The 72,089-nt window shown below is 37.0% G+C and overlaps 2 protein-coding genes and 1 pseudogene across 2 annotated transcripts; 2 read left to right on the forward strand and 1 right to left on the reverse strand.

Moving 5' to 3' along the window:
• Window positions 1–10,571: 10,571 nt before the first annotated feature.
• LOC112785547 (uncharacterized) lies at window positions 10,572–11,340 on the reverse strand (annotated as a pseudogene).
• A 960-nt stretch (window positions 11,341–12,300) lies between these two features.
• Window positions 12,301–19,022, forward strand: LOC112784338 (uncharacterized). The gene is made up of 14 exons (XM_025827493.2): window positions 12,301–12,505; window positions 12,592–12,663; window positions 12,732–12,804; window positions 13,628–13,767; window positions 14,120–14,221; window positions 14,983–15,054; window positions 15,156–15,247; window positions 15,343–15,424; window positions 15,514–15,606; window positions 15,824–15,888; window positions 16,771–16,783; window positions 16,872–16,952; window positions 18,371–18,479; window positions 18,595–19,022. Exons 1-14 carry the CDS (start codon window positions 12,374–12,376, stop codon window positions 18,693–18,695), a joined length of 1,227 nt encoding a protein of 408 aa, XP_025683278.1. The 5' UTR covers window positions 12,301–12,373; the 3' UTR covers window positions 18,696–19,022.
• Window positions 19,023–62,886: 43,864 nt separating this feature from the next.
• LOC112785052 (linamarin synthase 2) lies at window positions 62,887–68,476 on the forward strand. The gene is made up of 2 exons (XM_025828457.3): window positions 62,887–66,718; window positions 67,445–68,476. Exons 1-2 carry the CDS (start codon window positions 66,208–66,210, stop codon window positions 68,395–68,397), a joined length of 1,464 nt encoding a protein of 487 aa, XP_025684242.1. The 5' UTR covers window positions 62,887–66,207; the 3' UTR covers window positions 68,398–68,476.
• Window positions 68,477–72,089: the final 3,613 nt, after the last annotated feature.

Here is a 72,089-nt window from a genome sequence, read left to right on the forward strand (position 1 = left end):
CAGTATACAGATAATTCAATACTCAACTAGTGTAAAAATTCTTAACAATTTACAACATTCAATTTATACACTTTTTATATCTCCTAATGAATATTTACAGAAAGGACTTGAATCACTTGATATTGCAGCAGATGGCTTCGAGAGTCTTATGGCTTTAGATTCAACAATGACTTTATTTTTCAATTGATTTATTTCGTTAAAGAGAACAATCGAAACATATTCCACTCTGAAACGATCAACTTGTTGTTCCTACAATTAAAATAAACTTATTTTTAATTCATGTTAATTTGGAAGTAAAAAAATTATCTATTTTTAATAATACTTACCTGTTTTCAATTTTTTCATGTATATTTTTTTTCTTGACCTTTTTGGGATTAATTGTCTCCAACCATTTCATGACATATATTTTGCAATCCTAGCTAATAAAAAAATGAAATAACAACGTAAAACATGTTTAATAGGACAAAAACAGGAAAGCAAAGTAACATTATTTACGTTGTTCGTTGACCACTGATTGAAATATATAGTGCTTCCATGCCCTCTTGATTGTCTACCAAAGATTTTGCTTTAGCATACACCTTCATTTTTGATATCATCAAGCTCTGAAAATTACAAAAAATCAAACATAAGAAGAAGTACAAATTAATTTTAGATAAAAAAAAGTGATCAAAATAAGTGCACGTTACGTGACACAGAATTGCACCAAAATTAATTAATGATTACAACGCACAAACTCATTTCAAAAAAAGAACATAAATAAGATAAAGAAAATAGAAATATTCATTATGTAAATAACTTACCGCAAATTATTCATTTTTATTCTCTTATTACTGGGAGATTCCTTATGAATGTAGTCAAACACATAAGATTTTCTTTTACACATCTATAATCCACAGTCACCAATGTCCTCCATGACAAATTAGGACAAATAGCTGAAATTTGGTTAAATAGAACAATATTTTAGTCTAAATGACACATAATGAAAGAATTATTTAAAAAGTTTTAAAAATAAAAACTTACAAATGGGTGAGATGTTAGTTTTTTTTTTTTAGAAAAGAGAGGTACTCCTTATATTCATTGATGTTGTAGGCCTTCTTGGTTGCTAGATTAATGTTATTCTTAAACTTCATCAACATGTTATTCTGCACCGAAATAATCACTTTAGCATACAATATATTTTCAAAATGCACCAAAAATTGAGATTAAAGTTTAATGGTAGTAGAACTTACCACAATATCAGATGAGACATAGTATCTCTGTGCTTAAAATCTTTTAGATTTTTTCTTGTTGAGAAGTTGGCATACCGCGGAGACCACCTATGAAAATAAAGGACCCAAATGTATTACATATATGGCACAATAACTTGTAAGAAAAAACATTAGTGTTATAGCAGAACCAGATTTTCTACAAATTCTTTTGGTTTTAAAGATGTAAAGTAATATCTAGTTCTCGAATAGATTTTCATGATTCAACCCGAATATGATCTCCCATTAATTGCTGCTCTCATCTTTGAAAGTCTTGATATTTGTGGCCCAATGAATCCCTAAGCTCGTTCGTTATTTTCTTTTGCTTTACTGTAATCTTGAACTTTTTAAGGAAGCTCAGACTTGGCTGCACGTCTACTTGCATCGGTTGTAGACTTGTCTCCTTGCAAATTTTAATGTTGTTGCAACTCCAGCATCCATAATCTCAACCAGCTTTTCCAACTCATCAACCAACACAGGGCTCTCTTGAGTTCTAATTTTTGGGAATTTTCTCTTGTTAGCTAGTGATTCATCCTCTTGAGTAATTGTAGTTTCATTGGTTGATTGACTTATGCCAAGATAAAAGGATGGTACACCAAAGTCATCATCCAATGTAGCATTTACAACCATTAATAATCCATCTTTAAAATTTTTAGTCTTGGAGGTCTGTAGCATGACACATAAAATCTTTTAAGAATGCCTCAAAATTATTTAAAAAATTAATTAAAACTTATGCATTAAGAGGGACTTCATGCTAAGTTTCTTTTGGGAGAGCTTCCTTAGGAGCTTCTTGATGAGGTTATGGAGGACTGCAGGATGAGACATAAAATTGTTTAATAAAACACCGAAAAGGAATTTAACTAGAACTAACGCATTAATAGCCTCTTCTTGCATATATTCATTTGTGGGAGATTGCGCAATTTGTTGTTTAGTATATGGAGGGATGGAGATAGAGATTTCTACTGAAGGGGCAATTGTTTGGAGTGGCACTCTAATGAAGATAAACAATAAACATTCAAGAGTGATACTTAACAAATTTCGGTGCAAATGATGAACTCAATGATTAAAATAGGAAAGTAAATTGAAAAACTCACATATTCAGTAGTTTGGATTGAGACTGAGATTGTTTTCGCAGCACAAGTATTTGATCTTCGGGATCAGTCCTAACATTAATAGTTGGACTACTCATACTAAATAAAATTCGGTGACAATTAAGTCAATAAAATTAAATGGAATATAAATATTTATTATTATGAACTAAACTGAATACTTTACTCACTTGACAGATGTTGGTGAATCTTTCATCCTTTCCTGCAGTTAGAGCTCTTTCTCCATTCTCGTTTAATTGGTATAGCTTCCTCAACAGGATTGGCTTCATCCAGTCTTTTTTCTTGTACTTTGAATCTGAAATGCACCAAAATTATATCAATAGAGCAACTCAATCATTGAATGATAACAAGACTTTTGTTTTATGAGAACTTACGTAGTTGTAAGTTGCAAACTCTTTTTCTTCTTTTTTCATGCCTTTTTTCTTAAAAAAATCTTAGCGGCGTTTTTTTTAATATCAAATTAAAAAGCACATTATGGTAGGACAAGAAATAAAGAAATGGTAAGAGAAATTATGTTGGATTAATTAGTGCATTTACAAACCCCTGAAAGCTTGAATGTGGTTGAAACACAGGATCATTCTCACTTGACAGATTTATAGGTGACACTCTAAGGACAAAATAAATATTATTTAGTAAAACTAGACTAATTACATCAGGTTTTAGGAAATTTTAGTAAAGAAACAATATAAGATATTAAATCTTACGTTTGTAAAGAATCATAGTGAGCTTCTCTTGAATCATGGACACTTTTTGGTTTTTCAAGCTGAACAAACTTTTTTTTTGATGGAGTTACCTCTTTGGCCTGCATCCTGGAAAAGCAAAGAAATATCAGACAAATAAACACAATAAATATTTACAAATAACACCGAAATCAACACATACTCTTCTGCAGGCTTATCACTTTTTTTTCTTCATCCTTTTTTCTGTTTTTTTCTAAATTTCTTCAATTTTGACAATACATACAAAAATTTTTATTTATGCAGAAAATTTTGATGAAAAAATAAATCATAGTTTTAAAATAGTAGTTTCTGAATCCTACTCATTTTCAGAGTTAGTCTCTGTTTGTGAAGATGAATCCACAATAACATGTTTTCTCTTTTTGGATTCCATCCTAAAAAAGTGCAAATACACGAGGTAAATAAACACAATAAATATTTACAAATGACATCGAAAAATAACACTTCTTTGCCATTCTTTGTGATTGTTTTCTTTTCTTTGGTGTCTCCTCATAGTCAGATTTAGAATCAAACTGATACTCAGAATCGGTTTCATTTTTCGAAGAAAAATACAATATAATAGGTTTCTTCTTTTTTTGTTTTTTTTTCTCTCTGCTGTGCTCTTCTTACGAGGCCCTAAACTAAAAAATTATTTAATTAGAACAATATATTTTAAATAATTGCACAGAAATTTTAAGAATATGATTAATTTTGAGTTACCATTTTATCTTTCGCCTCACGTTTTATCCTCTTAACTAGCATCTCCCTTGTTCAATGTGCTATCCATGGTGGTCTGAAAATTCTATTCGGTGGGCTATTAATGTATTTGGACTCATGAAAATATATAATCATAAGTGCAAAGAAACATCCATCAATTGCATATTTGTTTTTCAATTTGTGCCATTTGATTCCTTAGATGAGGAAGTTGAGCACATGAGCAACCCAATTCCATTCTTGTATGGTATTCACATAAAAAATTGGTGGCATGTGGATTGGAAAAATTTTGCTTTGCAACAAGAAGCACTTCTAGATGAATAGGATGAATGTTCTCTTGAATTTCATTTGATTTTCAGGTCCATCCACACTCATTTGAACTAAAGATTGTCAAAAATGATAAAGAAGAACCTTTAAAGCCTTCAACACTTTGCTTCTGCTCTTCATTGATTTCTTTATAAATAATTTTGTTTGGAAATTAAAGCAATCCCTTACAACAGTAGCAAAAATATTTTAATAACATAAAAATAATGTAAAAAATACCGAAATTTGATTGATAGAATAGATTACAAAAGGAATTTTTATCTGATGCATTTAAGACAAGAGCATCCCTTATCTTATCAGAAGTGGTCTTGATTTTTTCGTACTTTGTGTCTAAGGAGCTATTATACAAATAAAGGAATTAGCTTGTGTAACACCCTACCATACAGAGACTTATGCTTAAGTCATAATTCAGAGATGGCAAGGTATTACGACCTCTAAAACAAAAATTTAGTACGTATAGTAGTATGAATGATTGATTATAACTAGGAGCCTTGTAGAAAAAAGGGATAAACAAAAACCGCAACTCGAAAGCGCAACACTCCGATCACTAACACAACGAGCAAAGGATAAGCTAACGCAAGATCGTATATATAAAGAGTATCAAAAACAGGAATATCAAGACTCAAAATCCGGCTGCGAAGGTAACCGGTTCGAGCATAGCAATATATACATATAATAAAATAAGGAAAACCCCAAGGAAAACCCAAAGGGACATAAATACCGAAAACCTAATCTCCAAAATCCCCTCTAGAAGGAGTCATCACAGTTTGTATTATTTAATGGAGATAAAAGTATCTAAACAAGATATATAAATCAAGATAGAGTCCCGAGAACAAGAATCTTCGCTAATCCCGAAGTCCCCAGCATGCCTCAACGAGAAGCCTCGCGTCCTGCATCTGAAAACCACAAAATCCGCATGGGTGAGAACCAGAGGTCCCCAGCACGGTAACAGCTTCCACATATATAATACATAATAATAGAGGAAAGCCGAAGGCAATCCTAGAACTTCCTCCAGATAATATCAAAGCTTATAAACAAGCTAAACCGTAAGTGGCAACTGACTAAAGATTCTTCAGTCTAACTAATACTTCCCTTTCCAATTCCTTCAGACCTCCCAACCACCAGCAGGAGTATAATATAGCAAACACAGTTATATCAGACAAGAGATTTACAAATAGGAACAGATAAGGCATTTAGGCAATTAGCAAGTAATATGCAGTCAAATAGGCAATCTCAAACAATTCATGTAGTATGCTTATGATGCATGCCTGTCCCTAGTGGCTGATGATATCATCTGTCGGTTATAGAGCCAACCCGACAAGTCCTGGTAGCTAGCCATTGGACTGTCCCTCTGTCGTGCATCCCCAACTCGAGTTATACTCATCATAAACTTGATCATAATCATGATCCATATCCATCACCCTCACTGGTGAATATTTATCCATCACCATCACTGGTGAATATTTATGGGGGCGAGCTCATCCGGGCCTTTCACAGTGCCCGGCCACACTTACGACATAGGGTCAAAAGAGCTTCGAGTCTCAACCTGGAGCACATGGTGGCTAGCCATTGCTACTACCCAGGGAAACCCTCATCTCCAATGGTGGAAGTGCAAACCTTCACAATTCAATCAACATCATATATGCATTTATACTTGGCCATAAACATGGCTCCGCCGTAACACGGCAATAATCTAGCCATCCGGCTCACGGTTAAATCCATAACCAGCCAATTCATTAACAATTACGGCCCTTCGGCCCATGGCACAACAAGCACTTCCACCGCCATTATCCGCATCTCACATAATCATCTTTGATCCTCAATGATCATTCATTTTTCCCTTGCTTCACTCGCAAGTTACCACATTCACTAGCCCTTTTTCTCATGCTAGGCATATCATAATGATTTAAGACATAAGTGGTGAGATCGGAGGCTTAGAAGTATGAAATTTGGCTTTTAAAACTCAAAAATCAACTTTGGGATGAAAACAGGTCCACGCGTACGCGCACTCCACGCGCACGCGTGGATGGCGCTTTCTCGAAGAACGGCGCGTACGCACCAAGTGCGCCTACGCGCGAGGGGTCATTCTGCTAAAAATTTTCTAAGTTAAAAGCTGCAGAATTTACAGATTCAAACCCCAATCTTCCGACAGACATAACTTCCTCATTTTAAATCGTTTTTCACTCGTTCTTCGAACGGCATGGACATCCCGGATCCAATTTCATTTCTAAACAGATTTGGCACAAATCAAAGATCCGTAGTCCAAGTTATGTCCCGTCAAAGTATGCCCAAAAACCATGTTTTTATACAAAACCACAAGGTGCCATTTTCAAAACAAGCCACTTTCAACTCTTTTCAAAATCAATCAAACATGCCAATTTCAATCCTTCTCTTTGAAATCATTCAAAATGTACCAAAATCAACAACAAGCCATCCTCAACTCACACATTGACACTTTACCAAGGTTTCCAAAACCACATCCAACCATTTTAACACTTCTCAATCAAATGGCTAAAGGACAAACACAATATCATGTCATACATCCTTCCTCATCCCAATTTCCAATAATACCATTTCCAATTAACCATCATTATACATAAGCAACATCATACTCACCATCAACATGGTACCACCCATCAATTCAACCTCAATCATCCATCAAGCATATATCACAACATGCATTTCTCATATTTCACACAATCAAGGCATCAATATTCATAATCACATATATGAACACATCATATATTTCAACCATTCAACAACACCAACAATTCAATGCCTATCTTAGGGCCTCTAGCCTAAGTATTTCCTACCACATTACATATTAGATACGGGAAACTAAAACCATACCTTAGCCGATTCCCCAAGCTCAACCGGAGCACTTCCAAACCACTTGTCCACAAGCTCTCAAGGTATCAACACCTCCAAGAACAGATTTTATCACACAAAACCCTCTTCCAAGCTTTCCAAAATCACCAATCAAGCTCCAATATTCACATATACACAACCTAAGCCACAATCATCATACCCATACACAACATCTCAATACCCAAACATCATAGAACAACAAATTATACTAGGGTTGAGAATCTTACCACACCCAAGGTCCAAGGAGACAAGATTAACCTTCTCCTTCAAGAGAGTTGGGTCCTATAACATCAAAGAACCCAAAATCTCAACATTTTTGCTCATGAAACTCGAAATCAAGGGCTGGAATTTCGAACAGTAAAACGTGGCTTACCTCAAGATTGATTGTATGGGTTTTGTAGAGCTCTCCGCGGTGAACGCGTGGCCGCAAACGGAGCGGCAATCGGAGCTCTAGATCAAAAGTTATGGTGGTTTGAAGATCAAGTGAGAGAAAGAACTTGAGAGAGTGTTCTTCCCCCTTCCATCTCAATTTTCAGCGTGTTTTGGTGTTGTGTGAGGAGAGAGAGTGCTGAAAACTAGGGTTTTGGTTTAGTTATGTTGGGCCAAGGGCCCACTTTGGGTCCGGTTGGTCCGGTTTGGCCCGTTCGGTCCAATCTTGGTCCGATTTCTATAAAATTGGTACCGAAATTCTCGTCTCAATTTCCTCTATCACATTTAGCCATAAAAATAACATTTTTGGCTTTCTAGAATAAATTCTCATTTATGGGTTAATTAGCCATTAATTAACCGGGTCTTACAGCTTGTTTCTTTTAGCAGTTTATGTGTCACATTCAAGTTCGGGATATGTCTCATCGCACCAAATCCTAATTCGTCCACAAGAGTTTTCTTTTTATCACTCATTTTGTTGAATATATCTGATATCAATCTTGTGGAGTATCGCAAATCATGAGTTTTCTGTAAATAAATGAAAATTATGTTATATAACTATATTTATACAACAAAGATGGAGTTATTTTAATATATATATATATATATATATATATATATATATATATATATGATTACATTTTATACTGGTACCTTTTTTTTTAGATGCTCTTCTCAACAATTTTTTTATTGTCATTTTGTTGTAAGGAATAAAAAATTAGGTTAATAGATAACAACACTATATTTAACTCATAATTGCACTGAAAGTACTTCTTAATTAATACACTCAAACATGCACAAAATAACAATAAAAACACTACAGCAACTTTCTATGGCCTAATTACACCAAATATAGGACAAAAACACCAATTGCACCTCAATTCAATCAAAATTCACTGAAAATACTTCTTGATTACTACATAGAAACTCAATTTAAAGCATGCAAATAACTCAAACATGCACAAAAACATATGAAAATCACTTAACCATGTACAAAATAAAACCAGAAGCAGTACAACAACTTTCTACGACCTAATTACACCAAATCTAGGATAAAAGCACCAATTTTACTTCAATGCAGTCAAAATGCATCAAAAGTACTTCTTAATTACTAGAAACAAACTCAGATCAAAGCATGTAAATCACTCAAACATGGACAAAATATTAACATAATCACTACACCAACATTCTATGGCTTAATTACACCCCAATCCAAGACAAAAACACCAATTATACCTCAATTCAATCAAAATGCACCGAAAGTATTTACTGATTAATAGACACAAACTCAGTTCAAATCATGAAAATCACTCAAACATACACAAGAATACATAAAAATCACTCAAGCATGCACAAAATGACAACAGAATCACTACAGCAACCTTTTATGGCCTAATTACACCAAATCTAGGATAAAAACATCAATTATACCTCAATTCAGTCAAAATACACCGAAAGTACTTACTAATTACTTGATACAAACTTAGTTCAAAACATGCAAATCACTCAAACATGAACAAAAAAGACATGCAAATCAATTTTGAATAAAAAAAAAAGATTAATATAGGTTAAATAACAGCAGAAGTACTACAATAACATTCTTACACCGACCAAACACAGCTATCACAAATGAACAATATAAAGAGTACATTCATTTCTACGTTATCGCGAGAACATAAATTGAATATACTAAATACATAGAAATATGACTATTTAGTGTATTCGTGATAAAAAATATGAAAGAGAAAAGTGAAAAAAATATGGACGATTGACCTTCAATAATCTTTCATCTTCTCTTTCGATGTTTGTTGTTGAAGATTTCGAACGTAGCTCCAAAATTTTTTTGAGTTTTTGCGAAGATTTTCACAATTTTTTGAGGGATTTTGAGTGTCGTTTGAAGTTTCTTTGTTGCAGTATTAAGGAAAAGAGAGGAGCCGTTTTTCATATTAATATGCATGGCTTCAAAACGTCTCTTTGCCTTAGTGAATAGTGGCGCCAACACGTGTTATTGGGCTTGAGCCAACTTGATTGGACTTGGTTGCCAAAAAAATTGTATGTGTAGTATACTGATATATTTAATATCTAGTTATTTTCATTGCGTTTTAAAATCTTTCGAGGATTCTGTCATTAACATGTTTTAAATTTTTTTGTCAGTAATATAAACTTTTGAGTATTTTTTTTGTCAGTAATACCAAATCGGTACCCGAAAGATTCAGGCGCTGACAAAATGATACCTGAAAGATGTTATTAACAAAAAACTCCCAAACAGAAGATTAATTTTGACAAAAATGACCAGCAATCAATTGAGTTACCTAGAGTTAAGATTAAACACTGGTGTGTCAATTAACAATTAACATAATTACAAAAGTTACCATACTTTTAATTTTTATAATTTTAAAAACACCCCAATTTCAATTTTCTAAAAATACTAGTATTTTTTTTTCTTTCTAAAACTCTCATTTCTTCCTCTTCCTTATCATCATTTACCAATGTTTTCTTCTTCTTCCCCAATAAACTCCTCCTTATTTTCATTCGTCACACCTCTACCTTCCTCCTCATCCTTTCCCCGACCAACTCCATAGCCTTCGAGTAATGTTTAATCGCAATCTCAAACTGATTTAAGTAGCATTACCAGATTCCTTCTCCTTCAGAGCCAAACTCTCCTCTCCTTTTTCTTTTTCTCATCCTTTGTCAAATCCGTCATCTCTAGCTCTGCCGGCTTCAAAGTCTCTTATGCAGCAGTAGCAGCTCACTTCCTCTCTTGTACGCCTGGGCCTGTGGTGACTGAGACGAAGCTAAAGGAATTGCCTCCGCCTCTGCCATATTTTCGTTACCATCATCATGCGTCTGGATATTCATATTGAGCAAAACACCAATGGCTTGCATTATGCTTAGATATTTTAGATAAGAGGTAAATACCAAATTGGTACTCGAAAGATTCTGGCGCTAACAAAATGGTACTTGATCTTTGTTACTGACAAAATGATCCCTGAAAGATTTTAAAATTTGACAAAAATGACCAACCATCAATTGAGTTACCTGGAGTTAAGGTTTAAAGGTGACGTGTTGGTTAACAATGACAATAATTACAAAATTTAATCACTTTTAATTTTTATAATTTTAAAAACACCCCCAATTTCAAATTTTAAAAACCCTAATCCCCTTTCTTCTGAAACTCTCATCTCTTCTCTTTTCTCATCATCATCCACCAATTTTCTTTCCCAATTAAATCCTCTTCATTTTCATTTGTTGCTACCTCTACCTTCCTCCTTCTTCTTATTCTTCTAACCAAAGATACTTCTTTGATACTCAACCCTTTCTTCTCAAGACTCAACCCTTTTTTCATTTCTCATTTTTTTTCTCATATGCCATTAGCTCCTCCAAAAGCTTCTCCACCTCGTAGCTCTTCTTCTCCTCTTGATGTTATTGATCACCACTTGACCCACCTGCCACCTCCGATGTCAAACCAAAACCAGGCTCATACTCAGAATTATCATCAACACAACTCACAAATGGGTCTGTATTGATGGAACCACCAACACCAATAGCTCCTCCATAATTCAGATCGTAACCAAACTCTAATTTGAGGTTCAGAATCCTTGGCTAGTTGTTCATGTTGTTGTTGTTGGCATCACCATATTGATACAGAGGAAGATGATTACTCGATCTTCAAATGGGAGGAAGAGGAAGGTTTGGAATAATGTTGCAAGATTGTTGAATGGAGTGTTCGTCATCCTCGTTGGGGAAGTTCACTTTAGCTTTCCTTCCGCGAATCTTATGAGCTTCTCTGTCATAGGCCCTAGTGGCTTCTTTGGTGGTGTTGAAGGTTCCAAGCCAAAGGCAAACACCTTTCCTTGGATCGCGAATCTCTGCCACCAATTTTCCCTCTTCACACGCCTTCCCAATCGCAAACTGAACCATTGTCTCAAGAACACAGGGTCTTCCATGCGATGCCTCTGCAGAAGATCTCACCCCCTCTGCCGCTATCACCAGCACCACCACAACTACAACAAGAGCCTCGTTAATCACTACCTGATTCCCAAAAATAGCATCATTGAGAGGAAAAAGAAGAAGAAAAAAAAAGGAGATTAGGGTTTTAGAAAATGATGATGATTTAGAAAAAGAGATGAGAGTTTTAGGGAAAAAAAAGAGGATTAGGGTTTTTTAAAAAAATTGAAATTGGAGTTTTTTAAAATTATAAGAATTAAAAGTGGGTAAATTTTGTATATGATAATTGTTAACTGACACGTCACCCCCTAAACCTTAACTCCAGGTAACTCAATTGGCAGCTGGTCACTTTTGTCATACCATTTTGCCAACGTCAGAATCTTTCGAATACTGATTTAGTATTTACCTCTTTAGATAAAGATTCAAATTGTTCCGGTCCTTCTAAATATCCTGCATCATCTTCACGAAATCCGGTTGCTGAAGGTAAGCCAGGTTCCTGGGTTTGCGGTAAAGCGATTGGCTGTCAGAGGATGTGCCCTCGCCGCCGAGGAGGAAGGTAAAGGCGGCGGTAAAACGGAAATAAGGAGGAGTTTATTAGGGAAGAAGAAGAAAACATGGGTAAATGATGATGAGGAACAGGAAAAAAGTTGAGCAATAATTTTAAAATTTGTAAATTTTATCAAATATAGTTTTAGTAGTTAAATTTTAAAAATTTAAAATTAATTCAATAATAATGTATGATAACTATATCTAATTTACGTGTGTTAAAAGTTATTTTTGTGAAATTATTATTGAATTAATCTTAAAATTTTTGAAGAATTAGCCATCAAAAATATATTTAAAAAAATTTTTAAAATAAAATAAAAATTAACTATATTTTTTAAATTTTTAGCAAATTTTTTAACAAATTTCAAAAACAAAAAATATATCCTACTCTAAATTAAATTAATGGAACGGCGTCGTTGACGCTGTGGGCAGTAAACTAGTAGTGTACCGTCTAGCAGCTGAGGCAGCAAAGCTGAGAATGGAAGAGTTACGGAAGCTTGAGAAAGTGCAGAGGATGGTCCAATTCATGGAATCACGTGCCCTCCTCGTGACTCATTCATCCTCCAACGATCATGGCCGCCGCTTCCTCGCTAATCTCATGCTCTTCTTGGTCAGTCCCCAAATCCGAAATCCCCACTCTACTCTACAATTCATAACCTCCGCTTTCTTCATTGCTCAAAACGACATGCGTTTCAGTTACAACCCTGCGGAGGCGGAGACCTTTCCATCAACGACAAGTGCTCATTGCTCTCTGACCTTATGCCTCGAGTGAGTTCCACATCTCTCCTGATTGAATTAGAGTTCTTGTTTCAGTTTTCTTCTTTCATTTTTTGCAGCTCTCCTCTGAAGTTCTGGAAGAAGCGTCTGTTTGGATAAGTGAAGACCTCGTCGCCATGCAAGAAAACGATGGTATTTAATCTTTGCCGAAGCGGATATTTCTAGATTTCTTCCATTGCTATGTTGGTTGGAAAGTTTCACCCCCCAAAAGAGGGAAATCGAATTTGGAGGGAGTTTCTTTTTTTTGTTTAAGAAAATATATACTAATTTATGAGTCTGCAAAATACAATAAATATGATGATGAATTATTACAGAGACATTTCCAAAGGAAAAATGAAAGGAAGGGAAGATGGTAGTTCACTAATGAATGTTATTTGCTTAGGTTGGTTGTTCAAAATCATCTTGACGCGTAATAACTTTGAAATGCTCATAAAAATGAACGAGGGAAAGTTCAGTTTTTCAGCTTCTGAGTTGTAAATAGAAGGAAGGGAGATTTTTTTTTTTTGAAACCAGTAATCCTTTTTCCTTTCCTTGGCATCCAAGCGGTCCATTAGGGACTATAAATTTGTAACCTTGGTGGCATCATGGGGTTTCTTTGGCTAAGAGATAGTGATGCTTTTCTTTCTTTTCTCTTGTGATGTCTAAAAACTTGAAGGACATTGAGTGAAATTGGAATATACAACAAATTTGTATCTACCTATGATGTGTGGCTGCACTCAAATACCTCCTACTCCTGCCTTTACCATGGATTATTTGTATCTTCCTACTTACAACTTTGGCTGAATTTTATTGAAAATAACTTTGACATGTTGAAGACTCTTAAAATCTCAATTGGAATCCTCGTAGTAACTCCTGATTCATTCTATATTTCTCATTTCTTTCCTTCATATGCTTTGATACATGCTTTAATTTCATCATATTATAGTAATTTTCTTGAATTTCCACTTGCATTTAGGTTTTCAACAAAATCATGTTGAAAATGCCTTCCATGGTTGCAATCAATTGGAGTATAATTTATTGCAAAGTTATAATGAAAACAAGGCCATGGTCAGTCTGGATTCCATGGAAAAAGCAAACTCCACCCTTGAGGATTTTGTAAGTATAGTTACAAAACAAAAACCTCTTTGCTGTGATCATGCTATTCTCATGTGTTGCTTGATGAATTTAGAAAATGTGCAGATAGTTGCATGTTGAATCTCAGAAGACAAATTTTGGAATGCATAAACTAAGTTGATTATTATCTTAATAATTCTAGGTTTGTGGACTTTATATGCTACTGTGTTCTGTATTAATTGAAAGATAAGGTGTGACATGTCTGAGATTTCAGCTTTCTTTATGGTACATAATTTCCATGATAAGTTTGGTAGAATGTTTCATACTGTTTCAACAAATTAGCGTAGCTAACTTGCTCTATCATTCAGATTGTAATATAAACTTATTTTTCCAGTGCAGATCTTATTTTATGTTTCATGAATTGGATGTAACAAAGCCACAAACAGTCTTCAAATACTTGCCTATTCTTTCATTCACAGAAAGTTATATCTATCAGGTACATCCATACACATTAGATTGATGCTATTAAATTTAGCCATACTTTCTTTTATTCTTTTTTTTCTTCCCTGCATGGATTCCATTGCATGTGTGGAACAAACAATGAACGTAAAAACAAGTGTGGCTGGAAGGCCTAAAAGTTAGAGCACCTCAAGCAAGAGGTGCTTAAGACAACACCGGTTTATGTATCATTTTGGCAATTGATGCGATGGATATTTAGTCAGATGGTGTAATTGGATAAGTATATTATTTGACTGCAACTTAATGATTGATAAATTGCATTGGCTTGGATAACTCCTCATTGTCTCAGGTTTGGCCTATTTAAGGACCATAATGTCAAATGCCAAAAGGCATTGTGCAACGGCCCTGAACAGTTTCAGAGCAGCTCATATTTGCTTTGAGTTTGTGGACTCTAGATTCTTGACTAATATGATGAAGGCAGCTAAGGTTGAGAATTTGAAATCAGCCCTGGATGCCATTAGGATTTAGACTTTAGAGGCTTATTATGTTATTAGAAATATCATGCATGGGTTTAGGTAGACTAGGTTAAAATTGGTAGCTTGGGCACTGAATTTGATGCAATATTTTCTTTTGCTAGGAAACATGTATTTTTTTTTTTGTTTGTTTGAGATTATTTGTGTTCATACATTTGACCATCTAATAATTTCGGAAATCGATATTCTGCAAAATTCTAAGGGGTCAGTAAGAAATCTGCAAAAGCTCCTATTTTGCTTAAAATTCACGGCTATTTATATGCAGCTTGATAAAATGAATGAGAAACTGCTGTCTACACCAACCAATGGAAAGTCTGTACATGGAGGAAAAGATGAGGTGGTTGACTGCATTTGGAACTTATATAGAGGAAATTTATTAATCTTAATGTTTAAAGTAATAATTTTCAACTTTCCAATATAATTAAATTTTGTATGCAGAAAACAACCGAAGTGTTGGCTTCCTACTTTTCAAATGATCCTGTTCAACCACTGGTGACACTTCTCAAACATAAAGGTCTTTTGACAGACAGGTATACATTCTGCCTTTATAAAACACTCAAGACTCCTCAAGTAGCTGAGGATGAGATTAAGTTGGTACTCTATTCTTTTTGCTTGATGAGCTTAGGATAAGAGAAGAACTTACACTTGGAGAAGAGTATTGGGCTCTTGAAAGAAAACTTTGTTACGCGCTTGTAAACGAAAAAGAGGTACACTTATAACTCAAGATAGGTATACATTAAACCATTTTCTTCATAAAGTTCCATATGTAGAATCTAATAAATAAATTGTTACCTAGATTCTTATTGAAGATGTCATGAAGGCTATTCATTTGAAGTCTTTTGATTATCGAGTGTTGAATCTTCTCCTATATCAACTGCGAGGAGCTGAGGTACAAATAATAAGCAAAAAAAATGCTTTATTGATACTGCATTCTTCATCAAAATCTTAATCATTTTATTATGTGATTATATTCTGAGTTGGGCATCTGATTTTTTCTAAGATATTACTCGAAGGGGCAACATAAATCTGTGCATAAAGCGACATAACTTTTGTTAGCTGATATATATCTCATCAGGATAATTCTGTTCTGTGAATATGAGTTGAAGGTTGAGGAGTTGCATATGGAGTTTCTTTCAGTTTCAGAGTTCTTGGTGGAAGTTTCTGATGATCTGTTAGTACTTCTTTTGATTTTGTTGATGTTGGATAATATAATATCATATTTATGTATTCAAACATGGGAGAATTTTGTATTTGCCTCTCAAATAGTAATATTTTCTATTTTCATTTATATATGTTTAAATATCAGAATTTTTAGATATTCAGTAAAAATGCATTAAGATGTAGTGAAATGGTTGCATTATAAGGACTGCTTTTTGTTCTTTCATGCTTTTAACTGAAAAAGGTATCCTTTCTAGTTTCTTCTCTGGAATTAATGAAACTTTTACCATACTGACATTTATAAAAATGTAAGACCAATTTGTACCAACAAAAGTATTAACAATGGTTGAAAAATACGTTGCCATGACAATTTTATTTTATTTTGAGTAATATGACAAGTAGGTCTTTGAAAAATTTGCAATGAACTTATAGGTCCTTAAAGAAAATAAAGTATCAAATAGGTCCCTAAACAGTTTTTTGATGGACTTATAGGTCCCTGACAAAAAAATACCAAATAAGTTTCTGAAAAATTGAATGTTGGACTTAAAGATCCTTGAAAAATTGCGATGTTAGACACGGTTCATCATTCTGTCAGGGATCTATAAGCCCACTAATGCAATTTTTTAGGGATTTATTTGATACCTCTTTATTTTTTTCCCCCGAGAGATTTATAAATCAATTTCAAATTTCCTAAACGACTTGCTTGCTATTTTTATTTTTCTCGGGACTTGTCTTATTACTCTTATTTTTTAGTGTGTTTTATAAGGCTGTTTCCAATCCCCATTTTTATCCCAAACTCACTCTTGGTTATTTTGGTTCCACTTTGCTGTTCTTGTTGGTGTTTAATTTGTTTGTAACATACACAAATATTGATTTCATACTAATAATCTTGCAGGTATGACTATGAGGTGAGTTCAGTAGTACAAGGCTTTTAACCTTTGGTCATCATGCTCTTGTCTGAATCTTAATTCGACTAAAAGCCCTCATATCACACAGGATGATGTTTTAGAGAATAATTTCAACATTTTGCGGATGTTTGTCAGAATATATGGAGCTTCAACTGCTCCAGCTATGTTGGTCAGTATTGCAAAGTCTGGCAAGAATTGGCATTACTAATTCATATATTTTCTTATATACTCTTGCGGAATTTAAAATAGGCTGGAGAAGCTGGAAAATCAAACTTACTTGTTGCATTGCTTATTTATATAATTGATTATATGAGAATCAACTTATTTTTATGGTAATATAGGGTTAGAATGATTATTTAATCATATGATGTTTTAATAGTTAGGGTCAATTTGATTAAAAAAAAGTAAAAGGAAAAGGAAAATGAAAAAGATTCTGTGTATTGTATAAAAAGCTTTTCTGAAATGATGTCCAAAACGCAGCTTATGATTATTTTAAAGAAGGGTAAAGTATACTTTTTGTCCCTAAAGTTTGGCAAAATTTATTTTGTTTCAATTTTGTCTCAGAAGTTTTCGATTTGCATCAAATATACCCTCGACGGCTAAATTTTCAAAAAATTTAAGACCAATCTAACAATAATGCATGAAAATTAGGCTTGATTTACTTGTGTTGAGGGTTGGTCTTATGAAATTGTTGTTGAATTGGTCTTAAAATTTTTGAAAAATTAGCCGTCAGGGTATATTTGATGCAAATCGAAAATTTTTGGGACAAAATTGAAACAAAATAAAACTTGGGTATTTTGAAACTTTTGTCAAACGTCAGGGACAAAAAGTATACTTTACCCTTTGAAGAAAAAGCCCAAGTATTTGATACAATAATTTTGCCCACCAAATTATTCAAACACAGACAACTTTTCAATAAGGAAACAAACATGTTTTGGTAGCTTCCACCCCTAGAAAACACCCCTCCTCGTTCTCTGTTAACATCTTGTGGTAACTATATGTTATAGAGGTAATGTTTATTTTAGTCCTTGAATTTGAATGAATGATTAAATTTGGTCCCTAATTTTTCAAAATGATCAACTAAGTCTTTCAGTTTTGGAAATGTGACTTTCTAGTCCTTGTGCAAACTTCCGATTCACAACTATTAGTATAGTACTGATATTGACAATTAAATGTCACCTTAACAGTGTAATGGCTATTTAGCATGGATAGTGGATACCTTTTAATTGTGGTCAATAAAGTGATCAAAGTTGGTTCATATGAATTTAATAGTATCTACTAAGTTTGATTTAGTTAAGTCCTATGAACCAATTTTGGACATCATGTTAAATACAATTAAAAAGTGTCAACATTACGTAGCCATTATAGTATCATGGTAACATTTAAACTGTCCACATCAACATTATATTAACGGATGTGAAATAAAGGTTTGGTCAGGGACTAAAGGAATTGAGGTTTTGAAAGTGTGGAATTAAGTTGTTTATTTTAAAAAGTTAATGATAAAATTGATTCATCTGACTAATTTCATCAACCAAGATGAACATTACCTTATGTTTTATATATATTCCTCTGGTATGAAAATTTCAGGCTAAGTGCATTGGCGAGGCTGAAGACAAGTATGAAAGTTTGCTGAATTCACTGGATCCACAACTGTCTCAGAGTTACAAGAAAAGATGTGCAGAAGCCACTAAAGAAGGTCATTTTGAACTTCGATGGGTTCATTCTTCTCGATTAATAGTTAGACCTCAAACTGTAGGCTACCAGTGTTTTGTTTTGGTTTATTGACAACGGAATTTTCTTTTTTTATATAGGTGGAAAGGTGTCAGAGCACCCTCTTGGCACGTGGGTGATTCCAACCGTGATTCCAGATGAGGAACTGTATCGGTCAAAATTGAAGTCTGATACTTCGTAATGGAAACCTGAACTGTGTTAATGGCACTTGGATCTTGTTGACTCAAAACAGGTTATGTTGGATTCAGAAATAATCAAGAAAGTTTGTGTCTAAAGTCTAAACCCTCGTAAGTTAAAGTTTATATAGACTAGGAGCATTAGGTATACAATTCGAGAGTTCTGGAGGTACCATTTTTTTATGACTTGGCCTTCCGGATCTGGAATTCTGAATCCTATATTACCTTAATTTGGCTTGAGGAATTTTGACTTCATGCTTAGAAGTTATATTTGTGACTACATTTGTGACTACCGAAAGAATGAATTTACTTGCAAGTTATTCACTTGACTATTTCGAGGTTGTTTGGGAGAGTTTCTTGACTAATCCAATTGTGCATGTATTATGATTTGTTTTCTAAATCAAGAAATTGTAAATGAAATCATTGTGCAAAATCGCACAGCATGCTTAAAATTTTTCATACAACGTTGAGCCTCTTCTTTTGCACTATTACAAAGTGGAGCTCTTTTGTTTTTGAACTTTGGCAAGAAAAACGGAGTTAATATTCAAATTGGTTTTTGAAGTTATATTCATGTTTCAACTTGGCCTTCAAAATTTCAATTTATTCAATTTGTTTTTCCAATTTAGATTTGTAACTCACGTTAGTTCTTGATTTTGTTTTCGTTACAAAGTTGTTAACACGCAGAGATAGACTAATGGCTACCATGCTGAATATGCTGAATTTTCTAATGACTATTTGACGTGGTAATTGAAATTTTTTACCTTAATTTATTTCTTAAGAAGTCTTTAAAACTCTTAAGTGAAATTAAGATTAGGGTTTTAAATACTTCACAGAGAGTAAATTGCGGTAAAATAAATTTTAATTATCACTTTAGATAGCTATTAGAAAGTCTAGGAGGATCTACTATTCTATAATCTATATAAGCACACCATTAATAATTTTGTAATTTTAAGGACTAAATTAAAATTTTGGGGACTAGATTAATGTGTGGGTGTAACTTCAAGAACTAATTTGAGTATTAATTCTAAAAAATATTCATTTATAGAAACTCGCATAGTACTTTCTCAGTTAGCTGAAGGAAACTCTTTGCTTCAGTTGTGATTATCATAATATTCAGAAGAGAGTCTAGGTGAAGAGAATTGAACGCTAAAAATAACAATTTGATTAAGTTTGAAAAATATGTAAGGTTTTGGCTTTTTCTCATTACAGCAAATTGATTGATTATAGTCACTATAATTAAATACCACAATCACACTATAGAAGTCACATTTATATATAACTCAACATGTAAATAGAAGTAAATAACAAATCATTATCTACAAATATTAGCTAGTATTTTTTGCAAAGGGTTTAACATTTTTCGTGTAGCTGTCATTATCATATTTTTAGATAATACTTTTAAATAAATTATGCCGGTTTTGTATATTGTTATTAATTTATTAAATTTTTTTTATTAAAGATTAATTTTCTTAAAACTAAAATATATTAGTACCAATTTCGATATTAGTTTTGTTCATACCTTGACCCAACAAATAAAAGTCAAGCCCAACAACACAAAAAGACCCACCAATAAAGGTGGACCTCATGACAAACCCGACCTCTTTAAAGAGGTCGGATACCGACGTAAGGAGGTTAAGCCCTACCTGCCCAAAGCAGGTAACTACCTCCATGAATCTCTCCTACTATCTCTATCTAATCTAGAAGGTAGATCCCAACAAACTCCCAAGATAAAGGGAATATTTATCCATCAAAAAAGAGGGAACTACTCTAACAAATGTGGTTATCAATTCTACTATAAATACACTGACACCTCCATGTATAACTCACGTTCTAATATACTAAAAACTTGCTTAAAGTCCTTTTTAATTTAAGCATCGGAGTCTCTTGCAGGTACCACCACCCACCTCCTCACGAGGAATTTGGACAAGTGGCACCTTGGCACCAAAGATGTCGGACGCCACCACATCCAGGGATCTGGACCTCACGTCCAGGCCCAAAACAACGTTTCAGGTAACCTCCAGAATATTGGCGCCGTTGCCGGGGACCTGGAATTCTCCCCTTGACGAATGGCGGACCACAAGTGTGAAGATGGTCGCACGACATTTGAATCCGAGCAAGAAGCTCAGCCAAAAGACCAAGCCCTCTTACTTCCTCCTCCACCACCACACCAAGGCTCTCACGAGGAAGGGACCTCAGGAAATCCTCATCCAACGAGGATCATTCTGAAATCCACTATCTTGAAGATGAGAACCGTCCTTATACAACCGAGATCCTGGACCTAGTTCATGGCCGTGGGAATTGACTGCAACAGCTCGAACACGAGTCTGAACGACAACAGAAAGCAGAACGAGAATTACGAAGAGAGGTAAGACGACGAAAGGAGCTAGAAGACAAGCTCCGAAAACTGGAAGCTGAGCTACAAAAAAGGGGCAATCAGGCAGAGCATGATGAAAGTCCCCTAGAAGAAGAAGATCTATTCACAGAAGAAATCATGAAGGCTAAAGTTCCTAGAAACTTCAAAACACCCGACATGGATCTCTATGACAGAACGTCCGACCCGAGCCACCATCTCAGTAACTTTAAAAGCAGGATGTATCTGGCCGACGCCTCTGACCCACCCGTTGCAAAACCTTTCCGACTACTTTGACCAAAGTGGCCATGAAGTGGTTTGATAACCTGCCACCTAGGTCGATAACCTACTTCGACGATTTGGCCAGAAAATTTCTGACCAGATTTTCCATCCAGAATGACAAAACGAAGCATACCCCGAGCTTATTGGGAGTAAAGCAAGAAGTCAGAAAAACCCTCTGTGACTACATGGAAAGGTTCAACAAAGCTTTTCTGGAGATCTAGAATCTACCAACTGAAGCTATGATTATAGGTTTGGTCAATGGCCTCAAAGAAGTACCACTCTCCGAGTCAATATCTAAACGACACCCGACTTCTTTGAATGAAGTTCAAGAAAGGACAGAGAAATATATCAATATGAAAGAAAATTCCCCACTTAGAGAACCTCCTCCGCGAACAAACCTGCCCTACTACCAAACTCGGGACAAAGAAAGGGAACCCAAGAAAAAAGAGGAGCAAAATGTAGAGAAGCCCCGAAAGTACCACAACTACACCCCTCTAAGGGTTTTCCTGGTGGATGTTTACCACGAGATATGCCATACGGAAAAACTCCCAACTCCTCGTCCGATTAAGTATAAGAAAGTTGGAAGTCGGACTGAATACTGTGAGTACATAAGTTGTATGGACATTCTACTAACGAATGCTACGACTTAAAGAATGTTATTGAAAAGTTGGCTAGATAAGGCTGACTTGACAAATACCTGGCTGACAGGTCGGATGATCCAAGGAAGAGAAGGCGGGATGAGGAAGGAGGACAATCTAAACACCCTTTTAACACCCCAGAGCGACACACACATACGATCAATGGTGGGTTTGCAGGAGGAGGAATATCAAAATCCTCATGAAAAAGACATCTCAAGGAGGTATATCAAGTTGGGAAAGACAGTTAACTAACCGACCTGCCAACCATCTCTTTCACCAAAGAAGATGCTCAAGGCATATTGCCCAGGCATGATGATCCCGTCGTAATAACTATGATCCTAGCAAATGCTAACCTTCACAGAACCTTGATAGATCAAGGTAGCTCGGCTGATATTCTGTTTAAACCCGCCTTTGACAAACTCAGGTTAGAAGAAAAGGATCTAAAGGCATACCCCGACAGCCTTTTCGGACTAGGAGATACCCCGATCTGACCCTTTGGCTATATCTTATTGTAAACTACTTTTGGAAAAGGTATCCGATCAAAGACGCTAAATATTTACTACATAGTAGTCAATGTGACCTCGACCTACAATGCCCTAATTGGTCAGACTACCTTAAATCGACTTGCTGCCATCGTCTTTACTCCTCACCTCTGTATGAAATTCCCAACGACAAAAGGGATTGCTACTGTAAAAGGGGACAAAAAATTGGCACGCAAATGTTACAACGAGAGCCTCAGTTTAAGAGCCAATCCAGGGGGAAAAGAGGTCAACACCATTGAGTTAGGAGGGGTACGAACTCGTGAAGAATTGCACCCCCAACCTGAGGGTAAAATAGAAGAAGTGCAAATCGGAAACCATCCCAACAAGAAAACAAGCATATGGGCAAACTTAGAAGAAAGCCTGAAGATACAGCTCGTACATCTGTTAGGGAAAACTCCAACCTCTTCGCTTAGTAAGCTTCCAACATGCCTGGTATAAATCCCGATTTGGTGTCCCATAAGCTTGCAGTATATTCGGGCTCCCGACTTATTTAGCAGAAACGTAGGAAGCTCGGACCAGAACGGACATAGGTCGTAGAAGAACAAGTACTAGCCTTGCTGGAGGCAGAATTTATAAGGGAGCTAAAATATCCACTATGGTTAGCTAACATAGTGTTAGTGAAAAAATAAAATGGAAAGCAGAGAATGTGTGTTGATTATACCGACCTCAATAAAGCATGTCCTAAGGACCCTTATCCACTCCCCAATATTGATGCTCTGGTTGACTCAGCATCAGGCTACAGATACTTGTCCTTTATGGATGCCTACTCGGGATATAATCAAATCCTGATGTATAAGCCAGACCAAGAAAAGACCTCGTTCATAACTCCAAAAGCTAACTATTGCTACGTAGTAATGCTTTTTGGATTGAAGAACGCGGGGCTACATACCAGCGATTGATTAATAAGGTGTTTTCCACTCACATAAGAAAAATCATGGAGGTATATGTGTATAACATGCTTGTAAGACCCAAGAGGACACGTCACACCTGTCCGACCTCTCTGAGGTGTTCTTCACTATAAGGAAGCATGAGATGAGGTTAAATCCTTCAAAATGCACCTTTGCAGTAGAAGCTAAAAAGTTCTTGGGGTTCATGTTAACCCAAAGGGAAATAGAAGCCATCCCAAACAAATGTCAGGCTATACTAAACATGAAGAGTCCAACTTGTGTCAAAGAGGTCCAACAACTAAATGGAAGGTTGGCCGCTCTATCCAGGTTTTTAGCAGGGTCAACTCTGAAATCACTTCCTCTTTACTCAATCCTAAGGAAAGGGAAGTAGTTTAAATGGGCTCCAAAATGTGAACAAGCCTTTCAAGACTTTAAACCATTCTTGGGACAACCACTCATACTTATCCGACCTAAAAAAGGGGAAGAGCTCGTGCTATATTCGTCAGTTAAAAGCCGGGCTATAGCTTCAGCCTTGGTCCAAGAAGACGAAAAGGGGCAGCAACCTATCTACTTCATCAACAAAGCCTTACAAGTGGCAGAGTTGAATTATCAAAAGATAGAAAAGTTTGCTTATGCCTTTATCCTCACATCTCGAAGGCTCTAGCCTTACTTCCAAGCTCATACCATCAAAGTCCGTACTAATCAACTAATGAAACACATCCTACAAAAGACGGACTTAGCAGGTCGAATGCTACAATGGGCAGTAGAGTTGTCCGAGTTTGACTTAAGATACAAAGCTCGGACAACCATTAAGCCTCAATACCTTGCTGAATTCATCGCCGAATACACCGAATGCCCAAGAAATCCAGTTACATGGAGTTTGTATGTAGACGGGCCATCAAATAAGGCTAGAAGTGGAGCTGGTGTTATTCTCGAAAGCAACCAAGGGACTCGGATAGAGCTATTCTTAAGGTTTGAGTTTCCTGCTTCCAACAATCAAGCAAAATATGAAGCCCTACTTGCTGGCTTGAAACTGGCTAAAGAAGTGGAGGTAGAAAAAGTGATGGTGTTCAGTGATTCGCAAATAATAAATTTCGCAAATTAATGGCACATATCAAGCTAAAGACCCCACTATGAAGAAGTACTTGGATAAGACCCGAGAACAATTAACACACTTTTTAGAAAGTGAGGTCCGACATATAACTCGGAAATCCAATGCTTGAGCTGATGCCCTCTCAAAATTAGCCAGCACCAAGTCAGGGGGCAACAATGGAAGTCTCATTCAAGAGACTCTGCAATCGCCATCCATATCAAAGGAAGAGGAAGTACTGACCATATCCAACCAACATCTAGGGTGAATGACTCCCATAATCAACTACCTCAAGTTTGACGTACTCCCAAAAGATGAAAAGGAAGTTAGAAAGCTCGTAAAGGAAGTACAAAATTATACACTAGTCCACAATATTTTGTACAAAAGAAAGATCTCAGCACCCCTCTTAAAGTGTTTCCCGACCTCCAACATAAAGGAAGTCTTGGAAGACGTACATATCGGCATATTTGGAAACCACTTGGGAGCTCGGTCACTGACCAAAAAAGTGATTTGAGCTGGCTTCTTTTAACCGACCTTACAGAAGGAGGTAGTCGAGTTTGTCAAAGTATGTCCGCCTTGCCAGAAACATGCTAACTTCCATGTAGCACCTCCTGAAGAGCTTATTGGTGTTACCTCACCATGGCCATTCACGAAATGGGGCCTTGACCTACTCAGACTCTTTCTCCAAGCACAAGGCCAAGTCGAATACCTCATAATATGGATTGATTATTTTACTAAATGGATTCAGGCAGAGCCCCTAGCAACTATTACTGCTCAAAGAAGTCAGAAATTTCTGTATAAGACCATTGTCATGAGGTTTGGAGTTCCGCACTCTATCACCACGACAATGGAACTCAATTTACCGACTCGACCTCTAGAAATTTGGTGGCCAATTTAAAAATAAAATACCAGTTCACATTCGTGGAACACCCCCAGGCCAATGGACAGGCTGGAGCTGCCAACAAGGTCATATCGGCCGGGTTAAAGCGTCGATTGCAATATGCAAAAGGAGCTTGCGCAGACGAGCTTCCACAAGTCTTGTGAGTATATCGGACCACTCCACATTCCACAACGGGAGAATCACCCTTCCGACTTGCATACGGAATGGAAGTAATGATCCCTGTAAAACCTGCAAAATTAGTAATTAAATAGTCAATAAATTAACTATTATTTTAAGAAATAAAAAATTTGAATTTTATAGTTTGATAAAAAATAATTAAAATATGAATTTTAACACTAATATTAAAAGATTTAGCTCAAAATTGGGCCAAACAGGTCAAACCAGGGCAAATCAGGCCCATATTGGGCCCAAGGCCCAACCCAAATCAATAGAACAAAAAAGCTTAAGCTCTCTCTTCCCTCTTTTATTATGAAACACGCTGGAAACACTTTGGAGGAGGAGAAGGAAAATCTAAAACCCTTGCTCCAATTTCAATTTACCATATCTTTCAATCTGGAGCTCCGATCGCCGCACCGTTTGCGGCCACGCGATCACTGTGACGAGTTCTACAAAACCATAGAACAATTTGGTAAGTACCTCACTATTTTCTTCTCAGCCACTCTTCCCTAATTTCGAAAATCCTATGCATTGGGTGTTGAAAATTTGTTATTTTGATATTTAGGATCAAGCTAACGTAGTGGGTGTGCCGGGTTTTGGCTCAATTCTTGCATTGGCAAGGTGAGAAAGGTTTAATCCTTGTCAAGTTATCTAATTAGTGAACCCTTTGGTAATTTTAGTGTTATTTTGTGAAATTTGCATTGGGTATTTTGGAAACAAATTGATGGCATTGGAAACTTGATATTGGACTTTGGAGAGCTAGAAACCCGTTTGTTGTGACCTTGGAAGCTTGGATTTTGTGGAACGGTGACAAATTTTGCCGTTCTGGGTTTTTTGAGAAATCAGCCAAGGTATGATTTTGGTTTTTCGTATATAAAATATAATGTCTTGTAAAAACTTAGGGTATGTGACCATAAGATAAGTTGAACTACGTGAATATGTTGAGGCTTAATGATTTCTAGTGATAATTTTGAGTTATTACTAAAATGGGATGATTATTGTTATGAATGAGGTTGGTGATAGTTAATGATGATTGTGGTGATTAATGATAATGATATACTGTTGTTGATGATAGTAAGTGATGATGATAGAGTGTGTGATGGGCGTATTATGGGGGTATGAGTTTGAATTGGTTGAATGGGTATGAGTTGATATATGAACAAATGCTGCTGTGTTAATTATTGATGAGTATTGACTTAAAGTATATTAAATTGAGAACTTTGAATGAGTTGAAGAATTGAGGATTGAATAGTTCAAATGGTTGAATGATTGATTAATTTTTGATGAGTATTTGGTATTGATTTTGAGTGTTTTGGAATCGATTTGGTTGATAATGGTTTGGTTTGAAAATGAAAATTTGGAAAATAGAGGTTTTAAACTTTTTGGGTAAAACTTGATTTTTAATGAACTTCGGCGATCCATAACTTGAGTCTTAGAATTTGGATTTGAATGAAATCTATTTAAAGATAATTTCAAGAGCTTTAAAATGGTATAAAGTTTGTAAAAATCTGAATTTTGTAGAGGAAGTTATGGACGTTGGAAATTAGGTGTAGAAAACTAAAATTTTCCTAAGTGCAGAAAACCAGAATTTCTGGTATGTGTGCGTACACACATTTCGGGTGTGCATAGTGTGCGTACGCACATGTTGGGAAGGTCGTTCTGTTGTGTGCGTATGCACAGCACCTATGCGTACGCATACTTCCCTGTTTTGTACAAAAATTCTATTTTTCACCGTTTGACCTTCCCGACAAGCCTGTAAACCTCCGAAACTATTATTTTGATGGAGATTCAATGTTTTTGAACTATTGAACATTCCTATGATTTTTCAAACTTCTGAGAACTCTGATTAAATAAGTAAGGTTTTGAGTCACGAAGTAAGGGTTAGCCAGTGGAAGAAGATAGAATTGGCATCGGAGGAGTTGAAGAAAGGGGTACTTGATTTGATGAGATTATGAAAGTAAATGAATTGTGGTTGAGGAAGTGTGGAATCAATGAAGATGTATAAAATTTGACTGAATTGAGATGTGAATGTTGAGATTGGCGATGACTGGATATGGCCGGAATGACCAAGATGGCAAGGTCTGGGTGTGATCCCGCTTGCGTGTTGACTTGAAAATTTTATCTATCAGATGGCAAGTAGAGGATGGAAGATTCCCTCTCTTGTCGTGACGTGGATGTGGGGAAGGGGAAAGACACACTCTTTTGTATTGTTTTCGGCACATTCTTCTCTGGTTGCAAGGTGGAAAGGCACACTCTTTTGATGTGGAAATGCACTCTCCTTTGTGATACCTCCAGGAGAAGGTGCAAAGACACTCTTCTTCGTTATATATGTGGGAACCCTTACCATGCTGAGAACCGAAAAACTGGTAAACCGAACCTAATACCGGTCCGATCCAAGCTTAAGACCGTTTAAGGTAGAGAACCGGTACGAACTGGTCAAACCCAGAGTGAACCGACAAAAACTAGTTAAATTTGGTGAAAATCAAACCGGACTTAGAAACTCGGTCAAAGTTGAAGGTAAATCTACCATGGACCAGCGTTCTGTGAGTCCACCGTGCTCCATGTGATCCAGCGCTGCCAAGTGTCAAGAGTTGTGATTGTTGAAAAATTTTCCAAAATGCTTCACATGAGGTTCAAACTCCTTCCTCCAGAATACAACAAGCATGGTTTTACCACCAAGCTGCAATGCTTCTCATTAATATATATACATATTATAATATATATAGCAATCTTTCATTTCACTTATATTCAATTTATTTTAAGGTGAAAGTCACTCATTTTTAAATTATTTATATTTTATTTAACTATAAATTTTATTAAATATATACACATTAAAAAGTTAAAAAAAAATTATTAAGCACAATTTATCTTTTTTTATGATGATATGATATCTATTAATATTATTTTTTCAATAAATACTTGTAATATATAATAATAGGTAAAACTCACATACAGTTGTCTTCATATGAAGTTGATAGTTAAAAATTGTTAGATGATCTTTAGTCAAACTTGTCAAATCATTTAACGGTTCTTAAATATCAACTTCACAGGAAAACGACTGTATGTAAGTTTTTACCTATAATAATATAATAATAAAATGAATATAAACTAATTAATAAAGTATTAAAATTTAAAAATGATAATTATTTTTATAAAAACAAAATAAAAAAATAATAAAGAAAAACAATTAAATTTTATATAATTATTTAATTATACCGAGTTAACCGGTTCGACCAATGACCCACCGGTTGAACCAATGACCTAGTGACCCAGTAACCTCATCAGTTCGATCACCGGTTCGGTTTTGACAACTATGATTTAGATATACCTATATGCATAGAACTCTCCTTATATATATGTTTTACTTTTTCACCTCATAGAGGTTTTATGGAGAACTAGGACTTCTTTCTGAGTATTTTGGGACTCGGATTTTATATGTATGTATGTAAATATTCTCCGACCAGCCTTAGCTTTGTAGACTGAGCTCGGAGCTTGAATATTTTGTATACTTGACTCTCTACTCTCATTTTCTATATACGTATGTACATGTACCTATGCTTTCTTCATATGCAAGCAAACATTATTTCTGAGTGTTGCGCTTTTAGTTTTCACGATTTTGCTTTAACCAACCTTCAAGGCTCCTCGATAATTATATTCTTTCAATTATTATACATACATATATATATATATATATATATATATATATATATATATATATATATATATATATATATATATATATAATTTTAGAGGTCGTAATACCACACCACCTCTGTTTTATGACTTAAGCGTAAAGCTTTGTGTGGTAGGAAATTACATTATGGTATCAGAGCAGTTTGTTCCTATAGAGCCTGAGGGGCGGACTAATTATACGTCTGGGAACTCTGGGAGTCTTTACATGCTAAATTAGGTTATCTAACTGATATATGTGGCATGAATGTTAATGAGCATGCATTTGGGACTTTGAAGCACTAAACTTGTGATATTGAGACTGATCAACTTGATATCCCTTGTTTGGTGTGAACAGAAACCAGATGTCGACTCGCGGACGCGGTCGCGGGTGAGGCAGAGGTAGAATAGGTAGTGCAACCCAGGAACGATAGAAAATGACCCTATGGACTTTATGGCTACTCTAGGAGACATGGCTGTGGCTATGCAAGCGACAGCTGAAGCATTGGAAAATCAAATAAATAGTGGGAATGGGAATAACAGTGAGGAGAGGCTGATGACACTTGCTACTTTTCTGAAGGAGCATCCTCCGACCTTCAAAGGAACCGCAAACCCTACTGAGGTTGATAATTGGCTTCAAGCAATGGAGCGAGCTCTGCAAGCTCAGCAGGTTCCCAAAGACCAATGGGTGGAGTTTGCAACCTACCAGTTACAGGGTGAAGCCCAGTATTAGTGGCAGGGAACGCGGCGTATTCTACAACCAGATGGTGCTGTGATGTCTTGAGAGGTGTTTTGGGCTGAGTTCTACATAAAATATTTCCTTAATTCGGTTAGAAACACTAAGGAGCTTGAGCTACTGTAGTTAAAACAGGGTTAGATATCTGTTGTGGAGTACACAGATAAATTTAAAGAACTGTGTCGGTTTTCCCGAATCTGCCAAGGTGCTCCAGAAGATTTTGCAGAATGAAAATGTATTAAGTACGAGGGAGGACTTCGAAGTGACATTCTAAGCTTCATTGGGCCAATGAAGATTAGGGTTTTCTTAAAGCTGAAGAATGTGTGAGAAAGGCTGCTGTGACAGAGAATGATAACCGGGAGTTCCACCGAAGAGACCACCATCAGAATTTGGCACCAAGGAGCCAAGAGTTCAAGAGGATTAGGAACTACCTCCTAATAGGCAGCATAAAAATGGACAAGGTTTGCGTTACTGGTGTGAACCAGGGCATCTGGTTAGGGACTGTCCTAGTCCACGTGGGAGGACTTAGGATGTAGATCGATCGCAACACCAAGGTTGAGGTAATTGCAATAACTGGATTTATAGAGCAGTGTATGATTTTAAAATACCGCATTTATCCCCAGCTAAGGTAGGAATGAAAACCTAACACTAAAAATGTTAAGCTTAGCATTAAACTTATAACTAAACCGAGTCGTTCCTAGTAGGGTATTATCATTAGAGCTTGTAGAGTTTAGTGATGCTTTTGGTTGGCGTTGGACGAATGATCAAGATTCTTAGAGATAAACGAATCAGAGTGTGGCAGAAAAATCACGTAGAATAGGAAGACCTTAGGACTATTATATGTTAAATTAGAAGGAGGGTTACTCTCATGAACTTGCGTGGCAGACGATATTTTTGAGGGCGAAAATTTCTGTAGGGGGTAGGATGTAAAACCCGCAAAATTAGTAACTAAATAGCCAATAAATTAACTATATTTTAAGAAATTAAAAAATTTAAATTTTATAGTTTAATAAAAAAGAAATAATTTAAATGTAAATTTTAACACTAATTTTAAAGGATTTGGCCCAAAATTGGGCTGAACAGACCAAACCGGACAAACCGGGCCCACATTGGGCCCAAGGCCCAACCCAACTCAATAGAACAAAAGAGCTTAAGCTCTCTCTTCCCTCTCTTATTATGAAACACATTGGAAACACTTTGGGGGAGGAGAAGGAAAATCCAAAACCCTTGCTCCAATTTCAATTTGCCATATCTTTCAATTCGGAGCTCCAATCGCCGCTCCATTTACTGTGACGTGATCATTGCAACGAGCTCTACAAAACCCATGAAATAATTTGTTAAGTAACTCACTATTTTCTTCTTAGCCATTCTCTCTTCATTTCAAAAATCCTATGAATTGGGTGTTGAAATTTTGTTGATTTTGATATTTAGGATCAAGCTAACTTAGTGGATGTGTCAGGTTTTGGCTCAATTTTTTCTTTGGCAAAGTGAGGAACATTTAATTCTTGTCAAGTTATCTAATTAGTGAACCCTATGGTAATTTTAGTGTTATTTTGTGGAATTAGTTTGGATTGTGTATTTTGGAAACAAATTGGTGGTGTTGGAGACTTGATATTGGACTTTGGGGAGTCGGAGACCCGTTTGGTGTGACTTTGGAAGCTTGGGTTTTGTGGAACAGTGACAAATTGTGACGTTCTGGGTTTTACGAGGAATTAGCGATGGTATAGTTTTGGTTTCTCGTATATAAAATATAATATCTTGTAAAAACTTAGACTAGGTGACCGTAGGATAAATTGAACTACGTGAATATGTTGATGCTTAATGATTTCTAGTGATGATATTGAGTTATTATTAAAATGTGATGATTATTGTTATGAATGAGGTTGGTGATAGTTAATGATGATTGTGGTGATTAATGATAATAAGTGATGATGATAGAGTGTGTGGTGGAGTTGTGAAAGGAATGGAATTAAATGAATTGTGATAATGATTGGGGGTATTATGGGATATGAGTATGAATTAGTTGAATGGGTATGAGTTGATATATGAACAAATGTTGTGTTAATTATTGATCAGTATTGACTTGAAGTATATTAAATTGAAAACTTTGAATGAGTTGAGGAATTGAGGATTGAATAGTTCAAATGGTTGGATGATTGATTAATGGTTGATGAGTATTTGGTATTGATTTTGAGTGTTTTGAAATTGATTTGGTTGATAATGGTTTGGATTGAAAATGAGAATTTGGAAAATAGAGGTTTTGAACTTTTTGGGTAAAACTTGATTTTTAATGAACTTCAGTGATCTATAACTCGAGTCTTAGATTTTGGATTTGAATGAGATCTATTTCAAATTAAAGATAACTTCAAGAGCTTTAAAATGGTATAAAATTTGTGAAAATCGGAATTATTTAGAGGAAGTTATGGACGTTGAAAATTAGGTGCAGAAAACTAAAATTTTTCTAAGTGCAGAAACCAAAATTTCTGGTGTGTGTGCATACGCACAATCATGTGCATACGCACAGACCAGGAAGTGTGATTTGGGGTGTGCATACACACACAAGGGTGCATATGCACAGGTTGGGAAGGTCGTTCTGTTGTGTGCGTATGCACAGAGCCTATGCGTACGTACACTACCCTGTTTTGCACAAAAACTCTGTTTTTCACTATTTGACCTTCCTGACAAGCCTGTAAACCTCCGAAACTATTGTTTTGATGGAACACTATTTTTGAATTATTGAAAATTCCTTTGATTTTCCAAACCTCTAAGAACTCTGATTAAAATTTATTAGTAAGGTTTTGAGTCACGAAGTAAGGGTTAGCGACTGGAAAAAGGTAGAATAGGCATCGAAGGAGTTGAAGAAAGGGGTACTTGATTTGATGAGATGATGAAAGTAAATGAATTATGGTTGAGAAAGTGCGAAATCAATGAAGGTGTATGAAATATGACTGAATTGAGATGTGAATGTTGAGATTGGCGATGATTGAGTATGGCCAGAACGGCCGAGATGGGAAGGTCTGGGTGTGATCCCACTTGCGTGTTGACTTGAAAATTTTATCGGATGGCAAGTTGAGGATGGAGCATTCCCTCTCTTGTCGTGATGTGGATGTGGGGAAGGTGGAAAGGCATTTTCATTCGTATTGTTTCCTTCGTATTCTTCTCTAGTTGCAAGGGGGAAAGGCACACTCCTTCGATGTGGAAAGACACTCTCCTTCGTGATACCTCCAGGAGAAGGTGGAAGGCACTCTCCTTCATTAAAGTTCCTCCTGGGGATGTGCAACCTAGAGACCATATCTGGGTTTGCTACTGGATGTGTCAGCTTCTGGCGATTTAACCGACACGTGAGCTCACATCCAGTAGGATAGACATACATCACATGCATATGTTTGATTTGCTTTCTTGTGCATTAATTGGGAGTGCCTATGTGAATTATTATGCCTAATTGCTATATTTGCTATCTACATTACCTGTACTCTATTTGTGTTTGTGTTTGTCTGTTTGTTTGTCTATGTGCCTCCATCGGAGTTTGGAGGGTTGGAGGAAGGCAAAGGATTTAGGGTTTTAGTTAGAGTTTGGTTAAGTTTAGGAACCTTAGAGAACCACCCCTGTTCACACCCTGGGTTGAACTATCCGACCCGGGATGTTCAGTAACAAAAGCGACCGACCTCTTCAGGTCAGGCTATCCAACCTCTTCTCAAAGAGCTCGGCCAAATCGACATGAAAGCCCAGTGAAGGGCCCAAATAGAGGAATACGACCCAAATCTAAAGGCAGTCCAAGGCTACAGAGATAAATGCGGTTCCCTTAAAGATAAGCTGACCTCACCCAAAGATAAGATAAGATAAGATAAGATAAGATAAGATAAGATAAGATAAGATAAGATAACTAACTTATCTTATCTGAAAAGGTCACTCCACACTATTATAAATACATTGGAGCACCCAAGTATTACTCATACTCTGATTCTACTAAAAACCTGCTTAATACCCTTGCTAACTTAAGCATCGGAGTCCTTTGCAGGTACCCCCCACCCTCCGGTGGCGAAGGATCAGCAGTGTAGCCAAGCTCAACAAATCAGATACGATAGCTCCGACCTCCACTCACAGCCGGACCCATCATCTCCGATCAACACAGAAGATCTCGACTGAGATCGACCTACAGTTTCAGGTAACCCTCGGAACATTGGCACCGTTGCCGGGAAACTTAGAAGTCATCCCATCACCATGGCAGACGACCACGACAACGACCACGATTCAGATCTAGAGGATAGAACACCGCACAAAAACGCGGGCAATACACTGAAAGATACCCCGGAATCTAACGGGGACAAAAACTCATCAAATCCGGGAGTGATAGAAGCACTTCAAGATCATTTAAAGTAACTTGAAAAAGAAACCCAGCATCAACGAGAAGTTGGGAAGGATCTACAAAGAGAGGTAAGGCGACGCCGAGAATTAGAAGATAAACTTCTAAAACTCGAAGCCGATCTCAAAGCCAAAGCTACTCGGTCCACCCCTGAGGACAACTCTCGCAAGGATCAAGATCCAGTCACTAGAGAAATCATGAAGACCAAAATCCCTAAAGACTTCAAACTTCCGGATATGGCTTTGTATGATGGCACTATAGATCCCAACCATCACCTCAGCAATTTTAGAAGTAGAATGTACCTCACTGACGCCTTAGATGTAGTTCACTGCAAAGCTTTCCTAACAACTCTCATAAAGACAGCAATTAGATGGTTCGACAACCTACCTCCGAAATCCATCTCAAGCTTTGACGACTTAGCCAAAAATTTACTGGCCAGATTCTCCATCCAAAAAGATAAGGCTAAGCACGCCCCCAGTCTATTAGGAATCAAGCAAGGAGATCGAGAAAGTCTTCGCAACCACATGGAAAGATTCAACAAAATATGCCTAGACATACAAAGCCTACCAACAGAGGCCGCCATCATGGTCCTCATCAATGGCCTACGAGAGGGACCTTTTAGCCAATCTATATCAAAGAAGTATCCCACATCTCTGGACAAAGTGCAAGAACGAGCGGAGAAATACATCAACATGGAAGAAAATTTTCGACTGGGAGAAACCTCAAAATCTGGATTCACCTACCGAGACAAAGATAAAGAGCCCCAAAAAAAGGAAGATCGACAAGGGGAAAAAATTAAAAAATATCATAATTACACCCCTCTTCGGGTGTCCCTTGTGAATGTTTACAAAGAAGTCTGCCACAGAAAAAATACCCCCAGCTCGACCACTCAAAGGCAAAAGAGGGGGAGGAAACCGGAACGAATATTGTGAATACCATCGAGTCCGTGGGCATTCCACCAACGAATGCTTTGACTTAAAAAATGTCATAGAAAAATTAGTGAGAGAAGGAAAACTAGATCGGTATCTGGCCACCCGGGACGATGAGCAAAGAAAAAGGAGAAGGGACGAGGAGGTTGGACGAACCGAGCGATCACCTCGTACACCAGAAAGACATGTTCATATGATACACGGAGGGTTTGCAGGAGGAGGAATCTCCAAATCATCTCGCAAAAGATATCTCAAAGAAGTATATCATGTCGAAGGAAAGGAGGAAGCACTCGACATCCCTGCAGTTACGTTTACCAAAGAAGATGCATCCGGTATCATCTCAAGACACGACGATCCCATGGTCATCACCATTATACTGGCAAATGCAAATCTCCACCGCACACCGACATCTTATTCAAAACTGCCTTCGACAAGCTCAGCCTGGAAGATAAAGAACTTAGAGCATATCCAAACAGCCTGCTCGGACTGGGAGACACTCCAGTGCAACCACTGGGATACGTCCCACTACACACAATCTTCGAAAAAGGAAATCAATCCAGAACACTCAAAATAGACTACATCGTGGTCGACGTGAGTTCAGCCTACAATGCCCTAATAGGTCGGACAACATTAAATCGACTCGGCGCAATAGTCTCAACTCCACATCTATGCATGAAATTTCCAACTGTAGAAGGAATAGCTACGATAAAAGCAGATCAGAAGATGGCGTGCCGCTGTTATAACGAAAGTCTAAACCTCAGAGGCAGAGGAGGAGAATTCCACACAATCGAACTTGGTGGAGTTCAGAGGCGAGAAGAACTCCGTCCACAACCTGAAGGTGAAGTAGAGAAAGTCCAGATCGGAGACATCCCAGACAAAATAACCAATATTGGCACGATTCTAAAAGGAGACATAAAATAATCACTCGTACAGTTCTTACGAGAAAATGCCGACCTCTTTGCGTGGAAGGCTGCAGACATGCCAGGCATAGACCCCGAGTTAATGTGTCATAAGCTAGCAGTCTACCCTGGATCTTGGCCAGTACAACAGAGGCGTAGAAAGCTCAGACCCGAACGATCCCAAGCTGTGGAAGAGCAGGTAAAAGCTCTACTGGAGGCAAGATTTATAAGAGAAGTCAAGTACCCACTATGGTTAGCTAACGTCGTCTTGGTGAAAAAATCAAACGGGAAGTGGCGAATGTGCACCGACTATACTGATCTCAACAAAGCCTGCCCAAAAGACCCTTATCCACTCCCAAGTATCGACGCTCTGGTAGATGCCTCCTCCGGATATAAATACCTCTCGTTTATGGATTCATATTCCGGATACAATCAAATCCCAATGTATCCACCCGATAAAGAAAAAACCTCATTTTTAACACCAAAAGTAAACTACTGCTACATTGTGATGCCTTTTGGTCTCAAAAACGCGGGAGCTACTTATCAAAGGCTAATGAATAAAGTCTTTTCAGATCATATCGGAAAAGTCATGGAAGTCTATGTGGACGACATGTTGATAAAGACACAAAGTGAAGAGACATTATTGTCCGACCTGGTCCAAGTGTTCGACACTATAAGAAAGCATGGCATGCGACTCAATCCTGCAAAATGCACCTTTGCAGTAGAAGCTGGAAAGTTCTTAGGTTTTATGCTCACACAAAGAGGAATTGAGGCAAATCCAGATAAATGCCAGGCCATACTCAACATGAAGAGACCAACTTGTGTCAAAGAGGTACAACAACTCAACGGAAGATTGGCAGCCTTGTCCAGATTCCTAGTGGGATCAGCGATAAGATCTCTTCCCTTCTATGCTACTCTAAGGAAAGGAAAAAGGTTCGAATGGACAACGGAGTGCGAACAAGCCTTCCAAGATTTCAAAAGATTCCTAGGACAGCCACATATCCTATCTCGGCCACGAGAAGGAGAACCACTCATATTATACCTTGTTGAGTTAAGAAATTAACTAAATTAATTAATGATGACAAACATTATTTTTGAGCAAAATAAATAATTAGTGTTGATTAATTAAATCTACTTATTAACTAATTGTTTATTGTTGCAGGCCAAATGTTAATAGCCCAAAATGGAATAAAAGACATTCAGCAAAGAATATTGGGCTGAAAGCAAATAAAGAGCCCAAGCAAAAGCAAAGAAAGAAACCAAAGAAATTAAATCGGGCCAAGCATACCAATACCCGATCCAAGCTCAATTGTTTTTCAATTTCCCACCATCTTGCTCCAACCAAAGCAACGTTCTTCTCTTCTCTAATCAAGTCACATCAAGACCTCAGAAAAGTAAGAAATAGAAAGAGAGAAAAAGCTTCCTCCATAAGCCAGTAACCAAAGATGCAAGAAAGAGAAAAACTAAGCTTGAAGCACAGAAGCTAAAGCAGAAAATCTAATCCAAATCAAGCTTAGGTTAAAGGTAATCCATCTCATCTTGCATGCATCAGATCTTCATCCCTTCTTCCCAACTCTCTGCACTATCCGAAAATGGCATTCAAGGGAAAGTTGATCTCTATTCTTCACTGCTACAAATCCACGGTCCCAAGAGATACTTGGGGACCAAGTTGCATCTCTATGGTTCAGATTTGGTTGACCATTGGAAGACAATCTCGGTTACTCCTACATGGCTTTCGGTCAAGTTGGAAAAGTCAGAAGCAAAGGTTCTACTTTGATGTTTGAGAAGAAAAAGTGAGCTTGTGGGTTGGTGAAGCACAAGGCTCAAGTTGTTGACCTTGGAAGAAGAACCAAGGAACATGCAAGGAGATAAAAAGAAGCTTGCTGTTCATTCAGAAGCAAGGAGAGAAAACCAGAGTTTGAGATTTGAGTTCTGTGAAGTACTCCCTGTGAAGTTCCTCTACTTGGATAATGCTTTCTATCAAAGAAGCATTCGGCCAATACTGAAGAACTAAATCAATGGTTTGCAAAGCTGGTTTTTCACATAGCAAATAGGCTGTTGATGAAGTCAATCTCCTTCATGTTTTACTGATTGTAATGTACTTTTCTAAGTTTATCTTTCTGTAATTTCTTGTGAGAAAAGGCATTGTGAGAAAGCTCAAGTAAAAGCCATGAGTGGAAAAAGGCTGAGTGAAACACTTGAGAGAAAAGCCTAGAGTTATTTTCAGATTTCTTTAGGTGTGTTTATGTCTTGTATCTTGTACCTGTGAGGTATCCCTTTCTTAGTTGGGTTAGCACTAAGAGTGAATAGTTAGGTATTAGCATAGCCAATGTCAAGTTAGGTTAGAACTTGAGTGTGAAAGGATTGGGTCAATCCTGTGTTATTGGTGTATGTAATACTGTTAACTATAGTGAAATTCTTCCATAGTTGTGGAGGAGACTGGATGTAGGTTGCATAGCACAAGGCAACCGAACCAGGATATATGCTGGTGTTAGATTTTCTCTTCTCTGCTGTGTTCTGTTTTCTGATATTCATGAGACAAAAATAAATTGTCTCATAAATTTCCGCTGCTGAGTTCAAACAGAATCAGAATTGCAAACTTGTTTAAAAGGGTAATAACAGCAACTTAAAAGGAAGGCATAGATTCAACCCCCCTTCTCTAAGCCTACCACAACCTTCAATTGGTATCAGGAGCTAAGGTCTCAAGAATCAAGCTTAACCACTTGGAGCAAAGATCAAATGGCGAACAATCTGGACACAACCACAATTGCCTACACCCTCACTGAAGGCCAGTCAAACAACCGGCCACCTTTCTTTAACGGAAAAAACTATTCCTACTGGAAAGAAATGATAAGGATCTTCATCCAATCCATTGACTATAACTTATGGAAGATCGTTGTGAGTGGTCCCAAGATCCCAACAAAAACAAGTGCTGATGGAGTGATGACTCCGAAAGAAGAAGCTGAATGGAATGAAGATGACAAGAAGAAGATAGAGCTGAACGCTAAAGCAATCAACCTTCTTCACTGTGCTATCAGCTTTGAAGAGTACCGGAAGGTGTCTAGATGCAAGACAGCCAAAGAAATCTGGGAAAAACTCCAGGTTACACACGAAGGCACTAAACAAGTCAAAGAAACGAGGATTGATATGCTGCGAAAAGAGTATGAGATGTTTAGCATGAAGGATGGAGAAAGCATTGATGAAGCATTTGAGAGATTCTCAATCATAATCAACAACCTTGATGCTATGGGTACAAACTATGCAGAACAAACCTTGGTGAGAAAACTCCTTAGAAGCCTCACAAAAGAGTGGGAAAACACTGCCACTGTCCTAACCGAGAGTAACAACATAAGTCCCATAACATATGATGAGCTGAGAGGAAAACTCCTTGCCTATGAAGCCACACACACAAACACAGACTCAAAAAAAAAGGGAATATCCCTCAAGTCACAAATAGAACCAAAAGAGAGTGAGTCTAGTGATGGTATTTCAGATGACGAGCTTTTGTTTTTTGCTAGGAGATTTAGAAGGATGTTGAAAAGCAAGGGCAAATACAAGGGCTCAAGTTCAAAGGAGCAAAAAATAGACTTGAGCAAGGTGACGTGTCATCATTGCAAGGAGGCTGGGCACTTCAAGTCAAACTGTCCAAAGCTCAAAAAGGAGGACAAAGGCAAGAAGGAAAGGAAGAGAGTACTCATGGCAGCTTGGGAAGATCTTGAGAATGACTCAAATGAAGAAGAAGAATCTGAAGGAGATGACAAAGACTGCTTCATGGCTGGAAACAACAATCTTGATGAGGTAAACTATTATGATTTGACCATTGAGGATTTGCATGTTATTATTGATGATCTCACTTTAAACACATCAAAACTGCTTGATAAATACAATGAGTGCAGATCTGAAAGAAATGTGTTAAGAGCTGAAAATGATTTTTTAAAAGAAAAAGTGAAGGAAACTGAATGTGCTTTAGACATCATTGAAGAAAACAGATTTCTAAAATTTGAACTTGAAAAATTAAAAGGAAAACACATTGTGGATCCTTCTCATGAGTTAATTGCTGAAAATAAAAGATTAAATGATATGATTAAAAGGCTGAATGGTGACTTAGCAAAGTTTGCTCAAGGTTCTAGCAACTTGGACAAATTACTTGCAAGTCAAAGACCATTGTTTGAAAAATCTGATTTAGGCTACATAGCCAAGGAAGATGTTGTTTCTAATATTTTCTCCATAAAGTTTGTGGCTTCTTCATCAAATATCAAAACCATACCAAACAAATCTGGTATTGAAAATGCTCCAACACTTGAAGAAAAATTTGATGAAGTATACACAAGTAAAACTGAGCCGTCACCAAAAACTGAACCGAGTTCAAGCCGGCCAGGTTTGGGTTATATTTCGAAAAATGAGGCTACTTTCAAGAAACCATTTTTCTATAACAAAACCTCATTTTCGAAAAATCCAAAAAGTTTTAAAAATTCTGGTGAAAATACTTTTACAAAGAGGAATAACTTTATTAAAAATCAGTTTGTCAAAAGAAATGCATCTCCTCCAAGAACCAGAAAATTTCAAAGCTTTAATCATTTCAAGCAATATAACTCACATCAGTTTCAGCAACACACACCAGAAAATCATTGTGTTAATTGCAAGAAATTTGGTCACTCATATGCACAATGCTTCATTGAAAAGAGAGTTGTAGGAAACAAAGTCTACAATGTTGTTTGTGATTTCAATGCACTTGGGCAACCAAGATGGATTAACTTCAAAGGATCCAAATTAATTTGGATACCTAAGGCTACTTGAAACTCATCATGCAGATTTGCCTAGCATCCAAGAACAAAAAGGACATGTGGTACATGGATAGTGGATGTTCAAGGCACATGACTGGAAGGTCAACCTACTTCATCAAACTAAATAAGTATGATGGAGGTTTTGTGACCTTTGGAGATGATGGTAAAGGTAAAATCATTGCTGTTGGAAAAGTAGGTAATGAGCAATCTACTTTCATTGATGATGTACTTTTGGTATGTGGTTTAAAGCACAATCTTTTAAGTATAAGTCAGCTGTGTGATTTGGGATATTTAGTTGTTTTCAAAAGGCTTGAATGCTGTGTTGTAAATGAAAAGACAAATGAAGTGATGTTTGTTGCCAAGCGTTTCAATAATATGTATGGACTTACTCTTGATGAACTAAAGAATCAAAATGTAGCTTGTCTTCACTCTAAAGAATCTGAAAAGTGGTTATGGCACAAGAGATTGGGCCATGCAAGTATGTTTCAAATAAACAAACTTGTAAAGAAAGAATTAGTAAGAGGTCTTCCTTTGATAAAGTTTGACAAAGACATCACTTGTGATGCTTGCCAAATGGGAAAACAAACAAAAATTTCTTTTAAACCAAAGGAAGACATCTCTACTAAAAGACCACTTGAGTTGCTACACATTGATTTATTTGGTCCAACAAGAACTCAAAGCCTAGGTGGTAAACATTATGGTTTAGTAATTGTGGATGACTACACTAGGTTTGGTTGGGTTTTATTTCTTGCACACAAAAATGAAGCCTTTTCGGCCTTTGAGCCTTTTTGCAAGAAAATTCAAAATAAAAAGGATTTGAAAATCTCTTCTATAAGAAGCGATCATGGAGCTGAATTTGAAAATAATTTGTTTAAATCCTTTTGTGAGGAATTTGGAATATCTCACAACTTCTCTTGTCCAAGAACACCACAACAAAATGGTGTTGTGGAAAGAAGAAATAGAAGCATACAAGAGATGACAAGAGCTATGCTTTGTGAGAGCAATGTTTCAAAATTCCTTTGGGCTGAAGCGGTTAACACAGCTTGCCACATTTTAAATAGAACAATCATAAGGAAATTTTTGAAGAAAACCCCTTATGAACTTTGAAAAGGCTACCCACCAAACTTAGATTACTTGCACATCTTTGGATGCAAATGTTTTGTTTTAAATAACAAAGAAAATTTGGGAAAATTTGATCCAAAGGCTTATGAGTGTTTGTTTGTAGGATATTCCTCAACTAGTAAAGCATATAGGGTTTATCATCAAGATGCTAGAATTATTGAAGAGTCCATACATGTTACATTCTGTGATACTAATTTGGTGCAAAGTATTTTTGAAGATGGTGATGCAGGAAATCAAGCTCAAAATGAGGATGAAACTGCTCAGAATCATGGAAAAGAAAATTCTGGACAATCTGAACCAGAAACAGCAAATGCTGAAAATTCAAGAGACAATTCCATTTTGTCTCATGAATCTGAAGAAAATTCTGCAGACAGCAGCACAGAGAATCCCTTGGTGACTGAATCTGCCTCCAAGTCCACCAGACCTCGTGAATGGAGATTCTTGAAGAATTATCCTGAGGAATTTGTCATTGGGGACGTCTCTCATGGAGTGCAAACTAGGTCTTCCACTAGAAAGGCAAATGAAGGATCAAACATTGCCCTTTTTTCACAAATAGAGCCTCAAAACGTCAAGGAAGCACTTAGTGACCCTTCTTGGGTTAAAGCTATGGAGGATGAGCTTCTTGAGTTTGAAAAGAACCAAGTGTGGACGTTGGTTCCAAGGCCAAGTGGAAAGAAAGTGACCGGCACCAAGTGGATATTCCGGAACAAGTTGGGAGAAGATGGTAGCATTGCAAGGAACAAGGCAAGGCTGGTGGCACAAGGATATGACCAAGAAGAAGGAATCGACTTTGATGAATCCTTTGCCCCTGTTGCCCGAATGGAAGCCATAAGACTTCTCTTAGCTTATGCTGCATTTTGTGGTTTTAAATTATATCAAATGGATGTGAAATGTGCATTTTTGAATGGAGTAATAGATAGAGAAGTGTATGTGGAGCAGCCTCCTGGTTTTGAAAATAAAGAGCATTTTGACCATGTTTTCAAATTATCTAAAGCTCTCTATGGTTTAAGACAAGCTCCTAGAGCTTGGTATGAGAGACTTAGCTCTTTTCTTTTGAAAAATGGTTTTCAAAGAGGCACCACTGACACAACTCTATTTATTAAGAACTCTAATGATTCTTTTATTCTAGTCCAAATATATGTTGATGACATTATTTTTGGGTCAGCAAATGAATCCCTTTGTTCTGAATTTGGAAAACTCATGACAAGTGAATTTGACATGAGTATGATGGGTGAACTTAATTTCTTCCTTGGGCTGCAAATTAAACAAACTGAAAAAGGTATTTTCATTCATCAAGAGAAGTATGCCAAGGAATTAGTTAAGAAATTTGGTATGGAAAATGCCAAACCCATGGGAACTCCCATGCATCTTAATTCTAAATTAGATAAGGGAGAAACTGAGAAAGATGTTGATGAGACTAGGTATAGAGGAATGATTGGTTCTCTTATGTACTTAACTTCCTCTAGACCCGATATTGTGCAAAGTGTTGGATTGTGTTCTAGGTTCCAATCCAAACCAAAAGAGTCACATCTTTCGGCTGTTAAAAGGATCATTAGATATGTTCATGGCACATCCAATTTTGGTCTTTGGTATCCTAAGATTGATGATTTTTCTGCAGTTGGTTATTGTGATGCAGATTTTGCTGGTGATAGAGTTGATAGAAGGAGCACTTCTGGTTTATGCTGCTTCCTTGGAAAGTCCTTAAATGTTTGGTCAAGTAAGAAGCAACCAACAGTGGCCTTATCCACTGCAGAGGCTGAGTATATAGCTGCTTCTTCTTGTTGTTCTCAGCTTTTATGGTTAAAAACGCAGCTTGCTGATTACAAATTAAATGCTGAAAATATTCCCCTGCTGTGTGATAATATGAGTGCCATTAATATTTCAAAAAATCCAGTTTTGCACTCTAGAACTAAGCATATTGAAGTGAAATTTCACTCAATAAGAGAACATGTCTAAAAGGGGGATATTAGTATTCAATTTGTTAAATCAGAGGAGCAATTAGCATATATTTTTACAAAACCATTAGCTGAGGATAGATTCTGCATGCTTAGGACTTGTTTAGGAATTTTGAGTTATGATTCTTTATTTAAAAAATGCTGATGAATTTGCTGGAGCCTTTTGTCTCATAAACAGGTATGAGACAATTCTGGGCAGGTGATGAACGTTTCCCTCAAGTCAACGTGTTCTGGGCTTGCTTCAAGTGAAAAATTGATCTGGACCAACCTCAATTCGGATCTGGGTTGTCCTATATGTTTCATTAAATCCAAATCACCTCAAGGCCCTAACATGAATGTTACAATCTTGTTTGTTATTTTTTGATGACTTGTGTGTTTCATAAAAGGTTTTCAATAAATGTTTTGTGGCCCAAAAAGTTTTCAAATGAATTTAATTTTGGCCCAAAAGGTGTTTCAATTTAATTCTGATTGTCTTTCAAAATTTAAAATTAATTTTCTGTTTTAATTTTAAATTAAATAAAATCTTTCTTGAATGAGGTCATGTCTTTTCAAGTCTTTTCAAATGGTGATGCAGTTGCATGGTTTTGAAAATCCACTTTTTGGGTACGGTTACCAACACTCCCTCTCTTCCCTCCATAACTTCCCCACACACTCTTTGGTTTCTCTCCACTCTCTTTACTGCTTCTCTTCCCTCAAAAGACTGAAACTAACCAAATGAGGAAGAAAACCATTCCTAAAAGGCCTCCTCGTGAAAAGATTTACAAGCTACCCACAAAGCCTTCCACTCGCTCTCAAGACCGCACCTTTACCCCTTCTCCTTCTCCTCCTACCTCTCCTCCTCGCTGTAACCCCATGGCTCGGACCAAAAACACTCCAAGGTTTCCTCCCTCTGCCAAGCCGACGCCTCCACCAAAGGCCACACCTTCCAAGCCTGGCTCCTCAAAACCAAGTTCAGCAAAGCCTAGCTCTTCCAAAGGCAAACGTCAGGCGACTGAGGAACCTATACCCGAACCAACACAACCCAAATACAGGTCTGTTCCAATGCGCTCTCAACGAGGTAACACTCGAGTCCCTCTCCAGAATGTTAAAGAACCAGACATCGGACCTTTTGATCACAAAGCTCATTTTTTGACTTCTCATTCGAACTATAACCCTTATAGATTCAAATCTGCCATGAACAATGATTTTTATGAGAAGGTTATCCAGTATCGTACCCTATGTCCCTCTTTTCTCACTGATTTGCCATCTTTGAAAAGAAAAGGTTTTCCTTTTGTTGATAACTTGATTTTTCTGGACTGGAATCACCTTTTTGACATCAAAAAACCTGTTTATCCCTTGTTGGTCAAAGAGTTTTATGCAAACATGACTTATCATGAAGGCACTGCTCATTCGTATGTCAAGGGCCGAGATATCGTTTTAAACAATGAGACCATCAGTGATGCTTTGAAGTATACTGATGTTGGGCCCTGTGCCTACACGTTAGTTAAGTGGGATGAAGGAGTTGGTGTTTCTTACAATGATGCCCTGGCTAGTATTTGTGAACATATCTCCTTAATAGATGGCATTACACCCACTCACAAAGCTCTAGGATATGAGCGTGCTCAACTGCACCGAATAGTCAATCATATTATTCTGCCTCAAAGCGGCTCATATCAAAGGGTTTTCTACACTGATACTCTTGTTTTATATGCCCTTCTCACCAAAACTGAAATTTCATTTGCATATTTGATGGTTAGATACATGTTTGACTCTGTTAGAAGTGAAAAGGACAAAGCTCTTCCTTATGGCATGTTTCTAACTTGCATTTTTGAGTATTTTGGTGTTGACTTAACCAATGAGAAATATGAAAATAGACATTCATATCTAAAGGGAGGTGGTTCAGTGAAACAGCAAAAAGGACCAACTCGATCTGAGAGAGTGGTTCTAGATGATGATGATGAAGAGTTCATTCCAGATGATTCTACTGCTCCTTCCACTGAGGGCACTTCCATCTCCACTGGGAAGAAATCCACTCTGCTGAATGTTGTCAGGGATGTTGCTCAAGAGTTTGTCTCCCAATCGAATCACTTGATTGAATTGAGCAAAGAGAAAAGGAAGCTGGCTAGCAAGCATGAGAACTTTCTGAAGAAATCAAGGGATAGGGTGGCTGTACTGATGACTTTCATTGACAACCTTCAAAATGATGAAGACATTGCCACGGATGTTGAAGAGGAAGCTGCTTCGGAGGGGAATGGTTCTGATGCCTAGGATTTGTCTCATAAAAACTGTTGTTGCTGCTCTCTTTTTGTCTCATGAATTCTGCTTCTTTAGTACTTTTATACTGTTTCATTTTGGATGACTGTAATAACTCTGGATATTACTGCACCTTTGGTAGTTTAGTTAGCACTTTGAACTGTGCTCTAACTCTTTTCTACAGGATACAAGACTTTGTTTTTGTTGATCTTGTTTATTATCCGCCCTTGATGACAAAAGGGGGAGTAATAGCTATTAAAGGTTGATTAGGTTGATTTTGATTCTGATTGAATGATGCTGCTGATTTTTCTGATTAGTTAGTTGATTTCTGCTGATAATTTATTGATGCTGCTAATTCTTTTCTAAACTTTGTTTCGGATTAGAACTGAACTTTGTTTTTGCAAATTTTTTTGTTTTACAATATGCTTTGGCTGTTGTAATGATAAGAAATACTGGGCTGAATATGTGTTGCTGGTTATATAAGAATCCCTTAGTCAAGTTACATCTTGAACAGCTCCTTTTAAGCGTAATGTAAACAGGAACAAAAAGAAAAGAGCTCAAATTCAGGGGGAGCTACTGTTGAAAAGGAAAGGGGGAGCAACACATTAGCAAGCAACATCATTCAAAGGGAGTCTCTAAAACCTTAACTCAAAATCATTTCCTTTTGATTGTTGCTTAAAATCATGTTTGTCATCAAGGGGGAGATTGTTGAGTTAAGAAATTAACTAAATTAATGTGCACCGACTATACTGATCTCAACAAAGCCTGCCCAAAAGACCCTTATCCACTCCCAAGTATCGACGCTCTGGTAGATGCCTCCTCCGGATATAAATACCTCTCGTTTATGGATTCATATTCCGGATACAATCAAATCCCAATGTATCCACCCGATAAAGAAAAAACCTCATTTTTAACACCAAAAGTAAACTACTGCTACATTGTGATGCCTTTTGGTCTCAAAAACGCGGGAGCTACTTATCAAAGGCTAATGAATAAAGTCTTTTCAGATCATATCGGAAAAGTCATGGAAGTCTATGTGGACGACATGTTGATAAAGACACAAAGTGAAGAGATATTATTGTCCGACCTGGTCCAAGTGTTCGACACTATAAGAAAGCATGGCATGCGACTCAATCCTGCAAAATGCACCTTTGCAATAGAAGCTGGAAAGTTCTTAGGTTTTATGCTCACACAAAGAGGAATTGAGGCAAATCCAGATAAATGCCAGGCCATACTCAACATGAAGAGACCAACTTGTGTCAAAGAGGTACAACAACTCAACGGAAGATTGGCAGCCTTGTCCAGATTCCTAGCAGGATCAGCGATAAGATCTTTTCCCTTCTATGCTACTCTAAGGAAAGGAAAAAAGGTTCGAATGGACAACGGAGTGCGAACAAGCCTTCCAAGATTTCAAAAGATTCCTAGGACAGCCACATATCCTATCTCGGCCACGAGAAGGAGAACCACTCATATTATACCTTGTTGAGTTAAGAAATTAACTAAATTAATTAATGATGACAAACATTATTTTTGAGCAAAATAAATAATTAGTGTTGATTAATTAAATCTACTTATTAACTAATTGTTTATTGTTGCAGGCCAAATGTTAATAGCCCAAAATGGAATAAAAGGCATTCAGCAAAGAATATTGGGCTGAAAGAAAATAAAGAGCCCAAGCAAAAGCAAAGAAAGAAACCAAAGAAATTAAATCGGGCCAAGCATACCAATACCCGATCCAAGCTCAATTATTTTTCAATTTCCCACCATCTTGCTCCAACCAAAGCAACGTTCTTATCTTCTCTAATCAAGTCACATCAAGACCTCAGAAAAGTAAGAAATAGAAAGAGAGAAAAAGCTTCCTCCATAAGCCAGTAACCAAAGATGCAAGAAAGAGAAAAACTAAGCTTGAAGCACAGAAGCTAAAGCAGAAAATCTAATCCAAATCAAGCTTAGGTTAAAGGTAATCCATCTCATCTTGCATGCATCAGATCTTCATCCCTTCTTCCCAACTCTCTGCACTATCCGAAAATGGCATTCAAGGGAAAGTTGATATCTGTTCTTCACTGCTACAAATCCACGGTCACAAGAGATACTTGGGGACCAAGTTGCATCTCTATGGTTCAGATTTGGTTGACCATTGGAAGACAATCTCGGTTACTCCTACATGGCTTTCGGTCAAGTTGGAAAAGTCAGAAGCAAAGGTTCTACTTTGATGTTTGAGAAGAAAAAGTGAGCTTGTGGGTTGGTGAAGCACAAGGCTCAAGATGTTGACCTTGGAAGAAGAACCAAGGAACATGCAAGGAGATAAAAAGAAGCTTGCTGTTCATTCAGAAGCAAGGAGAGAAAACCAGAGTTTGAGAGTTGAGTTCTGTGAAGTACTCCCTGTGAAGTTCCTCTACATGGATAATGCTTTCTATCAAAGAAGCATTCGGCCAATACTGAAGAACTAAATCAGTGGTTTGCAAAGCTGGTTTTTCACATAGCAAATAGGCTGTTGATGAAGTCAATCTCCTTCATGTTTTACTGATTGTAATGTACTTTTCTAAGCTTATCTTTCTGTAATTTCTTGTGAGAAAAGGCATTGTGAGAAAGCTCAAGTAAAAGCCATGAGTGGAAAAAGGCTGAGTGAAACACTTGAGAGAAAAGCCTAGAGTTATTTTCAGATTTCTTTAGGTGTGTTTATGTCTTGTATCTTGTACCTGTGAGGTATCCCATTCTTAATTGGGTTAGCACTAAGAGTGAATAGTTAGGTATTAGCATAGCCAATGTCAAGTTAGGTTAAAACTTGAGTGTGAAAGGATTGGGTCAATCCTGTGTTATTGGTGTATGTAATACTGTTAACTATAGTGAAATTCTTCCATAGTTGTGGAGGAGACTGGATGTAGGTTGCATAGCACAAGGCAACCGAACCAGGATATATGCTGGTGTTAGCTTTTCTCTTCTCTGCTGTGTTCTGTTTTCTGATATTCATGAGACAAAAATAAATTGTCTCATAAATTTCCGCTGCTGAGTTCAAACAGAATCAGAATTGCAAACTTGTTTAAAAGGGTAATAACAGCAACTTAAAAGGAAGGCATAGATTCAACCCCCCTTCTCTAAGCCTACCACAACCTTCATACCTCACGGTAGGGAGTCGGGCAGTAGCCTCAGCACTAGTTCGAGAAGACGACAGTGGGCAACAACCCGTATACTTCATCAGTAAAGCATTACAAGGATCCGAGCTGAACTACCAAAAAATAGAAAAATTTGCCTATGCTCTCATACTAACATCTCGATGACTTGACCCGTACTTCCAAGCTCACACCATTAAGGTTCGGACCAACCAGCCCATAAAAGGAATATTGCAGAAAACAGACCTAGCAGGCAGAATTTTACAATGGGCAGTCGAGTTGTCCGAGTTCGACTTTCAATACGAAGCTCGGACAGTCATCAAATCACAATACTTAGCCGACTTCATTGCAGAATTTACAGACACCCCGGAAACCCCCACAGAATAGAATCTCTACGTGGACGGGTTTTCGAATAAGACTAGAAGCGGCGTAGGTGTGATAATTGAAAGTAATCAAGGGACCCAAATCGAACTCTCTCTCAAATTCGGGTTCCCTGTCTCAAACAACCAGGCAGAATATGAGGCACTACTAGCTGGTTTAAAGCTGGCTAAAGAGTTCGGAGCTCAAAGACTCATTATCTTCAGCGACTCACAGGTGATCACTTCACAAATAACGGGGAGCTACCAAGCCAAGGACCCCACTTTGAAAAAGTACCTGGGTAAAACCAGGGAACAGCTCGGACAACTCCGGGAATATGAGATCCACCACATACCCCGCGAACAGAATGTCCGAGCTGACGCACTCTCAAAACTAGCCAGCACCAAACCAGGAGGCAACAATAGAAGCCTTATCCAGGAAATATTACAGAACCCGTCAATCTCGAAAGAGGAAAAAGTCTTAGCCATAACAGGTTTAGATCAAGGATGGATGACTCCTATAATTAACTACCTCAAAACAGAAACACTTCCTACAGATGAGAAGGAGGCAAAAAGGTTAAAACGGGAGGCACAATACTACACTATCATAAACAATACTCTATACAAAAGAGGAATTTCAATACCATTGTTAAAATGTGTACCGACTTCCAACACGAAGGAAGTTCTAGAAGAAATACACAGTGGCATCTGTGGCAATCATCTCAGAGCACAAGCGCTCACCAAAAAGTACTCTGGACAGGATTTTATTGGCCAACTCTACAAAAGGAGGCCACAGAGTTCGTGAAGACATGTCCACCATGTCAAAAACATGCCAACTTTCACATCGCCCCGCCAGAGGAGCTCATCAGCGTAACCTCACCTTGGCCATTTGCAAAATAGGGACTCGACCTTCTCGGACCATTTCCTCAGGGATTGGGACAAGTTAAATTCTTCATAGTAGGGGTAGGCTATTTCACAAAGTGGATCAAGGCAGAACCCCTAGCTAACGCCACTACTCAAAGAAGTCAAAAATTCCTATATAGCAACATTTTCACAAGGTTCGGGGTTCCATACTCCATCACCACAGACAATGGCACTCAATTCACATATGCAGGCTTCAAAAAATTAGTAGCCGACTTGAACATAAAGCACCAGTTCACTTCCGTCGAACATCCCCAAGCCAATGGACAAGCCGAAGCTGCCAACAAAGTCATATTGGCTGGGCTAAAATGGAGATTACAAGACGCAAAGGGAGCTTGGGCCGAAGAGCTCCCACAAGTCCTATGGGCATATCAAACAACGCCACATTCCACCACAAAGGAATCACCATTCCGATTAGCATACGAAACGGAGGTAATGATCCCAGTGGAGATCGAAGAAGGGTCGCCTAGAGTGGTCCATTACAATGAAGAAGCCAACTCCCAACTTCAAAGGGAAGAGCTCGACCTACTTCCTGAAATCCAAGAAAGAGCTCGGATCAGGGAAGAAGCACTAAAACGTCGAATGGCTTCCAGATATAATCAAAAGGTAGTGCCAAGAGGTTTTGCTAAAGATGATCTCATCCTAATCCGAAATGATATCGGAACAACTCGACCTGGTGAAGGAAAGCTGGCAGCAAACTGGAAAGGACCCTACCGAGTCATAGAAGTACTTGGGAAGGGCTACTACAGACTGTCCGAACTCGAGGGGCAAGAGCTCCCCAGGTCATGGCACGCCTGCAACCTAAGAAGGTACTATAACTAGGAATGGTAAGGGATCTCAGCATAGGGTGTACTCTTTTTCCTGAAAAGGTTTTTTAATGAGGCACCAAGTTGAGATCCACAAATTATCTAACTTAAAAGGATAAAAACTCCACATGTACATATTTGCATTTTCTTTTAAATAAAATATGTTAGATGTTCTACAAGTTTTTAAGACGCATTAATCTGAAACATTCATCGCACGATTATAAAGCAACAGATCGGCAGAAAGTGAAAAATAAAATTCACTGCACGATCACGATAAAGACCAGCAGAGATGAAAACCAAATTCATCTAAAGGTCGACTAAACAAGGATTGAACTCACCTTCTACAAATCAGCAAAGATGAAAACAGAATAATGCAAGAAGTTATCGAAAGTGATCCGAAGAAAGGACCTGACGAGGTCTTAATGGATTGCTAAATAATAACTTAAAGACTGGCCGACATTAAGAAGTCGGACCAAGTCAACCCAAGTTATAAGTAAACCCTGGAAAGAGGTCTGGCCAACCCTATAAAAGAGGATTACTTTAACTTAGAAGGGCTCGACATGACGAAGTCGGCCCAAAACATAAAAGTTATAAAAGTAATCCCTGAAAGAGACCTGAACAAGGTCCAAGAAAGTGGATTACAAAAATAACTTAGAAGGGCTCAACATGACGAAGTCGGCCCAAAACATAAAAGTTATAAGAGTAATCCCTGAAAGAGACCTGAACAAGGTCCAAGAAAGTGGATTACAAAAATAACTTAGAAGGGCCCGACGTGACGAAGTCGGCCCAAAACATAAAAGTTATAAAAGTAATCCCTGAAAGAGACCTGAACAAGGTCCAAGAAAGTGGATTACAAAAATAACTTAGAAGGGCTCGACGTGACGAAGTCGGCCCAAAACATAAAAGTTATAAAAGTAATCCCTGAAAGAGACCTGAACAAGGTCCAAGAAAGAGGATTACAAAATAACTTAGAAAGACCCGACATGACAAAGTTGGCCTCCTTTTGTATGCTAAAGTTATAAAAAGTAATACCTGGCAAAGACCTCATAAAAGGCCCAAGCAAAATAGGATTACTAGAAATAACTTCAGAAGCCTCAAAGGGATCAAAGCCACAAGCAGGAAATACAAGGGCAATCCAAAGAGGTCGAGCAACAAGGCTCCAGCACTACCAAAAACCTAAAATAGGGTACAAAGGTAGATAAAGATCGACATGATATTAAAAGACATGAAGTTATAATAAGAACAAGTTCAAAGAGGCTACCTAAGTTAGCCCCAAGGACTTGGAAGCTATTTTTTGTTTTTCAAAAAAGAAGCTGCTAAACAAGAAACTAAAAGAGTGTCAACAGTCATCAAAATACCATTTACAAAAATAAAAAGTTCAAAAGCCCGTAGACAGGGCCATACACAAATATACCAAGAAAAACTAAAGAGGATCCAGAGGTTTCCCAGAAGCTGCATCGACATGGGGCGAAGGAGGACGAGTCTGGAGGGGCACAGCATCCACCGTCCCGTCATCTCGATTTAATATCTGACAATCAGGCTCTGGTTCGGGATGACTAACCCCAGCAGGAGGAGCTAAAGAAGTCGGCACAACAGTGGCTTTGGCAACCGGTACAGGTAAAGGTTCAACATCGTCGTCATCAAGGTCATCAGGGACAATCCTGCCATCCTTTACGACATTGTCCAGGCTGAAGAGAGTAAGGTCGACCTCGGGAGCAAGAACTCGAACTTGTTCCTTTAGGTTCTCATAAGCAGCATTTACGCTGCCCACAAGGTGACCTTGGAGCTCGGCATAATCAACCCGGGCAAACTCCAACTCTTCCCTAAGACGCATTACCTCACGGTAGGATGTGACATAGCTGTCCTTGTGCCTCAATGCCGTATCTTCAGCCAACCTCACAGAAGCCGCCAAAGCAATAGAACTCGCCTTCTCGCTCTCCAACTCCTTCTCCAGCTTGGCCACCTTCACTTGAAGCTCCTCCTTCAAACCTTTCATTCTGTCAAACTCCCGCTTAGCCTCTTCCATAAAGGCCTTGGTAGCATGAAGGGGAAGATCTTGGACAGTACGGTACATAGCAGCTCCCATGTGTGCCATTTTTATGCTGCTTCGAGTAATGAAGTCTAAATGACGAAGAAGAGAGACATCGTCAGTAGGGATGGTACCATAAGGACCAATCTGCTGATCAACAAACTCGACCGCGTCAAAATCAGGGGCGTCGAGGTTAAAAGGCTCAGTTGTCTTCTGTTTTTTGTTTGGAGGAGCATCAGAAGTAGCCACAGAAGCTTGCGGAGGATTGACCAAACGAACCCGAGGAGTAGGGATTACCTTTCTCGCCCCCGGTGAGCTCGGTACGGCTGGCTTCGATTGAACCTGGGACGATCCCTCCCCGGCCGCCTTGGCCGAGACGTTTTGGGCTGCAGAAGCCTTCCTTGCCCTTTTGAAGGCCTTCATAGATTCATTATTTTTAATCATCTCTGCAAGCAAAACACAACAGTGAGGAACTAAGTCACAAATCAGAAAAGAGCTTGCAAAAAATACGGGAGCAGACAAAAGAGGAGAATCCAAAAATTGACCACTACCCAGCTCAGTCCGGAGGAGAGAGGGGTTGGTTAAAAATTTCTTTGTGTCGAGATGGGGAGGCTGCCCCCAGTTTTCTTCCAGAACAGTCATGAAAGCTTGCTCAGCCTCATCTAACATTTTCCACGTATATCTAGATACCCTCACATCCTTTTGCCATTCTAAGGGAAAGGCGGGCTCTTCATTCTCATCCAGAAAAAAGGGCCGAGCTTCTTCAATAGATCAGACCTTAAAAAAGTAATTTTTAAAGTCACGGAAAGATTCATCAAACATGGAGAAAATCTTTTTCCCTGGGGAGCTCAGAAAGAAACCCAAGCGGCTTTCTTCTTAACCACCCCAGGCTTTGTCAAAACAAAGAGATAAAAGAAGAGAGATTGTGAAGCAGGGATCCGAACTCATGGCACAACAACTGAAAGATTTTGATAAAACCCCAGGAGTTGAGGTGAAGCTGGGATGGAGCTACATTACAAGACCACAATAGGTTGGTCTCAAAGGGGGTAAAAGGAAGAGTAATATTCATTTGACTAAAAAAGAAGTCGTACGTATAGAAAAAGGGGCGCTCTCTGACAACTCGGGTAGAAAAACAAACCCTTTCCTCAGAATCGGGAGATACAAGCTCATAGTTCTTTTCCTCACTACCACTACTACAAAACCTATGAAATTGCCTAAGCTGCTGACAAAACTCAGAATCAACCAAAGAAACACACAAAAGAACCATCGAATCCACCCAATCAGCCATGCCCTCAGGGACTTGGGAAGATGTCTCAACAATGTTCTTGCGAGAAGACATGAGGTCAACTAGTCCTACAGCAAGAAAGAAGAAAATATATTACTAACCCAAACATCTCGGACAAAGTCAAAATCAACTCATAGCAGAACATGATTCAATGCAGTACAAATAACAAAAGGAAATCCCAGGACCCACACCAAAAAAATCCAGGGGCATCCTTTGGAGGCAGTCAGCAGGACAGGGACTCAGGAAACCTACAAGCCTACATCTCGATACGTCCCAACAAGAAACAATAAACCCTTTTTTCACTTTCTTTCAACTAAAGCGACACTTTGAAAAGAAAAGCTACGAGCCACAGATCATCAAAATAAACTACCTCCCAGATTTACTATCCCGGTTTTGATCAACGAACGAAGCTACTAAACAACAAAATATCATCAAAGACGCAACCTTTTCTTCAGAAAAATAAAATCCCCCTCCGAACAAACAAAGTAAATCAAAACAAAGCATCGATCATCTCTTACAAAGGTTCAGCAACAAGAAAATCTATAACCAGAGCAAAAATCAAGGGGCAATCTAAAGAAGAAGTAAACAAATACAGTTTTCAAAGTATCAAAAAACAACCAGAAGCAACAGCAGAACATGCAAAGCCCTAGAAAGCCTCAACAGAAATACCAAGAGTATGCATAAAGAAGAAAAAGAAACCAGAAAAAATACATCACAGTAACAAGCAAACACAAGACTACAAAAAGGCTCAAGCTTTCCCAGCGTACAGTAAGTCAGAATCAAAGCCTTATCAGAAAAAAAGGATGAGAACAATGAAAAGAAGAACCAACCTGAACAAAGGAAGAAGTTTCGTAGAAGATCAAAGACGGAGGGACAGAATCGCCTTTCGAGCAAAGAGAGACACCAAGAAATCACCAAATGACGTCGCAGGAAAGAAATGTGAAAACCGCAAACTTCAGGAAACAGAAAGGGAGAAAGAAAAGGGAAGTCACAAGTAAAAATAGAGAAGAGAAACCGTTTCTGTGTGTAAAGTTCAAAATAAAAAGCCAAGGGAAACGGGGCAATTAAAACCAATTAATGAAGGTATTAAACCATCGCACGTTCCCAAGAACAGAGCGCTAATATAAAAGCGCGTGCTTTCAGAAGAAAACGTTCCACATTCAAAAAGGAAGATTCTACAAAGAAAGAAGTCGACAAATGCTCGAGTTCGGCTTCACCAGAAGGATCGAAGTCTTAAAGAACTAGGACTCGACCTCAAAAAGAAAGATCGAGCTCGAGCAGGGGCACTGTTCACACCCTGGGTTGAACTATCCGACCCGGGATGTTCAGTAACAAAAGTGACCGACCTCTTTAGGTCAGGCTATCCGACCTCTTCTCAAAGAGCTCGGCCAAATCGATAGGAAAGCCCAGTGAAGGGCTCAAATAGAGGAACACGACCCAAATCCAAAGGCAGTCCAAGCCTACAGAGATAAAGGCGGTTCCCTTAAAGATAAGCTGACCTCACTCAAAGATAAGATAAGATAACTAACTTATCTTATCTGAAAAGGTCACACCACACTATTATAAATACACTGGAGCACCCAGGTATTACTCATACTCTGATTCTACTAAAAATCTGCTTAATACCCTTGCTAACTTAAGCATCGGAGTCCCTTGCAGGTACCCCCCACTCTCCGGTGGCGAAGGATCAGCAGTGCAGCCAAGCTCAACAAGTCGGATATGATAGCTCCGGCCTCCACTCACAGCCGAACCCATCATCTCTGATCAACACAGAAGATCTCGACCGAGATCGACCTACAGTTTCAGGTAACCCTCGGAACAACCCCTATTTATGGTTTCCGTTTTAAATCATTAAGTTTTATAATCTGAATGTCGGAGTTCTAGGATTGCCTCTGGCTTTCCCAGGACCTTATATATTATATATGTGGGCACCCTTATCATGCGGAGAACCCCCGGTTCTCATTCCATACGGATATTTGTGTTTTTCATATGCAGGTCGAGAGGCACCTCACTAGGCGTCTGGAGTTCTCTGGCCCCAAGTGGGACTTTTTGGATATTATATTTTGTTATGTTTAGATATACCTATATGATAGAACTCTTCTTATATATATGTTTTTCTTTTGCACCTCATAGAGGTTTTATGGAGAACTAGGACTTCTTTTTGAGTATTTTAGGACTCAGATTTTATATGTATATATGTAAATATTCTCCGGCCATCCTTAGCTTGCAGGCTGAGCTCGGTGCTTGAATATTTTATATCATTGACTCTCTACTCTCATTGTCTATATACGTATGTACATGTACCTATGCTTTCTTCGTATGTAAGCAAACGTTATTTCTGAGCATTGCGCTTTTAGTTTTCACGATTTTTCTTTAACCAACCTTTAAAGCTCCTCGATAATTATATTCTTTCAATTATTACACACACACACACACACACACACACATATATATATATTATTTTAGAGGTCGTAATACCACACAACCTCTATTTTACGACTTAAGCGTAAAGCTCTGTGTGGTAGGGTGTTACATTATGGTATCAGAGCAACTCGTTCCTGTAGAGCTTGAGGGACGGACTGACTATGCTTTTAGGCATACTCTGGGAGTCTTTACATGATAAATTAGGTTATCTAACTGATATATGTGGCATGAATGTTCATGAGCATGCATTTGGGACTTTGAAGCACTAAACTTACGATATTGAGACTGATCAACTTGATATCACTTGTTTAGTGTGAACATATACCAGATGTCGACTCAAGGACGCGGTCGCTGGCAAGGTAGAGGTAGAATAAGTAGTATAAACCCGGGAACAGTGGAAAACGACCCTGTGGACTTTATGGCTGCTCTGGGAAACATGGTTGCGGCTATGAAGGCGACAGCTGAAGCGTTGGGAAATCAACTAACTGAGGGAAAGGACCAAGATAACCGAGGTCCTAGGCAAAGGTTACTATAAAGTGTCCGACCTCAAAGGGCGAGAGCTTCAGAGGTCCTGGCACGCATGCAACCTAAAAAGATAATATTGCTAAAAACCTTGCGTCAGGTGCACTCTTTTTCCCTCCTAATAAGGGTTTTTAATGAGGCACCAGCACAAGGGCTAGGGGCATTCAAAACCCCTAGTAAGTAGATTTGTAAAGAAATTTCTTAAATATCAATAAAAATTCCTACTTTATTTACTTCTTTAAAGTTTTCCTATCTTAAACGCATTAATTTAAGCTCAACAAACCACAAAAAATCATTGCCTGACCTAAAGTGGACGGCAAGATGAAGCGACGAGGTACAAGTTAATGTAAGAAGTTATACAAACAGCTCATACAAAGCGACCTCAAGAGAGATCTGATGAAAAACGAATTGTAAAAATAACTTGATAAAGGCCGATTACTAAAAGTCGGGACTATAAAAGGAAATTCTTAAAACTTCGCTAAAGAATTTGAATAAAGGGTATCCAGCTATGCAAAAATCATTTTCTAAAGCGGGTGCTTCAAGATATAAAATAAATTTTGAACATTACTTGCTAAAGTCTTCAAAACAACTAAACAAAGTTAAAGTGTTCAAAAAATCATTAAACTATTACAAAAAGCTAAAGTATCATCAAAGCCCACAGGTCGGGCTATTCTGGAAAATAAAAAGATAATAAAGGGATCTAGAAAAGCTCAAGACTTCTCCCCCGTAAGAGGATTGAGAGACTTGCCAATAACATTGTCTTTAAGAGAAGAAGGAGGATGCACAGAGACTGGCTCGGCCACCACAACAACAGAAGCCGGAGGAGAGGTCTCCACAGTAGCCTCCCCAAGCTTAGTTCCTGAGATGGAGGCCTGCTTGACCTGAGGACCCGGGGCCTTTGGATCCATAGGAGGCTCCTCCTCATCATCCTCCTCAAGTGCCGGGACTATTTTACCATCTACCACAATGTGTCAACACTGAAGAGGGAAAGGTCAAGGTCGGGAGCCAAGACCTTAACCTGAGCCTCCAGGTTCTCGAACATCTCGTCCATACCCAGGGCAGCTAACTCCTGGGACTCAGCAAAGTCCTTTTTCAGCTTCATCAACTCCTCCTCTAGGGCCAATCTCTCCCCAAATACACGAGTATAGCTCTCCTGAAACTTCTTGGCCTTCTCCTCGGCCAAAGGAACAGCTGCCTTTGACTTGGTGGCTCTTTCCCGAGCTCGCTAAAGGTCAGACTTCTAGGCATCTCGCTCTTGCTCCAAGTCCTTCTTCAGCTTGTTTAGCCTCTCTACATCAGCTCGGGTAGCCACAAGAGCACTAGTTGTGGCCTGTATAGGAGAGCCCCTCAACTCCCTAGCCAGAGTAGCACACACCCCAACTGTTTGAAGTCCTCCACGGGCTAAATACTGCATGTGGTTCTGAATGGCAACATCGTCCGTGCTTAGGTGGTGGTAAGGGAGCACATTCTTCTCGCCCCAAGTAAGGGCATCAAATCTCCTTGAATAAATGCTCTCCTCATCATCCACCTTCTATTCTTTGAAAGGGGTTTCAGTGGAAGACGGAGAAGAAGGCTCTAAAGGGATAAGTCAAGAGAGGGGAATCGGGATAATAACCTGCGGGCCAGAGGGACCCAACCCCAACTTCTTTCTTGGGGAAGATCGGACCGAGGATCCTGCCCGACCTCTTTCTGTGACCCTATCCCAACTTTCTTTTGTTGTTGGAGATTCTTGGCAACAACTGTCTTCTTGGTGTTCCGAAGATATTTCATAGCTAATTTTGGAGCCGTACTTTCTGCAAAACAAAATAGGACGCAATCAGAAACAATAATTACAAACAAATAGAATTCAATAAGCAAAGGAAAGAGAACTACCAAGATTCGACTTCAGAAGGCTGGGATCTCCCAAATATCTTTTTGTGTCCAAATGGAGAGCTTCACCCCATGTACCCAAAACAAAATCTACAATACCCCTCTCTAAGTCATCTAAATTGGCTAGATCATGCCTAATGATATTAAGGGTATCTTGCCAATTTAGGAAAAAGGGAGGGGGGTTCTTAGTTCTCAGAAAAAAAAAAAGAAAGGTCGGACACCCACAGCACCCCGGACCTTAAAAAAGTGATTTTTAAAATCATAGAAAGAATCGTTGAGGATAGAAAAAGCCTTCCGACCTTGAACAGGTCAGAAGGATATCCAACCCGACTTCTTAGTAGAACTGTAAGGTTTGGTTGCAATAAAGAGATAGAAAAAGACGTTTAAAGTAGGTTGGACATCCAACTCTCGACACAAGAGCTGGAAAATTTTCATAAAATCCCAAGAGTTTAGGTGTAACTGAGAAGGGACAAGGTTAGAAGACCGCAACACCTCTATCTCAAAATCTGTAAAAGAAAGTCAGACACCTAGCCTAGTAAAAAAGTAATCATAGGCATAAAAGAAAGGTTGTTCAGATTCCTCTAAAGGGGAGAAGCACACTCTCTCCTCTGGGTCATCACAGTACTCTTTATCGGTCAATGGGACACAACTAAGAACAGTACTATCTACCCAAACCCGAAGAGTAGGGGGAACCTTAGTCGAAATATTTAAAATAACGCAGCGAGACATAAACGCTACACCTACAAATGCAAAAATAAAGAAGTCCGTTACTACAAAAAGTAAGAACTCGTCCAAAACAGGTCGGGCAAAACAGAAAAACCAAAAAGAGCCACTTCTTTCAAAAGAATTTTCACAAAGCAGTCAAATGGCGTCTCTCCTATGCAACCTCGTCGCATAAAAGCAACACCGTTTGGGGAAACACAACACACAATCAACAGAGTCACAACCACAGTCATATACAAAAGAAAATCCTCTTAGGAAAAGGGAGTCAAGAGAGTCTTTTCAAAATATTTTCAGAAATATTTTCACACAAACAGTACAAAAAAGCAAAACTTTCGTCAGCAGAAAAGAAAAAGAGGGCAATGACTGTGGAGGTAAAAATCCCAAATAAAAGAGAAAAAGTAAATCCCAAGCAATCAGAAATGAGAGTTCGAGGGAAACAAGAAACAAAAACCAACCTCGAAAAAAGAGTGTGAAAAAGGAAGAGCACGTCTAAAGCAGCAGAAAACGCGGACGATCCCCTTCACGCCGACGAAAGCAAATAACTCTTCAAAAAATCAAGATAGAGAAATCTTGAGAATAACAGAAATGATCGAAGAATACAGAGAATATCTTTTTTGAAAGAAAGAAAGGAAGTAGATTCTTTAGAAGCAAAGAAGAAGGAGAGAAAGAACTGAAAGTTCTTTTATAAGAAACAAATAAAGCAAAAACGGCTCCATTACTCCTCTTTAAAAGTGCACGGATCCCCAGGAGCGACTACCGCACAACGTTCGCCCATTATTAAGAGGCAACATTCAAAATTTTTTTTGAAAAGAACGTTGGACAACCCGACATGAAAGACAGAAGCCAAGATGCTTGAGCCCGACCTCTAAAAGGAATGTACTCAAATAAGGGAACTGTTCATACCCTGACCCAACAAATAAAAGTCAAGCCCAACAACACAAACAAGCCCACCAATAAAGGAGGACTTCATGACAAACCCGACCTCTTTAAAGAGGTCGGACACCATCGTAAGGAGGTTAAGCCCTACCTGCCCAAAGTAGGTAACTACCTCCATGAATCTCTCCTATTATCTCTACCTCATCTAGAAGGTAGATCCCAACAAACTCCCAAGATAAAAAGAACGCTTATCCATCAGAAAAGAGGGAACTACTCCAACAAAGGGGGTTATTATTTCTACTATAAATACACTAGGACTCCTAGGTATAACTCACATTCTAATATACTAAAAACCTACTTAAAGCCCTTGCTAACTTAAGCATCGGAGTCTCTTGCAGGTACCACCCCCACCTCCTCACAAGGAACTCTGACAGGTGGCACCTCGGTACCAAAGAGGTTGGACGCCACCACATCCAGAGATCTGGACCTCACGTCCAGGCCCAAACTAACGTTTCAGGTAATCCTCGGAACAAGTCTCAACTCTCAAATATACTTCCTTTGTAAACAACCAGTCAAACACAAATAAATAAACCATTTAATACTTTTAAAAATCATGTAATGATCTATTATAATAAGTTAATTACAACTAATTCTATTATAGTTAAAATATTAATTCTAGTTAAATTTAAGCAACTCAAATTACTAATATAGTCAATAATTAGATTAAAATATCAACTAATCAGAAGTTAACACATCACGTAGAATAAGTTATATGTTATTTTAAAGAGGATTAGATCATAGTTATCAAATTTGGACTGGACCGGCCGATTCGATCGAAAAACCGATAAACTGGACTTTAAACTGGTCCGAATTAACATTCTAACCAGACAAGCAAACGAATCGGTCAAACTCAAAAAATTCGGTCAAACTCAACCTAAACCGAGGATCGAACCGGATTGGTTGGCCCACTAACGTTAGCACACGCATCATTCAAATTTCAAAAATTGAAGGATATGCTAGGCGTTGGATTCAAACTTAAGACCTTCAACATATAAAGGAGTCTGCAACCACTAAACCAAGTTTACTCTTTGTAATATATGGTGCCTTTATATAAATATATTACAAACTATTAAACATATCCTAATTAATAACTTTATGTATTAACTCTTTTAGTCATGCAAATTTAAGATATTTTTTTTATCTTTTATTCTAATAAATAGTGTTCATATTAATTTAATTTATTTTTTTATTTTATATTTATTCTTTCTTAAATTAATTATTTTTAAATTATATATAATTATTAAAATAAACATTAAACTTTATTAAATATCTATAAATTAAAAAAGATAAGCAAACAAATTTTTATTAATTATAATATATTTTTGTTATTGAGAATTATGACATCTGTTAATATTAATATTTTTTAATATATATTTAAATAATATAATAGATACTAATTAATGAATTAGAAAATAAGTTAATTTAATATAAAAAGATTAAATTTTATATAATTACTTAATTATAACTGAATCAACCGATTTAATCTGTAATCTACAGATTGAACTAGGGATCTAATGACCCAATAATTTAGTTAGGTCAATTGCCGGTTCTAATAACTATGGATCAGATAGAATTTGGGTAGCACAAGAAAAAACAAAATGAAAAAAAAAATCTTTTCAATGGTCCTTGAATGTGATGTTTTCTCCCAATTTGAATGGTTCCTCTCACGTTTTCTTCCTTAATCTGCATTAGGAATCTATCCATTTTACGCTTCTCCCCTTTCTCCTCTCTCTACAGCCTACACAGGAAAGAAAAGTAGTATCCATGACTCATGACTAAATAGTAAATACACTATACATAATTTCCATAAAGCCATTATATATTAGCATTTAGATCTCTCATTACATCTCGGTTAATATCTAGAGAATATCTAATTTATTCTCAGCCTCTCATTCTCATAATTAGTAATTCAGTTTACAATACACATACAATGGCAATTATTACATGATTTGACATGATAGTCATTCATCTTCATGGCTTCACCTAGTTCATATGATAATTATAATAATGCACCACATGCTCTATCCAGTTTCTTGCGTCAGTGAACACATACCTGCAAGTTCTCCACGGGAACGTTATCAATTCAGTTCAATTTTATTTTCTTTTTGTCTGTCAAAATTAGTTTGAAAAGAATTATTCAATTGGTTGTTTTATGAATATGCAGGATCTGTTACTCTTTGAAGAGAAAAATAGGTTAGGCTCGGTTCCTCCTATCTACCACAACAAGTGCAATGGCTGCCATCCATGCATGTGGTGACCGCTTCTTCGACCCTTGATCAGATCCTATTTGGTAATTGTTTTAGAATAATAATTTAGAGATAATGTGATATAAAAATATGTGCAAAGAAAAAGAAGATAAAATAGAATTTTGATTTATGACAAATTAATCTATGGCCTATCGAATAAGAGAATACCGTATAAAATTAAAAGAATTTAAATTTTAATGCATTTTTAATTTAAAATAAATTTATATTTGTATATAATTCTGTAACGTTATAATAATAAAAATAATTATTTTTTATATTAATTACGTAAATAATAATAAAAAACTATTGGTGTAATTGAACGATAATATATATTCAAATTAATCTCATAAAAATAAGACCTAAGAAAAATATCTTCTAATCTTTGTATTTCTATTAAGCGACATTTCTAGGCCTGTCCTAGAAAATGTTATCTATATTCAGAAGGACATTTTCCTTGAAGTATTCAGAGATTGGCCTCTTGTAAAGTTAAAATAGGTTTCTTCCTTACTTTCTTCTTTCTTTCTTAGCTTTTCTTTCTCTTCTTTTCTGTATTTTTTAATTATTTACCGATGTTTAATTTGCGCCTTGAGGTTCAATCCATCTCATTGGCAGTCAATGGAATAATGGAATTGGCGAATTGCTTAATTTTATAACATTGTGCTACTTAGCTTGAACATTGACCGAACTGTATATGTTTTAGTTTGATACACCGGTAATGTAACTTCTGAGTAAGTGTGAAAAGAGTTCGGGTGGTCTGTCAGAGGTCTACGGCCTGTGTTTATAAAAATAAGTTTGGTCCGATTTGTTATAAAATAAGCACTGATTTAGATTTTTGTAAAAGCTTGTGTTTATAAAATAAGTTTGATCTGATTTGTTATAAAATAAGTACTGATTTAGATTTTTGTAAAAGACTTAATATATTAATAAAAAAAAAGTCTAAGGAACCAGTAATTTTTATGTTTTATAGTCAGCATTTAATTAAAAAAAAAAAAGTTGGTGATCTTCTTAAATGTAATCTCACACCATTAAAAACATTATTGATGATTAATTGATAGTTATAAAACACAAAAATTACTGACTTCTTAGCACTCCTCTATTAATAAATCAAGTTCAGTCTTATTAATAATTAATTTTATTAGTCTGTCAGGTCTGTCTAAATTTGTTAACACATAATAAAATATATAAATAATTTTTTTATTATTAACAAAATTATAAAATATTTTAAATTTATTATATTTTATTATAAATATTTTTGTTTATTTTAAAATTTTAAAATTTTTTATAAATATTAAGTATAATATATTATATTTAAATATTTTCATAAAAAAATAATTTTTTAAAATAATATTTTTATTTTTATAAAAAAATTATCAGATCTTTTATTAGATTTTAGATTAGGCCAAAATGAATAATAAACCAGATTTAATATTTAAAAAAAAAATTATAATAGACAACAAACCAAACTCAAACTAATTAATTATATGACCGATTATATCTATTAAGAGCAGAACCTAAGTTGACCTGACCTGTTTTCATCCTTGCTTCTCTGAGAGATCTCGATTTGAATTTACAGTTATCAATTTTATGAAAATTGCCCTTAGCCACTGTTTTATAAAATAAGACTTGTCTTTGATCACATAAACATTTCTTAGCAAAAGAAGCATAAGAAACCGTCTATTGCTTTCACTTCATTTATTTTCTGCTTTACTTTTTATTTTTATTTCTTATTTTATTTAAGAAAAAAGAAATCCAAAAAACAAACCTTTGTACTAAAAGTTAGTTAATTTTTTTTGTAATGGATTGAAAGAATGTGTTAGTTATAATTATAGAAAATTGGTATGTTTTTTATGAATATAAAAACTATTTTTAAAAATTTAAAACTACAAATTGAAGACTCATATTTGTATAGGGATAACATAGATGGGAGTAGAAAACTGAAAATAGATTTTGGATAAAAAAATAAAAAAATTTAAATTAAAAGATCTAATTTGTATGTTCAAAAAGTTTTTTAATATTAAAATATAAATTTAACCTTTAAATTTATAAATTATAGAAATATAAAATAAAAACTACATTCAAATTTATAATATCTATACAAAATAAAAATATACTAAATTTTTACATTATTAAAAAATACTACCTGTACTATCATACAAAAAATAAAAAACCCTAAAAGGTTGGCTATATTTGGCTTTAGATTCTTCCGTGAGCATGTGTGCCAAAACACGTGTTGCACTTTGAATTATCAATGCAATCCCTTCATTTAATCTATTAATATTTTGGTGACAATGGAACATCGGCATGATGCTAGAACTTATCTATATGCATGCAATCATTTTTCTTCTTTCTACTGCTTGTTTTATTTTTTATATGAATGATGTTATTTATACATAAAAAATAATCACTAAAATTAATTATTAATATAAAATATATATTTAAATATAAATATATATTAAAAATAAATTAAATTATATATATTTATAATTAATTTTAATGATTAATTTTAATGTATAAATAATATTTTTATTTATATATATATATAAAATAATTTTTAATGTGCAGTAACACAGAAAGTATTCTATGTAAAAAATATATATATATTTGTATTTTGAAAGATTATCAATACATTAAAATTATTATTTTTTAGAAAACTTTGTCCGAATAAATCATTATCAAAATCTTACAAAAACGCCCATGTCACTAAATCGCATAAAGCCATAAACCAGAACCGAAACATTAATTACTTGGGACAAAAATGAATTGTTCTGGAAAATCGCAACCCCTTGTTGTGTGTGTTCCATTTCCAGCACAAGGTCACATAAACCCTTTCATGCAACTTGCAAGAATCCTTCACTTTAATGGCTTCCACGTAACCTTTGTAAACTCCGAACTCAACCAAAAGCGCATAGCCAAATTCTTAGGACCCAGCTTCGTGAAGAACCAACATGGTTTTCACTTTGAGACCATCCCAGATGGTTTGCCACCGCCACAGGATGATGCAAGCCACCATGATAACACTGCCCTTTGCGATTCAACTAGAAAACACTGTTTGGAACCGTTTAAGGACCTTCTTATGAAGCTGAACTCAAGTTCTGAGGTGCCTAATGTTAGTTACATAATTTCTGATGGCGCCATGAGTTTCGCAATCAAGGCGGCGCAGGAATTGAAGATACCTGAAGCTCAGTTTTGGACAACCTCTGCTTGTGGATTCATGGCGTATCTTCAGTTTGGTGAACTTGCCAACAGAGGCATTATTCCATTCAAAGGTTGGGACTGTTTTCTATTCTTTTATGGATTTGGTTTAGTATTATTTATTATTATTATTTATTCAATTCAGAGGCATTATTATATTTATTATTTATTATTATTTATTTATTATTATTATACTAACATAAAGTATTACAGTACTAGTGTGACATCTCTAAAATAATTTGGCTAAGACTTTAGTATAATTAGATAGGTATTTTAAATAATGGAAACTCAGATATACTGATATAGTGAGACTGAACATAGAATACAGAGTATGGTCATTGTAAAAAAGAAAAAGAAAAAGAAAAAGAAAAAAGAAGAGGGATCCACATTGATTTTTCTCTATCACTCTGTATCTCTGCATTGTTGAAATATGTATGGGAGCAGCTATGTCATTTTACTATTGGAATGCCATGCTGGTACTATAACATTTCATATTAGCATTGTGTTAATGTTGAATTGAAGACACTGGGAATTCACAATTGGTTACTAATTTGGTCATTTCTAAATGTCAGAAATTGATTTGATGAGTGCTGAAAATTTTTAGAATGAAATTAAAAGTATAATAGAATTAGAAAATTTGTGATACTCAAAGCATGTAATTTGTTTAAAAAATTTCTCCAGATTAAATGTATTTTTGAAAAAAAATTTTCCTAACTTTGATTACTGTAAAGTATATATAAATGTTAAGTTGGCAATTTGGATTGATTAACAAATAACTTTGTCTTGTCCTGTTTTTTCAGATCAAGAATCTATTACTGAGTGTGTCTTGAACAATCCGATAGACTGGATTCCAGGTATGAAAAACATTCGACTTAAAGACATGCCAAGCTTTATTAGGACCACAACTCTAGAAGAGACCATGTTTGATTTCATGGGGTCCGAGGCACAGAATTGCTTAAAATCATCGACAATAATTTTCAATACTTTCCAAGATCTTGAGCTAGAAGTCCTTGATGCAATCAAGAACGACACATTTCCCAACATATACAACATTGGACCACTTCCATTTCTAGGTAGCCATGTCTTCAATAATAACAAGGACAAATTAATGTCCCATGGATCTTCAAGCCTATGGTTAGAAGACTCAGGTTGCCTCAATTGGTTAGATAAATGGCAACCCAATTCAGTTGTTTATGTGAATTATGGAAGTTGGACCGTCATGAGTGAAGATCACCTTAAAGAATTTGCTTGGGGCCTTGCAAATAGTAATCACCCATTTTTATGGATAATTAGGGACAATATTGTGATGGGTGAATCAGCAATTTTGCCAATGGAATTCTCTAATGCTATTAGAGATAGAGGGTACATAACAAGTTGGTGCCCACAAGAAAAAGTGCTTTCACATTCATCAATTGGAGTATTCTTAACACATTGTGGTTGGAATTCAGTGATAGAAGCTTTGTGTGGAGGTGTTCCTATTATATGTTGGCCTTTTTTTGCGGATCAACAAACGAATTGTAGATATGTTTGTGCAAATTGGAGATTTGGTGTGGAGTTAAGGCATGACGTGGAGCGTGGTGAGGTTGCTGAGGTTGTTAAGGAAATGATGGAAGGAGAAATAGGAAGGGAATTAAAGAAAAATGTTTTGGAATGGAGGAAGAAAGCTCTAGAAGCCACTCATGTAGGTGGATCATCGTACAATGATTTCAATAGGTTAGTAGAAGAGGCCCTTCGTTTTCAAAATGTAGTTTAATTTGTTATCATTATATACCGTCCGCCTTAAAATAATTGTAGTTTTAATTTTGATAAATATAAAACATTTTATACACTCATTTAATTATATTTATTATTTATTTTTTAGATGACAACTTATACCGTTAATATAAAAATTAGTTTTTTATAATATGACATTATAAGATTAAATACAGATATAAAATATTATTTTATATTGAGACTTAAAATCAAATCCAAAAATTAATGGGAACTATTTTGAAATGAATGGTGTATAATAATCACACGAAACAGTACTTTTTTACAAGAATAAGTAGCATATTGATTAAATACAAAATTGTAATAGGTATATTATAACAAAAATTATTTTTAGTGGTAAATTTTTGTTGATAATAACATAACGATTACTATAGATTTTATTTAACTTATGTTTTTGTGCAATTATATATTTGTCATTATTATTATATATTAAATGATAATTATATATTTTTTACTGTCGTTAAAAAGGTTGTTATTGACAATCGTATAATTATTGCTAAAATATTTTAGCTAGGGATAGCAAAATTCATCGAGACGTGGGAATCCCTGTAGAGACTATCCCTAATGGAGATCCGACTGTAGGAATTTTTCCAGCAGGGATGGGGACGGGGGATAAAATTTTCTCGAGGTAGGCGCGGGGATTCCCGCCCTGTCCCCGCTAATCCCCAAAATTCATAAATTTATTTAATTGTCCTTAATAGTTTATTTCTCATATATGTTTTTTCGTCATTTCACACATCATATATATATAGAGTGAGAGAACCAAAATTCCTAATCCTCATTTGCATAACCTTTCTTCGATTCATAGATCCCTAGCGTCTAGTGTCGTCCATATTCTATCCAACCTCTTTGCAGCCACTCTCTTGCCACTCTCCCGTCTCACTGCATTGTCACCCCTTACCGTTCCATTACCCTTACCGCGTCGTTCTCTATATTCGTGGCATTCATTTCCACAACTCTGTCATCGTGTCCATTCTCCTCTATGCTGCCGCATCCCCCACCTCGTCCACTGCTCTATGCTCTAGCTCGCCGATGTTCCCCACTACGTCATTTTAAAAGAAGTCACCATCTTATCGTTTATACTTTTTGTATAAAATTTTTCTGTTTTTGTATAGGATGAATACTTTCAACTCTATTCCTATAGGAATTAATAATTAGTCAAAACTATCAGAGAGATGAAAAATCAGGTCCCTGTGGGAAATGGGACCCTGTGGAGAATGGGAATGGGGAGCAATATTCCCCACGACAGAGAATGGGAATGGGGACGGGAGCAAATCTGGGGACGAGAATGGGGAGCAGGGGGGCATTTCCCGCCCCCGCCCTGCTCCGTTGACATCCCTAATTTTAGGGACAAAGCGTAATACGGTTAATGTCTAATTGTGAGTAAATATATTAGCGGCTATTTTTATTGCTACTAAAAACAAAATAAATGGCCGCTAAAAAAATCTTTTAGTCGAGAAAAATTAGCCATCAAATCGGTTATCATATATTTATATATAAATATATTATTTAAATAATTTCAATGTGTATTTTATATTTAAATATTTATTTTATATTAATAGCTGATTTGGTAACTAATTTTTTGTATACACGTAGCATATAATTACTAATACTAAAGGTTTCAAATTTAATATTACACTCTTTAATATTGTTAGTTATTCATTCTCATATTACTTTTGGATGGAGAAACAATCATATAGATACTTTGTTAAAAAAATCATATTCATACAACATGATTTTCAGTTAATTTTATTTTTGTACATTGACGAGGCCTAAATCCAAAAACAAAAACTACACACTATCAGGAAGAGAGATTATATCACCCCCTATAACATTAACATTGACTAAGGTCGAAAGTTCTAGATAGGGAACATCTATGAATTTGTACCCGTTTTGCTAGAGGAGGCTGTTTTTCGCAAGCCAATCAGCATAAATATTAGCTTCTCTGTTAATATGATGAAAAGTGATATCCCAAGACCTTTTAGTCATATTAAGAATCTCTTTTATAATCAGGTTGGCTACCTTTTCCTCATCACAATATTTCCTAACTCCTTCATATGCTAACAGAGTTGGTCTCAACCATGACTCTTTTCAAGCCAATTTGCTACGCCGTTGTTAATCCATGAAGAATTGCCCTTACTTTGGATTGATAAACACTGTAACGCCCAAGGTTTGCTAAAAATCCCCCGATCCATTCCCCCTTATACGTTCGGATGATACCACCATAATCGGCCTTTCCTTCCTCCTCCTCTACCAAACCATCAGTATTTAATTTTGTCCACCCAATCGGTGGTGCTTTCCATGTGGTCCTTCTTACGGCTTCACTTTTTGTATTCCTAGTGAGAGATTGTTTGGCGAAAGCTTCCTTCATCTCCCTCAAGTAATTCCTTATGATGTCTACTACATTGTCTGGTCTGTTCATGTTGTTATTGTGGACTTCTGTATTCCTCCAGTTCCATATCCACCAGCAAGTGATCATAAACTGATCGATCCATTGCTCTTGTGAGGACTTGCTAATGTCGCTGTTTAAATTAATATCCAACCAAATCTCAAATAGAACTAAAAAGAAGAGGGTTGTTGTGCAAGGATGAATGATCTTCGCCCAGATGCAAGCTGCCTTTGGGCAGTCTCTTATCACATGCATTAAAGACTCCTCAATTCCTCGACAACGATGACAGTAAGGGTTACCTCCCATAATTCTACCTTTTTTTTTGCGCCGTGAGTAACTTGTTGTGGGCCATGAGCTAAATGAATACCTTTATTCTCCCCGTTCCTTTCCATTTGCAAATTCTGTTCCAGATTTTCTTCCCATCATTCTCATCATTGGTTATCACCTTATAAGCTGAGGCAACTGAAATTTGCCATTAGCCTCATGATTCCAAGTCATGTTATTCTCCCCAACTCCATCACCTCTATCAAAATTGTCTCACATGGTGCTCTAGATAATGACTAACTCCTTCCATAAAGGGAAATCAACCGCTCTAACTTGATATCCTTGTGTCTGATCATAAAGGCTCCCATATTTGTGATGCATCATATTGCTCCAAATGGAATTTTGATCAGTGAGAAGCTTCCAGATTAACTTCAAGAGAAACATTTAATTCATCGCTTGTAATTTCTTGAACCCCATGCCACCCTTGTATTTGTCTAGACAGAGGGTGTCTCACTTCACAAGATACATTCTCTTTTGATTCTCTTTGTCGCTCCACACAAAGCTTCTTTGAGCTTTCTCAATTTTCGTACAGATTCCCTTGGGCATTTGCTATGTTGCATTTCATAGTAAGTCATTGGAGTTATAACTGCTTTGCCTAGAGTCATTCGTCCTGCTAGAGATAAGCACTGAGCTTTGCATCCCTTTAGCTTGTCTTGAATTATTTGAATGATGTATTTGAAATGCCACTTGCATCTTCTTTGATTGTGGAGCATTGCCCCCCAAATATTTCTCAAGACTTGCTTGCTCCTGGAAGTGAACTTTTTCAATTATTTTCGCCCTTGTTTCTCTTTTCACATTGTTGGATAATGTAATAGAGGTCTTACTGGTGTTTATTTTCAACCCTGAAGCTTGAGAGAAGCATTCCATTGAGCTAATTATTAATTCCATCTGTTCTACACTTGCTTCCGACAAAATTAAAAGATCATCTGCAAAGAGAAGGTGGGATATTTCCGAACCCTATT

This window comes from Arachis hypogaea, chromosome 20 (genome assembly GCF_003086295.3).
Source record: "Arachis hypogaea cultivar Tifrunner chromosome 20, arahy.Tifrunner.gnm2.J5K5, whole genome shotgun sequence".
Lineage (NCBI taxonomy): Eukaryota > Viridiplantae > Streptophyta > Magnoliopsida > Fabales > Fabaceae > Arachis > Arachis hypogaea.

Bases quoted from the DNA above. Each gene is read 5' to 3' on its own strand.
- LOC112785052 (XM_025828457.3), top strand. From the start codon at position 66,208: ATGAATTGTTCTGGAAAATCGCAACCCCTTGTTGTGTGTGTTCCATTT. The intron at 66,719-67,444 runs GTTGGGACTGTT...CTGTTTTTTCAG, and splicing joins AGGCATTATTCCATTCAAAG to ATCAAGAATCTATTACTGAG.
- LOC112784338 (XM_025827493.2), top strand. From the start codon at position 12,374: ATGGAAGAGTTACGGAAGCTTGAGAAAGTGCAGAGGATGGTCCAATTC. The intron at 12,664-12,731 runs GTGAGTTCCACA...CATTTTTTGCAG, and splicing joins TCTCTGACCTTATGCCTCGA to CTCTCCTCTGAAGTTCTGGA. The intron at 16,953-18,370 runs GTCAGTATTGCA...TGAAAATTTCAG, and splicing joins CAACTGCTCCAGCTATGTTG to GCTAAGTGCATTGGCGAGGC.